At 47.2% G+C, this 60,948-nt stretch overlaps 2 protein-coding genes across 5 annotated transcripts; one reads left to right on the top strand and one right to left on the bottom strand.

Moving 5' to 3' along the window:
• Positions 1-216: 216 nt before the first annotated feature.
• Positions 217-21,679, bottom strand: THOP1 (thimet oligopeptidase 1). Of its 3 annotated transcripts, none has more exons than XM_054980921.1 (13): positions 21,629-21,679; positions 16,023-16,226; positions 13,872-14,020; positions 13,360-13,467; positions 12,765-12,867; positions 11,601-11,761; positions 11,113-11,248; positions 10,108-10,474; positions 9,041-9,242; positions 6,451-6,637; positions 5,838-5,966; positions 3,403-3,539; positions 217-3,295 (listed from the first exon to the last, which is right to left on the bottom strand). In XM_054980921.1, exons 2-13 carry the CDS (start codon positions 16,216-16,218, stop codon positions 3,137-3,139), a joined length of 2,034 nt encoding a protein of 677 aa, XP_054836896.1. In that variant the 5' UTR covers positions 16,219-16,226; positions 21,629-21,679; the 3' UTR covers positions 217-3,136. The 3 variants fall into 3 exon arrangements, with proteins under 3 accessions (XP_054836896.1, XP_054836895.1, XP_054836894.1); XM_054980920.1 differs by lacking the exon at positions 21,629-21,679 and adding an exon at positions 21,561-21,628; XM_054980919.1 differs by lacking the exon at positions 21,629-21,679 and adding an exon at positions 18,797-18,884.
• A 397-nt stretch (positions 21,680-22,076) lies between these two features.
• On the top strand, positions 22,077-39,127 carry SGTA (small glutamine rich tetratricopeptide repeat co-chaperone alpha). Of its 2 annotated transcripts, none has more exons than XM_054980535.1 (12): positions 22,077-22,153; positions 26,083-26,217; positions 27,059-27,162; positions 27,888-27,972; positions 28,314-28,413; positions 30,216-30,320; positions 31,584-31,722; positions 32,910-32,972; positions 35,173-35,210; positions 36,403-36,492; positions 36,659-36,785; positions 37,224-39,127. In XM_054980535.1, exons 2-11 carry the CDS (start codon positions 26,118-26,120, stop codon positions 36,771-36,773), a joined length of 939 nt encoding a protein of 312 aa, XP_054836510.1. In that variant the 5' UTR covers positions 22,077-22,153; positions 26,083-26,117; the 3' UTR covers positions 36,774-36,785; positions 37,224-39,127. The 2 variants fall into 2 exon arrangements, with proteins under 2 accessions (XP_054836510.1, XP_054836509.1); XM_054980534.1 differs by having other exon boundaries at positions 22,089-22,153; positions 26,087-26,217.
• The last annotated feature ends 21,821 nt before the right edge of the window (positions 39,128-60,948 follow it).

Raw genomic sequence — 60,948 nt, 5'->3', positions numbered from 1 at the left:
TGAACCCTCTTCCAGAAGGTAGGTCGATCTGATTATCCCAAAGCCCATCCCACCTGCTAAAGTGGGGTGGAATTCCTTCGCTTCCTCCTCCTCCTCCCTCCCCACATGCTCTGCTCAAAGGTTGCACATTTGGGGGTCTTTTTTTGGAGTTCATATAATCACTCCCCCCCACCACGCCCACTGGCCAGAGTCCAGGATGCACAACCCACTTCTGGATTCAACTTTAAAAACTTTATTGTTAGTATCCACCATCAAATCGAAAATCCAGTCAATGTAACAAGAAGAGGGAAGTGTGTATGGTTATGCTTTTACAAAACCGAAGGGCATGCTCGGAACGTCCAACCCACAATCTATTTCAGATTAAGAGGAAAGGAAGGATGAGAATTTTCTGTCAACTGAACGCTCAGAACCAGCACGTACTTGAGATCTGGGCTACAACCCAAAATGTAGATCAGTATCGTTTACACCCTCTATCTTGCTAGAAATTCATGAAGAAGGGGTTTGCCTCCCTCCAAAAGGCAGCCTAAAACTTAGCTTCACATATGTGACAACTCTGGCTTAAAGTGCAGAGGAGATCTCACCAATGGGGTGAGATTCCCTGCTTGATATGGCCCAGTGTGGATTTTCCCCTTCCAATTTTTTTTTTTTTGCACTGTACTGCTACAAATGTCCAAAAGGTAAGCCACAGCAAAAGGTTCAAACCAGAATACTAAAGAAAGTAACAATCAAATCGCACCAGTGATAAGCCAAGAGGAGAAACTGACAAGGGTCCACATGAAAGAGATGCTAAGCTGATGGACACATGCCCCAGGTCAATCAGTGTGCAAAGAGAAAAGGTTGTGCCCACAGGCACGCTTTATGCCACACATGACCATCTTGACACACCAGAACTTTACAGGTTGGTTTATGCCACCGGCACTCAGAAGTGGTTACTTTGGGGTCGTGATCCTGAGATAAATCCTAATTTAGCAAACAAAATTCCCCCAATTTACTGTCTTGAATTATTCATGGGTACTATGATGGCTAGTGCTAGAATGGCCCATTTTATCTTGATTTTTAGTCCTTCTGCTACAGTCAGCTGTCACTGTTCTTACCTGGCAGGCACCCCTCCCATTTTCCCGTAAACTAAGAAGCAGCACGATTCTCTACAGACCGATGTTCACCTCTAAGGTGTCACCATCTCAAGCCTTGGAGGGTTGCGATTGGTGGGCTTTCCCCAGCCAAGCTGCAGTGCTGCCACAGACTGTGCAGATCTGGCCCCAACCGTCTTGTCCAACGAGAATTTGCCTCCTCCCTGAGCTCAAGAAGTCAATCACCCACCAGGAAGAACAATCCTGGTAAGTGGATCACAAATCCTCTACGTGGTGAACCATCATCTTGCTAAGGGCTGATGGGCTCTTAATAGAAGTTTAAAAGTACTGTTTCCCTGTAGGTTGGGTTGCGGGATACCTAATAGTGTAAATACTGACTCCTTGAAGGCCAAGATAGCATTTTTGGAGTTGGCATGCTGGGCTGGGTCCCACAGATTCGTTCCACTTGTGATAGGACTTTGCTCCAATGCAAAGAACCTTCCCTTGATGCTCTTTTGCATCGAAGGAAGACTCCTTGTGCTGGAGAAAGACACCATCATGAGCAGAACAGATCTTGGCGTCCAACCGGATTCGTGTCCTCCACTGTCACTGTCCCCTCTTCCTGGCTTGCTGCTCTGCTAAGGCTGTTTTGTATTTGTTGCCCGCCCCTTTCTATTGCTAGCCTTTTACGGGGATGGGCAAACGAATGAGAGTACACATAAGGCCCCCCCCCCAATGCAGCTAAGAGCCAGAACTTAGGTGGAAATGACACCTGAATCCTGAGCATGTGGGAGAGGGAAGGAGAATCATCCCGGGACAGATGGAAGGACAGACGGACAGACAGAGTGCCAAGGGCACAGAAGCAGAATTAAGAACTCCTGCCGCTCACCCGAGTATTTAAATCTTTAACCAGATTTCTGGTGCCATTAAGAAAGTAGGCATTTGATATGTTTAAACCGCTAGAATGGGACTGGGATACCGCACAATTTTACTTTCTTCTTTTTTGGTATAATAAGGTTGATATGTCCAATCATTCTATGCTGTACTACAAGTTGGGAAATTTAGATGGCAAAGAAAAGCCACAGGCTGACCAAGCTCTGGGGGATACAGCGTGCAACGTATGACCTGCAAAAAAGACTGTTTGAACAAATAAATAAATAAAAGACATTTGAGGACATTTGGCCAGGCTGGGAGGTTGCCAGTGGTCATCTATCCTGGCCCTGAAGGCCATTCACCATTCAGGGCAAGGACAGCAGAGCTAAGATGGTGATGGCAGCGTTGAAAGTAGTGGGAGGGGGGTAGCATTGTTGCAAAGAACAAAGGATATCTCTTTCCCAACACTCCAGCAGGTCTGAAGCCAAGAAGAGGACACCAGGATGTTCTAAAACTTACAATGCCATCCAGAGCACAGTTAACATCCTTCTAAGCCCGTTGATTTCAATGGATTCAGAAAGGTGTAACACAGTTTTAACAATCCACTGTTTTGCAGTTCTGAGAACCGGGTTCATGATCAACCCAGGCTAGGATCCATTTGCAATAGAAGCCAAAAATCCCAGGGATGAAAATTAGGGCGTCTAGCTGTTTTACAAGGCAGATTAAAAGATTCTCCCTCCCCAAGTGTGCGGCCAGAGAAAGGAGAATTATTCAAGTCTGAGAAGATAGCTCATTTTGTAAGAAATGGGGGAGCTTCTATGAAAACAATCATTGGTAAGGTTTCATTATTGCTTTTTAAAAAAATCTCTTTTTCCTTTCCCATACCAAGAAAAACAACATACAGACATCATTTCTAGCTTTCCACCAGCTTGGGATTTGGAGGGATGAAGAAAGGCGGGGGGCGGAGGGGGAATCCAGAAGACCGTTTGTGCTACTTGACCGTAATCGCTCCCCTGAGACTAGGCATCTCCCGTGTCAAGGTATGTTTCCTGTTGTTTCTACAAACGACCACCCCTAAACCATCAGTCTCGGGCCAAACCAGGGACACGTGAGCAGCTACCTCTGAGCACACAAAAAGTGAGATGGGAGAGGTTTACTCGGGGGGGGGGGCCGGGAGAGGCGAAGTGGCCCATTCAGCACGCTGAAGGGAGCATGTTGGGTTCCACATTTAGCCCCTTGCTGGCCAAGAAGGCGTCTGGCTTTGGATCCCTGCCCAGGAACTTCCGCAGCATGTCCCAGGCGTCCACCGAGCCCCCTGGGCGAAGGATGCAGGTCCGGTAGTCCATGCCCACCTGCAGCGAACGAGAAGGAGGCTTGGTTCAGACACCGTATGCCCAAACCCCGGTTTGCCAGAGGGGCAGGGCAAGTGGTAGCTTAGAACCACTTTGGGTTCCCGTACCTTACAGTTCATGATCCCCTCTTGCTTGAAGCGTGTGTAGAACATGTCCATGGAGTATACCTCGCTCCAGAGGTAACCGTAATACTGGGCGTCATAGCCTCCTGCCAGGTGCCCAAAGGTGGCTGGCATGTTCGTACCTTGCAGAGGGCAATATGAACAGAGGTTAATTCAAGCGGGAAAGGGAACGTGAACAATGCGAAGCCATTTGGCCGAGGGCGATACGAGCAGAGGTTACTTGGGATAGAGCAGGCAACGCAAGCAGAGGTTACTTTGAGCAGAGCGGATGATATGAGCAGAGCTCACTTGGAGCACAGAAGGCAATACAAGCAGAGGTTATGTGAGCAGAGAGGGCAAGATGAGCAAAAGTTACTTAAGCAAAGTGGGCAGTATGACCAGAGGTTAATTAGAGCAGAGAGGGCAACAGAAGCAGAAGGGACTTCAAGCACAGACTTCAGAACCCTTATGGGCTCCAAGGTAGCTGGGTCCAACCATCTTTCCTTGGGACACCCCGAGAAGAGGATGCCCTTCAGGGCCAAGTCCTTCTGTCTGGATGTGAAGGGGACTAATGCAGAGAGGATGTAGTCCTCTCTGCATCCCACTAGCCGGGGATGGGGCAGAGCAGTGACTGGTGACAAGAAATTAGACCTGAGGTTGCCTTCTCCCAAGCCAGGCCTCTAGTTTTGCGTCATCTGCTCTGATGGGCGTAGACTCTCTGAGATCTCGGGCACAGAATGGTCTTTCGCAGCCGTTTCTCTGGAGATCAGGGATCGAGCCTAGGGCAATGTGCACACAAAGCCTCTACTTGGCCAGTGTGCTATGGCTGAAAGAAGCCCAAAATTACAAGAATAATTCGTAAAACCGAACTAACAAAACCTTCAATAATACACCAAGAAAGATCGTATTTGTAATTTAATCATATACTATTATTACCCAATTAACTCTTTTGAACAAACTATACACAACTGAGACACACAAAAGTCACCACAGCCACTTCAAAACTACATACAATATATACTCAGAGGCTACTATTATTGGGTAATAATAGTATATGATTAAATTACAAATGCGTTCTTTATTGGTGTATTATTGAAGGTTTTGTTAGTTAGGTTTCACGAATTATTCTTGTAATTTTGGGTTTCATTCCTTCGTGATACTCTCTTGTGTTGTTACAATGGCTGAAAGAAGGACACAACTGTGGAGTTTTTTTGCTTATGAACACACGAAACTGCACAGACCCTTGGTGCAGCTCACTCGGCACAGCCTCTGTAGTCTGACCAGCACGAGATCTCCCGAGTTGCAACCAGAAAAAGGCTTTTCCCCAACACCGGATCCCTTTAACATGGAACGATGTGCATTCACAACATATAACTCTGTCACTGAGCTACATCCCTCTGTTTCGCCATACGGGCTCCATCCACCCCAGTTCTGGTCATCAGGTCTTCATACTTCATCGACCAGGGAGCTTAGATGGCCATTGACAAGAAACAGGGCCTTTTCAGCATTGGTCCCCTAAGACACAGCACTCCCTGTCCCTCGAGATCCATTTGACACACATTGCTTGCCCCCTTTCAGAGGTGAAATCCTGCTTATTCCCTTGTGCCTTTCTGGTAGCTCTCACAACAGGCATATTTTTTAAAAATCGGGTTTTTTTACTTAGATTTTGCAACTGCCAATTGCACTTTTAAACAAATTGCCATTTAAACTGATGCTAGTGAGTCTAGTTGTTATCATTGAGTCTAGTTGTTATCATTGTGCTAGTGAGTCTAGTTGTTATCATTGTGAAGCAACTTCAAGAAAGCGATACACAAAAGCTGCGCTTGAGTTCAGATGAACTGAGTAAGGACCAGAAATACTTCATAATACATGCAGTAACAGCGCCTAGAATTCTATTAGCATATTACTGGAAACGTCGAATAATACCTTTGCAAGAAGAATTAGTAGTGAAGATAATGGAAAGTGCAGAAATGGACAAATTTAACTTCATTATTGAAAGGACAAACAGAAGAGGACTTTGCTGGACCATGGACTCTATTTTATAATTGGGTTAAAAATAAATATAAGGACTTGAATGTATTAAGGATACGAAGGCTTTAATGTAACTTGCTTTCAACTATCAGAGTCGACTGAATTGTAGTATGAAATGACATGTAGATGTGTAGAGTGCTGCTACAAGCAGACTATATAGTGTGATTTTCATTCTTTCCCCTCCTGTCTCCCCCCTTCTTCAAATCTATTTCCCTTCCCTGCTTTCATTTTTGTGAAAAACTAATAAAAATTAATTTTTTAATAAAGCTGTGCTTGAAAAACAACTTACAAAACCACTGCAAATTAATATGCATGTGTGCATGGGAGAGGTGGGACAAGGAGGACTAGAACACTGGTCAGTCACAAACCACCTGTCCTTCCCCCCCTCCAGCAAGTGCTTTGCTAATCACCTGGCGTAGCAGGGACACCTAATATCTCATCGCACAGCTGGGAGTACTCCTTTACAGGGTCAGCGTTCGTTTGTGTATGCAAGGCCTGGTCCACTTTAGCCAGAACGATTTGCCGCAAGTTGAACAGCCCTAGGGAGGGAAGAGGAAAAAGAAACAGGAATTTATTTGTTTTACTATATTTATACCCCCAATTTTTCCCCCAATGGGGACCCAAAGCAGCTGACATTGTTCTCCTCTGTTTTATCACTACACCGGGAGATAGGTTGAGCGCATGGATGGCCCATGGTCACCCACCACACTGATTCTATAAGCGCTCTTTTCTACAAATGCATATGAACAAATGACTCTGGGCCATGCAGGGTCCGTTTCAGGAGGACTCGAATTATGTAGGATTAGACCGTCAGTCGGTCTTGCCCAATACCATCTAACTCAGCTGGCAGCGGTTCTCTAAGGTCTCAGGAGGGGAAGGGCCCTTTTTCTGATATCCAAAACCGTGTAAGTGGGAACCGAGGCTGAGATCTTCTGCTTGCAAAGGCTCTGCTCTGCCGCTGAACGGCGACTTTTCCTCCCCAGCCCTTACTCAAGGGCTCCCCATCTGAGCATCCCCGTGCACCTGTATTGGCTTGGCGAGACTTGATGAGCTTGTGCAGGAGCTCATCGGGAATGGGGCTGCCTGTCTTGTAGTGCTTGGACATGCGCATCAGCGGCTCCTTCTCCCACACCCAGTTCTCCAGCATCTGAGACGGAGCCTCCACGAAGTCCCGCTCCACGTGGGTTCCACTGAACATAGCAAAGTCAGCCTGCGGAAGGAAAGAGAGGCAGGCGAGTTTGCAAGACCCCTCTTGTGGAAGGGCGGGGAGGCAAAGAGAGAAAGCCTGGTCACTTCTTGCAAGGAATCTAGGATCCAGAAGACACTTGTAGTTCTGATGCTCATCAAACTCCCAGGGCAATCCTAAGCCTACGCCCTTCTGGGTCCACTGAAGCCAATGAGTTTAGAAGGGTTAACTCCACTTTATGACTGCACTGTCAATGATCTTTTCTTTCAGAATTTGTCAAACTAACAAGACTGGGGAGGAAGGGGCAGAAAATATTTTGCTGGCCATGACTAATAGTTAGCCAAACACTAAAGATGGAGTCAGGGAGGATCTCTCTCTTCTTAAGACTATTGTGAAAACCGCAGAGTGAAACTTTCCGATCATGCCCTGCAACTTCCGTTCCTCCATCTCCTTCTTCTCCGCTTAATATCCAGCCTTGAGAAGAGTTCTGCCGAGCTCTCAGCCCTGCTGAGCCTGTGATCAAGTTTGCATCAGAGTCTCCAAGGTTTGCTTGGTTGCTAAATGTTCTGCAACATCCAGCTAGAGCTGGAGATGGTAACGCACCTCCCTTCCCCGGGGACCTGCATCAGGCCCTGTCCCTTCTGGATTTGAAAAGGCAGCACGGCAAGACTGTCCTCTTTCGGCAGGCTGGATTCATGATCATGGGACCTGACATGGCCTGTTGAATTGGGTTCTCTTGGAAGCTGGAGTTCAGCTTCTTGCAGCTTCCAGCTCTATCTGCTGTGGCTTTTTGAAATTTGCTTTACATTGTTGGTGAGCTCTCTGCTTGTTTTAAAGTTCTCTTTGTAAGAGGGTGTGTTTAATTTCTTGCCTTAAGAATGGATTGCCAAAATGCGGGACGATTTATATATGTTTTGCACAATAAACAATGAACGAGGAATAATTATATTGTTTGCTTGCCTTCCAGGCAGGCTGCAAAACCACAGTTCTAATGACAAAACGCCTAAATACTCATACTCATTACTGCAGTTTCGTGTTAATTAATTGCCTAGGGAGAGACACTGTTGCCATCATGTGCACAGCTGGGCTACCCCCTGTTTAGACCTCCTCCCCACACTGTGCTTTAGTTTGTTGTAGAGCCAGAGGAGTTAGCCGTGTTAGTCTGTCGTAGCAAAATCAAAAAGAGTCCAGTAGCACCTTTAAGACTAACCAACTTTACGGTAGCATAAGCTTTCGAGAATCACAGTTCTCTTCGTCAGATACTGTAGCTTATGCTACAGTAAAGTTGGTTAGTCTTAAAGGTGCTACTGGACTCTTTAGTTTGTTGAGGGCTGGAAGCGTGGTTATCAGGTAACTTGCGTTTTGGGGAATATACTGGGAAGCGTGGGGGTTGTTATTGCATGAATTTTTTTTTTAACGTTATAAACCGCTCCGCGTTCACATTTAGCAGAGAAAAGCTGGCTCAAAATGCCAAAATAAACATAAATACATTTACACCGTAACACTTTCCATCCTTTTATTTAGCCATTCAGAACATTTTTTTAAGCAAATGAGAGCGGCGAGATCAAAATTTTCGGGCACTGTATTTATTTTCTGAACAGAATTGTGCCGAGAAGCGTTGAGCGCCACTAACACCCCCCCTATGCCGTACAGCAGCTAGGATTCGGCTGAATGCAGCTCCGCACCAAGGGAGCGCCCTCCCTATTTCCCCCACCCCCAGCTGTGCAGCCGATAAGCAGCTGGCTTGGATGAACTCCCTTCATCAATTAATGTCTCAAGGTGCTTTTCTTTTCGAACATTTTAATATCATCCTCTTCTGTTTACACAAATGACATAATCAAGTGGAAGATGACAGCGAGAAAGTAAATAAATAATAATTATAAGTGGAGGATGACAGCGAGAAAGTAAATAAATAATAATTATTGAAAAACTCCAGAATGCCAACCAAATAACAGCAATCCTAACAGCAGCAGTAAAACTTTCACAAACAGCAGTCGCAAGACAAAAAGTGTGCTGTTGAGTCAAAGCACCAGTATCTAGTAACGGAAGTTTCAAAAATAAAGCCACACATTTCTGACAGCCAACCAAGGGGTGAAGGGCTTCAGACCTGGGCTTCAGACCTGGAGCAGGAAAGGCTGCACTTGGAGGGGCCAAGGCTGAAAAAGCCCTGGCCTGTGTGCTACCTAACATCATCTCAGTTAATGTGGGTGGCACAGAACAGGGCATCAATAGCCAACCTTGCCTTTTCAAGGGTCCATGGGGTAGATGGACACTGACAAGGAAAATCAGTAAATAAAAACACTGTAAAAGGCAACATCACAGAAGTAGCAGCAATTCAGAAGGAAATTAAAGGAAAAATACCAGCCAGCCGGACGTCATTCTGCAAATCCCAGCTGGCTGTATGGGATTCTCTCTCTTGGCTCTTACCTGCGAACACAGCTGGTGCATGACATGTCCGAACTCATGGAAATACGTCTCCACCTCGTCGTGCTGCAGCAGCGAAGGGGCATCTGGCGTTGGTTTGGTGAAGTTGGCCACCATGGCTGCCACAGATATCTGCCGGCTTGAATCAGCCAGCAGGCAACCGGGCTGCAGCCCAAAGCAGGCTGCGTGGCCGTACTTCCCCTCACTGGCCCGGAAAGGGGAGGAAGAGGGAGACAGAAAAACATTAATGACTGAGAATCATCAGCTTCCATGCCCCAGGTCTGCCCATGCCCACTCTGAAAACCACCCAGCTCAGAAGGGTGGGAGGTTTTCGAATATGGTATTTAAACAATATCTGGTTATTGCATTCTAGACAATCTTTGTCACGGGTACCTTAACCTTCCTTTAGTATAATTTGTATTCTTATCCCATCTCCTATCCAGAACTTTTGAGACAGCTCCTGTCAGTTATAAGAGTCCTCTAAACTCAGCAAAAACCCATGTGAGAATTAAAATAGAAACGAACTGTGTGAAAAATTCAGCAATGAGAACCAATTCTATAAAAAAAGATCCCCAGAGCAGCAAAGAGGAGAAGATGGCAACGGCCAAAGCAACACAAATGATAATCATCAATTTCCCAAAACCTGGACTTATTTTTGTCCCACTCTTCCCCCAAACTGCACAATGATCTTCCGCCCTGCCACAGTAACGCAGGGAGGGGTGGGGGGCTCAAAGAGTGATTGGCCAAAGTCATCCAGGATTTAAACCAGAGTCTCTCCAGCTGGAATCAGAGGCTCTAACTGCTACACCCTGCTGTCTACAGGGTAAGGGAGTTCCAGAAGTGAGGAGCGACAATCAGAAAGGTGCTGGCCTCTTCCATTAGAGGCATCCCACCTGCTCTCACACGGTAAGGAATGCCTCTTCTAAGAAACCAGCCGTAGAAGATGCATTCCTCCGTCTGTTGTACATAAGAGGAAATGCGCCTACTAGATATGAGCTGCTTTTTAGAGACTCACAATCCCTACCTCCTCTGCATAGGCATTCCTAGCCCTGGTTTGCCGCCAGTCTCACCGTGGGTAAAGATCCAGGTAGAACTTGCCGATGGTCTCTCCAGAAGCGACGTCATTGACAGTGTAGAGTCGGACGTCTTCGTGCCACACGGGGGCGTTCTCCTCCAGGTGAAAGGTGAGACCCAACAGTTCCTGGTAGATCTCCAGCAGACCGGCCGTCACCACCTGCATGGGGAAGTACTCCTTCAGCAGGTTCTGGTCCACGCTGTACTGGGTCTCCTCCACTTGGTTCATGTAGTACCGCATATCCCAGGCATTGATGCGGCCATCAAACGGGAGGCTCCGTTTCTCACACTCCTTCTGCTTCAGGTCCAGGATGGTGGCGCGCTCCTTCTCCCCCAGAGGCTTCAGCTTGACGGACAGCTCATCTGTGGAAGACACAGACCCGTGAAGAACGAGCGGCATCGATAACAAAGAGCAACCGAATCAGAATTTCCCTCCCTCCCCACCCGGCTCACTCCTGGCCCTGTTTAGAGCTGGACTAATAGCATGCCCCCAATTAACTGGGCAGAATATCTTCTGAATTATTTTTAACACAGGAATGTATACAAATGCACGATGGCAAACATCATCTTGGCAGTCCTTCTTATGTGTGAGACAGAAGGGGAATGCATCTTTCATGGCTTCCTTGTTAGAAGAAGTACTCTGTATTATGCAGGAGAACAGGGATGCCTCTTCCCTCAGTGCTGAGCACTTTCTTAAAAGAGGCACTGCCCAGAGAATACATAGCCTCCCCTAAGCCTTTCAATTTGGTACAATCTGCCAGGTTGCTCTTTATTTTGCGGAGCTGAGCTATGGTGGCTAGGAGACTCACCACCTGCAGCTGCCATAGCTCAGCTCCTGTCCAAGCCCAAAAATGATGTGCAGAACAATTCCAGCTGCCTCTCCTGACTCTAAAGGTAGCTGAGACTGTGATGCTCTCTGCAGCTGGGAGATAAGTACTGTGGAGCTGACAGCAGGCAGACAGTGAAAGATAAGGATGGCAGAAGCGGCTGAGCTGCTATACCTAGAAAATTCATGACTGTCTTGTAGTTCTTAGCCATATTCATCTCCAGCACAAAGTCAGCGTGCGTCTTGAACCCCAGGAGAGCAGATTTCTGAGCCCGCAAATCCACCAGTTCCTTCAGGATCAGGCAATTCTCCTGTGATGTCAAGAACATGTAAAGAGTTCAGCTAACAACGGCCCAAAACTCAGAAATTAGGCAGGTGGGGAAGAGAATGCACGGAGACAGGTGGCAGGGCCCCATCTGTGGAACTTTCTGCCCAGAAATATCCAATTCACTCCAACTTTGTTATCTTTCAGGTACTGAGACAAAACTTGAAGAATATTTTCTCAAGCTTCTTAAAAACAAAACCTTCCGTTTCCGTGTTTTTGCAGCAGGCTGTTTCTAAATCAGTTCCTTAGGATAGTTAGTTTGACACTGATTTGACCACCACAAACCCCCTTGAAAGCTCACAAGGAGAAAAGTGAGATGGGACCAAGCCCCCACTTACCTCTTTGCATCTGGAATTGAACATCTCCTCCATCTTTCTCCTGGTCTCTGGCACGTGGCATTTCTTCATCAGGGGGAAATAATGAGGGTACTTCAAGGTCACCTTCAGTCTCCCATCTTCAGTCTTCTCCAGGGAGTTTAAGAAGTCTTCAGGGAGCCCTCCTGGAGGGGAAAACAGAGGCAGAGAATTACCCATTAGCAGGAGTGCTTATACAGTGCATGTATTTTAAAAAAACATATCGTACTGCTCAGTTTCAGGCTTAGGCCTGCTTTAAATGCGACACTGGTAAAGCAAAAGCACTCACCTGTGGAGGACGTCACACTCACACAACATCTCAGTTATACGGACCACAACTTGGCAAAGCAGCTACCCACGCAGCTGCTTTACACAGGTGTCAGCCAAGGTTAAATAAGATGCTGGTTGAGTGCAAAGAAAGCACTCGCCTAGGGTGCACTTAACAATAAATCAGCCTGAGTGTAGTGGTTACAAACACTCAGCTAAGAATCAGGTAGTCCTGGTCTGCATCTTGCCTCTGCCATAAACTCACTAGGCAGCCACACCCAAGCCACACTCTTGCACTCAGGCCCTCTATCTGCAATAGGGGGGTGATGTGAACCTTCCTGCCAGTTGAGATCTTCAACAGAGGCCCTACCCTGGCATCAAAATATGTGGCAGATTATCACAAGGGCTAGGGCTTTCCTGTGGTGCCACCTCACCCTGTGGAACTCCTGTCCACTGCAGCGGCTCTCTTGCCTCCACTCTGGGGGCAAATAAATACTCTCCTTTGATCACAGGCTTTCACTGATTCTGTTTAACTTGAGAAAGTGCTTTAAATACCCTCCCCCTTCCATTAATGGAAACTGTTTTCCCTGGGAGCAGCGGTAGCTTGGATCTAGTGCAACGCAAGCAGAGCATGCTTGAAGCATATTATGGTGACTGGGAGTACCAGTAGTACCTATATCGTAAAGCTTCGGACTGTGGTGCCTTTCACCAGGCCCTGCTCAAACATTTTGGTGTCCTCTCCACCCCCACCCCCCAGCTACGAGCAAAAACATTTCTGTGCAAAGTTACACTCCAGTAACTAAGGGCGCAAGAGAGGACACCTTGAGTAGGCTGTTTGGAAGATGTGATATCTTCCATCTCATCCCTCCTTCCTGGCTTTACCTAGTTCTTCCTTTGTGAACGCCAAGAAAGTAGTGTCTTCATTGAGGTTTTTGTTGAAGTCGATGCAAAGCACACTCAGCTTCTTCTTAATGGCCTTGATTTTCTTTTTTTAAAAGAGAGAGAGAGGGGAAAATAAATTGAGCTGAAGGAAGCAAAATCATTCCAGGCCCTCAGCTGAGTCAGCTCTCTCCTCTCACCCAGGCCTCAGTCCGATCACAAAGCCACCACACACATACCCCCCACTGGCTTCATTGTGTAGTTCTTTGACCTGCTGACACTATATTGTGTTGCCCTATATTCTCTAATATGAACCTGGAACAGTCCTCTTAGGATATACAGAGAAGTCTAGAAGGACATTTAAACATCTTCTCTTGTCCTTCCGATTTAATTTCCTCTCACCTCAAGTTTGGCACAAATTGTTATTGTTACAGAAATTAAGAAACCGTTCTGTAAACTGTTCTTTCGACTTGAGACTGCTTACCTATCCTATTTTGTATTTAACTGTTTTATTGTTATTATATTCTGCTCGACTCACATGGGGCTCAGGTTCCCCAGCTAGAGCTCTTACACCAACTCGGCTGTAGGGTTTTCTCACCTCCTGAGTCTCCTCCGGAAGATGAAGCCCGCTTCTCCTGCCCAACTTGATCAGCCGCTCCAGGTACCTCTTTGCTTCCTGCCTCAGGGAGGTGCTTTCCACCTTTTCCTGTAAAGAAAAAAAAGCCCACATAGCTGTCCATTCAAAGCCAAAACAGAACCTAGCCTCTCTCTCATGCTCCTTTTAATAGGCAGATTCTAATCTGAACTGCCCTTCAGCTAACAGACCTATGAAGTAGGTTGAACTGAAAGAGGGTAAGTGGCCTAAGGTCTATCAATGAACTTCATGAGGATTTGAGTCTGACTTTCCATAGCAACCAGCCTCCTGAGTGTGGGCTTTCCCTAGCAACCAGTGTCCTGAACATGGGCCTTCCATAGCAACCAGCCTCCCGAGAGTGGGCCTTCCATAGCAACCGGCCACACTTCCCTATCTGCCACTTTGGAACTCACAGACTCACTTATCCCCACTGGGCACTCAAGCTCCCTAGATCATCCTCTCCCCTCCTGACTGACCTGGAGCCAGAGGATCCTCTGATAGACATCTTGTCTCATGCTCATCTCCACGTCAAATTCTGACAGCTTCTTATCAGCCTCAGTGCTTGCAGTGCGGATGTCTTTGCATGGAGAGACATGCTGAGGGAAGTCCAATATGTTCCTCTGAACTGGAAGAAGAAAAGATGGATGGTTCTAATAATGTACCCTAATCATGCACCAATCCTTCGCCCTGAGAATTACATCACAATGATATTTAGTGATTTGTGGTGGTGGACATCATTGCCACATTGATAATCTGTCCAATGCTTATATTCTGTCTAGGCTGTTGTTTTACACTCCCCGCATTATGCAGATTTTTATGATATGGTTAAGAGGAGGATTGGGGGAGGCATGCTCACCGGCTTTTTTACTGCAATTTTATGATTTATAACTTATTCTGACCCCATAGACACACCTTGAAGGTGAATGAAGCAAGAAAAAAATGATCATAATAAAGTAAAATAAAGCCTCCCTGATCTTAATGTTCAACATTCCTCCACTAAGACATGTGGGATACATTTTGTATTTCTCAATATAATTTAAGGCTGCAACCCAAGTGTGCTTATCTGAGGAAAGTCAGGATTTTAAAGTTTGCTCTTACTCAGTTGGTCTTTATAATGGGGCTGTAAGACTTTGACACACAAAAGAACTCACATTTAGCACACACTATGATCTTTTGCCCTAGTTATTGGGGAACCCTCTGAGACAGAGCAAAGTACAGGAGATAATCGAGATGTTTATTAGGATAAGCGTTCAGTTCAGTATTCGCATAATCAACGTATCTATCCTGTTTATCCTAACACAGTCTCACTTTCTTAATGCTTTTCACAGATTAATCTTTTCTTTTTCAAGAATTGCTCTTACCAATGAATCCTAGAGAATTCTAAATTTGGCTGGCCAGATCAAAGGTAGAACTATATTAACTTTTTGCAGGAGAAACCAAATTTAGCCTATCAGTGACCTGACAAGAGCTTCACACTGGATTGAAAGGATTATTTCCCCCTAAAAGCAGACCCCTTTTATACCCCCCTTCTTGAAGCCCCCTCTAAGGACTTTCAACTGTAGATCAGTCAGCTGGCCAATGACCTAAGCTGATATCGTATTTACTTTTATAACGTACCGCTTACAACTGAAAAACACCTTTAAAATTTATTTCACACCCTGCACATAGCCTGAAACATTATGTGGGACATACAGAATTCGTTATTACTTGCATAAACATTTCATGGAGGAGGCGCCGCTTAGCACTAGAGCAAAGCAAAATTTACCCAATTCTATCAAAAATATAATTTAAAAAATAAAATTTTCCGATACACATTCTGCTTAGATTACTTAAGTTATGGTTTGGTTTATTCCCGTGAACTATTCTACCCTCAGGTTTATGCCTTTTTATTTCTATCCCCACAATTTGGATCTTGGGAACCCTACTTGACTGGAAAAGCAACAGATAAATGTTTTAAATAAACGAAATAAATAGTTACCCATGGTGCTAGAGCTCTTTAAAAAATGAAATCCAGCAGTGCCCTAAAGACTAGCAACATTTATTTCAGTATGAGCTTTCATGAGTTACAGCCCACTTTATCAGATAGATATGAGATGGGAAATCACACTGTGGGATCTTATGGGGTAGGTTGGGGGAATTGTACCCTCTTGAATGCCTTGTCAGGTCTCGACTCAAACAAGTCTTCACAGCAGATTTACACCTGAGGAAACTTGCACAGGGCTAGACTGAAAAGTTTTGGTTTGATTACCAACACTGAGTTCTGTGTAAATTTAAATTCCCTCATAAATTTCTATGGGGGAGAGTCACAGAAAAATAGCACTAGGTTTCCCCCCCTGTGGCTGCAACATTTCTGGAAATGTTTCTTTATGGGTCATGATCATGGGACACTGGAAAGGAGGCTGGCCCAGACAAGCCAGCTACTTATGACCAGCATTCAAAGAATCATTCTCAAAAAGCCGTAAGCCAGTGCACATTCTGCAGCAAGAGGCAAAGATAAGACACTGTGCATTCGGCACCAGCTGCAACCTCCCAACCTACTTCAAAGAAGTGCTCTTCTTTCATCTCTAATCTGGTACCTTAACCCAAGGCATGTCAAGGTTCGCTTAGTCCGGTTTTTCTCCCTGTACCTGTATATTCCACCTCCACATTAGCCAAGGCCTTCAGGGTGTTTTCATATGAGACTTCACTCTGCTGAAGGGCGCCCACAGCATCGTACACTTGCTTGGTCTTCTCGATGAGTTCTGTCGTCATGCTTTCGATTTGCTCTGCTGTCAGGTCCCATCGGAGGCGGTTGGCTACAGAACGGTGAGGCTGGCCGTCCATTACACTACCTGAACAACAGAAAAACAATAGGGCTATGCAGCAGAACTGCAGAAGCACCACAGACGGAGAGAGACACAAACATTTATTCCCCAGGCAAATGTAATCGTTTCGGGCAGGAGTATATAGAAATTCCCCACATGAGGAAGAGCCGAAGCTTGATGGCCAAGACAGGTTTATTTAAATATTTATACCCCGCTTTGCTCCCCAATGGGTACAAAAGGAGGCTTACAATGGTATTCTTCCCTGTTCCGTTTTATCTTCAGAGCAATAACCCTTTGAGGTAGATTATGTTGAAAGAGATAACTGGACAAAGTAAGCTGCCATGGCAAAGTGGGGGTTCAAACCTGCCTCTCCCCAATTCTAGTCTAAACCAGGTGTTCCTAACATGGCACCTATGAGCAGCATGGCACCCATAGGCACCTTTCCTGGTGCCCACCAAGTGTTTCTAGAAAGTGGGTGGGGCCAGAAAGGGCTGAGATCTGATTGGCTGTGTAAATTAAAATACCATTGTTTCAGCAGCGGCTGCCACCACACTCTTGGTTTTATTCTCTTTCTCCCTTCTCTTTCCCACTACGTATTTTAAAATTACCCTTGCACTTGGGCTTACTGTGTGTGTATGTGCGGCTCTGCCTCCAGTGGTGGCCATTTTGTAGTGGTGTCCACCACTCTGTGTCAGAATTTCACAGGTGCCCCCAAGCTCAAAACAGGAATGGGACAGGACTTTATTGGCCTGAGACCTTGGAGAACATATGCCAGAGGACAGCATACTGGACTAGGTGGACCAATGGTCGGATCCAGCAGCTTCCTATATTCAGGAGGGGAAAAAATCAACAGTTCAATTGGTACAGTACACAGCTCATTGGTACAGTACATGCTTTGCATATGGAAGGGCTAACGTTCAATCCTATTACAAGCAGGTGACAGGGAGGACCTCTGGCAGAAACCCTGGAGAACTACTGCTAGTCCGTGCTGGGATTGATAGACCAAGAGGTCTCACCTGGTATTTCAACTCTTTAAATGCAATTTTAAATTTAAACAAAAATTACTTATCATTTTAGACCACCAGTCTTTAAATCCGTGTAATGTAATCCGCCCTGAGCCTGCTAATGTGGGGAGGGCGGAATAGAAATCGAAACAAATAAATAAATAAACTAAACAAAACAAGTTCTGCCAGCAGCCCTTCTTTTGATGTTGCACAGGGGCAAAAATTCCATATAACATCTAATCAAATGCAACTCTCGCTTATTTCTAGAAAACTATCTTACACAAGCAACACTGCCTATACCTACTGCTTCATATTAAGACTGGCTGCCCCACGAATACCAAGGACACCCAGTATAGTCTAGCAGCTAGAACACTGGAATAGAATCTGGAAGCTCAGGTTCGAAACTCCACCCTGCCATGGAAGATTGTTGGGAGACTGTGGGCCAGTCATCCACTCTCAGCCTAACAGGGTTGTTGTGAGGATAAAATAGAGAAGAATGACTTTCTGACTTTGGGTCTTCCTTAGGGAGAAAATCAAGGTATAAATAAGTATCTTTATCAATATGGGTATCGAGATACCAGAGAGCGACATAAAGAGAGAAGCCTAGGAAGTTAAATGCCAGATTCGGGGTCCCCTTGTAAGAAAGACCCCAAGGAGATTTGGGGTACCTGAATCCACAACTTGTAAGTGAAATGAGGAATGATAGTTTCTCCACTGCTTGCTCCCCCAACCTGCTGCCACTTAATTTCTTTCTCACAGTGCCACCCTCCTTGCCTTCAGGGGAATCTGGAACGCTGGTACCCCAAAATTAGAAAAAAGGGGGAAGGCAGTACCCTTACTTGCATGGGGCAGCTGCTCTCGATGTGAAACTACAGAGGCTAGCCAGTTCTGATTTTGGCTAGAAACAAGTGGGAATCGAGACTGATTAATTCAAATAACAGCCTGAGAATAGGGTGGCGTTGTGGCACAAACTGCTGCCAGGAGCCGCTGAAGCTTCCCAAGGGGTTGCTGGCGTCACAGGGGGAAACCAGCCCAGTTCAATCCCACTCCACCTCCCTCCCCAGCCCCATTCCTCTTCTCGCCCTCCAACATCCCTGAGGTCCTCACTCTGATCTTCTCCTTCCACACCTGCCTCTTTCATGCTCCTCTTCTTGGGCTACCAACTGGCTCAACCCCTCCACCCCCAACCCACATTTAGCTGAGATCTGGTCTGCAGAAATGCTATTAAAGAGGCAACAACTGGTGGGGGAGGGGGAACAGGAATTTGCGGTGCAAAAGCTGGCTGCTCACTCTATCCCACTAGTCATGTGGCTTCCCCTTTACTTTCTGGAAACGGCCTTTAAAAGCAGCCCTACAGGCAGAAATTCAACAGGTGACTTCCCCCCAAACATGAAAGAGAGGAAACCTAAGCCTACTGAATTTTTGCCTGTTCTAGGTAGGCAGGAACAAGGTCAGGAGAGGGGGGAAAAATAATTTGGCAGATGCATCCATGACTCTAACCTTTCAACAGAGACCCCCCCCTCCTTTCCCCCTCCCCCAATCAGCCTCCCCTTCCAGGGGTGTCCCGCTCCCTTTCCCACCCCTAAAGATCACCTGTGGGGGGAGCCATTCTCTTCTCTCCTTTTGCTGCTGTTGCTGCTATCGCTGCTGCTGGCTACTCACATGGAGCTTGAAGGAGGAGGAGCAGCGGAGGATTGTGGGATAAAGGGGAGGACCCAAAAGGAAGCAGCCCTGCCCTTCAGTGGGCGTGCTGGGAAGAGGCTTGCCCTGTCCGGGGAAGGGCTAGGACGAAAGCTTGGCATGCAGAAGATGCCAGATTCAGAGTCTGAGACGTGTCACAAATGCAGATCTAAGGTAGCATGATGCCCCTGGCACATGAGCAAGAGCTGCCTCACCCTGGCACAGGTTCTGCCTCGTTCAAATTCAGATTTTTTTTTAAAAGGCTGGCAGGAAAGACCTTACAGCTGCTGCCAGTCTGAAGGCGCAATGCCTTGCCAGATGCAACACTGGTGTGACTGCAGAACTTCAGGTGCTCATGAGCACTGCATGGTACACAGTTCAACTTCTGGCGGTCTCTCTAGTTAAAGGTATCCAGTACTGGGGGAAATCGTTCCTCTGTCTGAGACCCTGGACAGCTGCCATGAATGAGAAAAGGCAATGCTAGGCTGGAGGGACTGATGGCCTGCCTCTGTATAAGGCTGCTTCATGTGACCCTGAGCAAAAACTAGCAGCAATGCACTTCTTCTTTTAGCCACAGCTCACTAGCTGAGCACATGCTTTGCCAGCAGAAAGTGCCAGATTCACCCTGACCCAGGTACGACAACAGGAAAACATCTTTCTTGGCCATTTATGTTTTGCCCATCCACCCCACTAGACGGAGGGAAATATAAAAACATCATCATATAGAATAAAGCACTCTAAAGAGAGCAAACCAAAAATGGAAACCATCCTGCCGTTTCAAAGGCTCTTTGAAACAAAACTGGAAGGCCATCAAGTAAGGCATAGCTTCCTGAGGCAGGGAATTCCAGTTGTATTGTCGAAGGCTTTCACGGCCGGAGAACGATGGTTGTTGTGGTTGTCTCTCAGACTGAGACTGAGAGCGCTCTGTCTTTTGGTGCTACACCTCTGAAGATGCCAGCCACAGCTGTTGGCGAAACGTCAGGAACTACAATGCCAAGACCACAGCAATACAGCCCGGAAAACCCACAACAACCATAATTCCATAGTTGTCTTTTAGAGAGAAGGTCCAATCCAGCACACCCTTACTTTAGATGTTATGTGTTAGCAAAGGGGACAGTCAAGTATCTTGTGTGAAGCCAAAACAAGCAGCCCCCTAGACTTCTGTCATTTCACAGAATGCGCAACAGAGAAATATTCAAAAGGGCATTTTGATAAAGGGATTAGAACTGTAGCATGACAAAAGAGCTCAGAGGCTGCAATTTTAAGGGTAAGGATCATAGTCTATTGAAATTTTTATTGTATACATCACCTTGCTTTTATTGCATTATAATATATCATGCCTTAGACAGGTTTTGTTTGTTTGCATCGTTTTCCATTTCTGTAACCCTATTGCATTGTTTATTGGATGTTTTATGTTGTTTGATTTAAATGTTTTTTTTTTTGAAAATTTTTTTATTGGGTTAGGATCAAATGTTTACACATTACAGTCAATATTCCCATTTCCCAATTTCTAACCCCCTCCCTTTCCTCCCCCTTTTTGTTGACTTCCAACAGTTTTCCAACCCTTTGTCCCTTTTCCCTTACTCCTTTTAATCTCCTCTATCTAACAAATATATATTCTCCCTTTATTCTAAGCATGATTTAAATGTTTTTATGTTTCGTAATCCACCTTGAGTCTTGGCAAGAAAGGGAGCTATACATGACATAATTTTTTTTAAAAAAACAGCACACAGGAAAGAGTTGAACCCCATACAAACACACTCCACACTCTGATCTCAATGGTTCTTTAGTTTAAAAAAAGACACTTTCTACCACTTGTAGCTTTCAAGTACCTGAGCAGAAAGGTTCACTGCCTTTGTACATAGTGATTTCTTTCAGTGGTTAAGTGGTTCAGCTGTGAATTAGCACTCTGCTGGTTCGAATCCTACTACTGACATGAGCTCAGTAGGTGGCCTTGGGTGAGCCACTCCTCTCAGCCCCAGCTCCCCAGCTGTATTGTGGGGATAACAACAACACTAACTTGTTCACCACTCTGGGTGAGGCACTAATCTGTTTAGAAGAGTGGTATACAAGTGCAGTTGTTAATTTAAAGCCATCTAAGACAGTAGTTATCGCCAAGTCTTGTGGCAATGAGTTCCATAAATTACATGTTGTGTACAGAAGGGCTTTCTTTGGTCTTGTCCTACATATATTGCCAATCAACTGCAATGGCTAAACCTCAAATTCTAGTATTCCTGGAGAGGGAGAAAAAGTTTTCCACCTCACAGATAGTTTTATAAACCTATATCACCCCACCCCGAGTTATCTTTTTTTTAGTTGAAAAGCATAGCAGTTAGACTTGGATTGGGAAGACTCCAGTTAAAGTCCCCACAAAGCTCCAGGTTGGGAAATTCCTGGAGATTTCGGGGTGGTGCAGGTGGAGGGAGGGATTTCATTTCGAATGTATGGTATACCATAGGATTTGCTCTCTGAAGCCGCCATTTTCTCCAGGTGAACTGATCTCTGTAGTCTGGAGATCAGTTGTGATTCCGGGAGATCTCCAGGCCCCATCTGGAGGTGGCAAACCTATCGCTCCATCTACAGCTAGATTTCCCTGCAGGGATGCTGTGAGGTTACAAATCGAGGAGGGGAGGTCCATGGGTGTCGCCCTGGGAAGGGCCTTGGGATAAATACGCACTCTGCTCATGCTCAGGGGTTCCCTACTGTCGCTTCAGGCGCTCGTGTCAGAGATAGTCAAGCTCCCACCTCTTGCTCTCGCCCCGCAAATGGAGGGATAACCCCCTCTACATTAGAGAACCGGAAGTCTTTCTCCAGCCCTCTGAAGCTTCTGTTCCCTCTGGAACCATCACCGAGTGGCTTGGTGCTAGAGGCGTCTTCGCCGGCTTCCTTCGTCCCCACAATGCGTCGTTCCCTTTGCCCGTTTTCCGCCCTCACTTGAGCAGGAGCACGAAGGAAGGTGGAAAGCTGGGAGAAGGGCGCCTCAGGAACTCCCTCTTCTCTCGGCCCTGAAGCTCACGCAGGCGCAGTTTGAGACGGTCAGCAGCTACGCGCATGCGTCTACTGGGGGCTTCTGGCACGATCCAGAAGAGGGTGGAGGAGGAAGGATGACAGGATTGGTCCGCTACCGGGCCTGGCACGCAGGCGTATTAGCGTCCTAGCAGCGCCTGCGCAGTTGGGCGGACAGAGGAAGAACGAGACAAGGGCCCTTGAAAGGCGCATGCGTAGTCGGGATTGTTGGTTGCTTCGCTGCTGGGGGGCGATTGAAGGCTGGTGAGTAGGGGAGGGGGAGGAGCCCTCTCTGAAGGGGGCAAAGGGGTGCTGGGTGCTCCCCCAAGGCATCATGGGCTGCAGGTTGGAGGGCCTGTTTTTGGCTGGGGGGCCCTGGGAGGTTCCCCACTTTTTTTAAAGGAAGGGAGCTTCTAAATATAAGGGAGAAAAGGCAGCCTCTCATGGGGGGCTTTGGAAGTGGGGTTTCTGCTGACCTCTTTCCGCCCTCTGTCTTCAGGCACCCTGAAAGAGAGGGAGGGGGCGCTTCCCCCCCTGCAAGCCACGGGTAGGTTGCTTGGTAGGGGGAAGGTCCTTGCTTTAGGGATCCCTTCCAGAGAGGCCCCCTCCCCCCTTTTCCTAATGGGTGAGTGGGGAGAGATTGCTCTATAACAGAAATCCAACAGATGCAGCCTTTCACTGTAGCAAGGCGTTCAGAAGGGGTGAAAGGAACTGTGCCTGTTGGATGTCTGCTCCTCTCTCTGGTAGAAAGGATTTGTATATTAGAGGGAGCCACCTCCTTTTTCCCTAAAGAATGCTGTTCCTGAATCAGTCAGAACTCTAACAGATGCAGCTTTTCTATGTGACTGTACTTCTATGTGGTGCGTGTTGGACACCCTTTTTGTCAAGGGTGGAGTGCTTCTGTCAAGACTTTGGGGTCCCTGTTCCCTCCCTTCTTCCCATGATGGCATAGACTCTGTGCTGCGAAGCATCTGGGTGCCCCACCTGCAGCCAGCCCAGAGCTATCTTCTGACACTATCAGTCACATGCATGGTGGGTGTGCAGTGTAACAATCTGGGATGTGTATTATTTCTGCCTGGGCAAAAGTTGGATCTAGTAGTAAACTAGCTTCTCCTGCATCTCAAAGTACCCCGCCAACCTACCATCACATCGCACCCCAAGAATCCGTTTAAATCCCTCTTTTATTTCCTTTCTCGGTCTCTATAGATATAGTGGGATAGTGACGAAGTTAAATGCTGTAGCATAGTGGTTAAGAGGTTGGGCTCCAAATCAGCGCTCTACTACTTCGAATCCCACTACTGCCATGAGCTCGGTAGGTGGCCTTGGGTCAGCCACTCCTCTCAGCCCCAGCTCCCCAACTGTATTGTGGGGATAAGAATTACACTGATTTTGTTCACTGCTCTGAGTTGGGCACTAATCTGTCTAGAACAGTGGTATATAAGCACAGATTATTATTACATTTCATCCAACTACTCTGTCCCCCCCTCCACTATGTCTTGAATTTGGGGCATTTTGTTTTTTTTGCTGAGCAACAGCATTACGACGCACTCATACACTCCTACCTCTCTTTGTCCTAGAAAGTTGGCAAACTTTGCCATAAGCCATGGGGACAGTTTGCATTTGAGATAGGTGTTGGGAGAGGGCAAGAACATACTGACACTAGGAAAAAGGATCTCTGTCCCCAGGAGTTTAAAATCTAAAGAAAACTAAGTACGGTAATGTGGATGCATGTAATGACGCTTGCTTAATTTCGGTCAGGGGTTTGATGGGTTGAGTCATCCCTTATTCCCATCCCAAACATGATGTTAGAAGAATGTCTGCTATTTCAGATGCCGTAACTCTGTAACTCCTCGTTTGCTTTCAGAGTTCATGCATTACTGAAGCCCAGACTTTCTTTCATCATTCTCCCTGTTTTAAGTCTGTCATGTTCTAAATATGCTTCTTGGAAGGGAAATCAGGGTTAGGGTGTTCAGGGTTGGAACGTTCAAGAACTGTCTTTAAGGCCTTGCCCTCGCTAAGTGTTTAAATCTGTGATTAAGCTGGGCTGTTTGAGACTATAAGAAGGGTCTCTTGCGACGGAGCGCTCTGCCATTAACCACAAAAATATCCCCGAGCGTTGAACACTAGCAAATCAGAGGAGGGCTAGGTTAGAACATTTATGGTGACCGGCTAATCTTGTTCTGCAGAATGCTGCTCCATTCCACCCTCCAAAGCAAAATATCTCTGCATATAGAAAGCTAGCATGTCAGGATGGGAGTTCAGCTAATGTTCTTATTCCTGACAAGATAGTTTTCTGTTAGAATGCTGCTGCTATATCACTCCAGCTTTGCTTCATTTCTACTGGCTCCCGGTTGGCTTCCGGGCCCAGTTCAAGGTGCTATATACAGCTTGGAGCCAGTCTCCCATATGAGCCTACCCATCTCCCATATGAGCCTACCCATCTTCAGATGGCCTGCTTCAGGTGCCCGTGCCATCTAAGGATAGATATGTCACCAGTGGCAACCTGAGAAAGGGTGATCTTTGTAGTGACGCTAAAACTTTGGAACATATTTCCCAGAAAAAGATATCCATTTCCCTCTATAGTTGTGTCCTGCCAGCAAGTGAAGACTTTTTTGTTTGGCATTCCCTCACTAACTCTTGTTCGCCTTTCTCCCTGTTTGTGGACCTCTGTGTTCGTACTTTCAATTTAATTATTTCAAGTATTTCTCTCTGAAATGCTGTTTTAATGTTTGAAATGTTTGCTGCCTCACTGGCTCTAAGCTGGGTGGAAAGGTAGCATGGAAATCTTTTAAACAAGTAAATGAAGAAAATATTACCAAGAAAAAAAACCCAACCCTGCTCCCAGAAGATTAGGGCTTTTTTAGATGCAGGGCTTTTTCCAGCTGGAACGCAGTGGAATGGAGTTCCGGCACCTCTTGAAAATGGTCACATGGCTGGTGGCCCCGCCCCCTGATCGCCAGACATAGGGGAGTTTAGATTGCCCTCCGGTGCGGAGGGCAATCTAAACTCCCCTCTGTCTGGAGATCAGGGGGCGGGGTCACCATATTTTCACTGAGGGCAACCCACTGAGTTCCACCACCTCTTTTCCCAGAAAAAAAGCCCTGGGGAGATGTCTAGGTAGAATGGTGCTAATTTGCTGGGTACCGCAGTCTGATGCGGTATAGCCCAGATATCTGTGAGGACTAAATCTTTGAACTGCAATAGAGAGATTCTGTCAGATACTCTGACAGAAGTAGTTATTTAAATTTAAATGATAGAGCATAGAAAAGCCTGACTTTCACGGCAACACCTCAGTCAGGCCTGCGTTTCTGTGTTCTTTTGCTCGGCGGCCCCTAGTTTCATGCCTGTTCTAACTAAGGTGAATTTGAAATTAGAGGTTTTGCTCTGTACTTAACCATGTTGGCTATCTCTGTAACCTCACAGAAAGGAAAAAAAATCCTGCATGTTTTACAATTGTTATTATGGGAGTGGTTGGATTGGGGGGCGTATTTCTGCAGCGGGGTGTGCCACACAGTGGCCTTGATAATATGGCAGAGAAAGGCAGGGATTCTACATAGAGGATCATTTATTGTAGTAGGTTGGATTTGATGGTTGCCCTTACACAAAACAGTGCCCAAGCAAGCCTAAGCATATGTCTCCAGTCTGTCTCGTCTACTGACCAGCAGCCTCAGAATTCATCCCTGCATTTTTGTGCAGAGTAATAGTGCCCCTGAGCACATGCAGAGTGTTTCTTATCCTGATGAGAAACCATGCCCCTGGCATTTGGATTGAAAGGAGGAGGATTTCTCACAGAAAAAATGTGTAAATGTTTGTCTTTCGTAGTACAGCTCGACCAGGTGTGATGTGGCACCCATTTTTAATGAAAAGCATTCCTGGGCGTGGTCAATGCTTGGATTGGGCACTGGGGGGAAGGAATGACCTGAGAACCCCCTGAGGAAAAGTGGGGTGTCTGCACAACAAGAATTTCCAGCATGTGTCTGTTTAGAAATTACCCTGCTGGTGGCAAACGGAAAGCAAAAAACCTGAATATCTGGGCAGGGTACCAGTTGCTTAAGACTGAAATCTTGCTTTCCACTTATCTCTTCCGCTTCGATGTGTCTGTCTAGCTCCATCTTGCAGACTGCCTTTCTAAAACCCTGTTCACACTACTGTCGTATTTTTGCTGCCCTCTTTGCTTTTATTCTGAATCAAAGGAAGTTTGCGGCGAGAGGCCACCCAGAGCGGCAGAATGGCAGACAAGAAGCGCCTCGCCTTCTCGATCATCCAGTTCCTACAGGATCAGTTGCAGAACGGGGGCCTCTCGCCCGATGCTCAAGAGAGCTTGGAAGGTAGGTGATTCGCAGCAGGGTGTGTGTGCGTGTGCTGCGCCCAGGTTGCATCATGCCCAAGACACCCAGCAAGCTTCGTGGCAGAGTGGAGATTTGAACTTATGTCTCCCAGATCTTAGTCTGACACTGGAATGGGTGGATGCCTCTTGGGGCTTCTCTGGAGAGTGGGGATGCCTGGTAGAAGGGAGTACAATCCCAGCCCTGTTGGAGGAGCAGCCACGCTAGATCAGATCAAAGATCTGGTACACTTTCCTGTTTCTAACAATGGCCAACCAGTTGTTCCACTGGCAAGCCAGGCAGAAAATCGACAGCCATGCTGTGCCCCCAGCAAATAGAATTTAGAGGTAGACTGCCTCTGAATCTGCAGGTTCCATTACCTTATTTCATTGGTAGACCCTGCATCCTGCATGAATTTATCTAACTCCCTTTTGAAGCCATGCAAGGGAGCAACCAGCTCTGACTCCGGAGTCGATGAGTCACGCAAGTTAATTCTGCCCTGTGTGTAGTGAGTTTGTTTCCTCGCCTATCCTAAATTTACCTTCAGTCAGTTTCTTCCTGACAACAAATTTTTTGGTGAGAAGAGCCTCCGCTTTCTCACATACACCCCTGTCATCTTTTGTTTCACCCTACTCCTAAACGAATATGCTCCAATATCTCTAGCCTTTCTCACAGGTGAGAGGTGATGCTTTATCTTCTCTGCACTCCTTTGTGATGGTCTCACCTGGAAGAGGCCGTGCAGGGGAAAGAGCGTGGTTTTTCCGGGAAGGCGGATGCTTCAGTTTGCTTGGCGTCTTCCAAAGCAAGAAAGCTAACCATTCTTCCTCGATTTCTTTTTCTCTAGTTGCCATTCAGTGCCTAGAGACAGCCTTTGGGGTGTCCATGGATGACAAAGCCTTGGCCATTTCTCAGACCCTTCCCGAAATCTTTGACGCTGCAGCAGCGAAGGTGGGCTTTTTTTCAGGTTCAGCAGGGGTGGGGTGGGCGTCTGGGACCAGCAGGAGGAAAAGAGAAACCTCCAGGATAGAGTAACTGTGTGGATTTAAGGTACATATTGGGTGGAGGGGAGGGAGGGGAACATGGGCAAAGGCAATGGACGTGAGCTGTTTTCCTACTGAGCCTGCCCTATCCCCCACACTGACAAGTTGATTGGAGTAGGAACCAGAGGTTGCACAGGTCTGTAAAATAAAATGGGAGGAGAATGACGTTAGCCCTTTTGGGTAACCTCTGGGGAGAAAGGTGGGGTATAAATAAAGTAAAAATTTAAAAAATTAATAAAGGCTGCTAGGTATAGGCCATGGAAGCAGAGGTGATAGGAGCGTGGATTCTAGGTGGGGCCTCTGGCAAGTGTGGTGCTCGATACATCCACCTTGGGGCTGGCTGTCCAGCTTTGCTTTTGCCTATCAGAGGGTATTGCAGCCATGTGCTCTCAGCTAAGTGTTCAGGGCTTTGCAGTGGCTGCAGTACCCTCCAGCTGGTGCCCACTCTTCACAGCCCCATAGCTGTTCAGATGTGAGGCCTTCAGCTGCTGGGCTGGTTCAGCAGGTGGCCGGGGAGGAGAGGTAGTTGTGCCTGCTGAAAAGGAGTCCCTGAGACTTGCTAGGCGACAGAACCTTCATGACTCTTGACAGTTTGTACCAAGCTGGCCTCTCTGCCTCCCTCTGTTGCTTCAGGAGCCCCAGCCGAGCAGAACAAATTCGGAGCCGGTCACTCCCTCAGAAGAAGACATGGCTGAAGCAGAAAGGCTGAAAACAGAAGGTAGGGATCGCTCTTCTTTTCCCAAGCCTCTCTCTCTCCTTCCCTGGGGGCTCCAGCAGGCGTAGAGAGCCAATGGGATCATTGAGGGGGGGTTAGATCCTTGGTAGGCGGAGGTGCTGCCTCACAACTCAAGTGTCAACTTGGTTGGTTCACCTCCTGAAGGGACCAAGAGCCAAGACATTTGAGCAGCAGAATCTTTTGTCCTTGCTGGCTATCCTGTACAAGGAAGCTACACCAGCCAGAGAGGAGGGACCTCTTCTTTCCCAAGTGTCTAGGAGCACCCCCCCCCGGTGGGTCTGAGGCCCGCATAAGTTCTATAGACCATTTTTCCTTCTTGCTAGGAAATGAGCAGATGAAGTCGGAGAACTTCGAAAGCGCCATCTCCTACTACGGGAAAGCCATCGAGTTGAACCCATCCAACGCGGTGTACTATTGCAACAGGTGAACGGGGCAGAGGAGGATCAAAGCACTTACTAACCTGCTCTTTGATAGGTGCCCTTTATGCCCCTTAGGCAGAGACCTTTAGCAGATGAAGTTCTTTTTTTAAAAAGATACAGTCTTGTAATATCCTTAAAGCAGGACCGATTTATTAAGCTATAAGGTTTTTTTTAGGCTTGAGCTTGCTTTGGCAGATATTTCAACGGGGCGGGGGGAGACATATTGTAAACAGTGGGGTTGAAAACCTATCGCCTGCAGGAGGTGTCATTTGTAAAGTCAGAAGTCTATATGCTTGGCAAGGGGGCCATCTGCAACAGCTGTGTTGTACTGTTTGGACTCTTTTGCGTCGGGGTGGTGATGGATCAGGGAACCTGTTGCTTCAGCTGATGCGTAGCCGTTGGGTTGTTGCCCTCTGCCACAACTGTGGTGTAGCCTTATTTAGAATACTGTGTACAATTCTGATTGTCATAGCTAAAAAAAAGATACCACAGAGCAGTGCAGAAGATGGCAACCAAGATAACTAAAGGAGCTGAAGCTCCTTTCCTATGAGAGCTTGGGGTTTAGAAAAAGAACTGGGGGGGGGCGGGGTGGCCAGGATAAGACTATGCATGGAGTGGAGAAGGTGGGTAGAGAGAACTTTTTCTCCCTTGCCTGTGATAGTGGAACTTGAAGGTGCTTGAGTTGGTAGGCAATAGATTCAAAAGGAAATTCTTCAGTCATTAAATTGTGGAATTCACTATTGGTAGATGTGGTGGTGGCTTTGAGCACAGATAACTTGAAAAGAGGGCGAGACAGATTTATGGGGGTGATGATGTCCACCAGGGGCTGCAAGCCATGTTGAGTCAAGAGAACCCCTGAGACTTGGAGGCAGCATAAGAAGAAGGCCTGGGCCAGCGTATCCTGTTTGTTGCCCCTCCGGGTTGGCCGCTGTGTACAACAGGATGCTGGACTAGGTGAACGACTAGTCTGGTCCTGGGGGGTATTTGTAGAATCTTATCCTTACCACTCCACTGAACTGATGGCAGTGCCTGTGTCTCACGTGGCAGAAGGTGCCACCGGTGTCTGGAACTTGCTGTCACACGGTGTGGGGAAGTCCACGGGCTTTAAAAGGAAGTTAGACTAATTCATAGTCAAGACGATGGTTTAATCTTGCCCAAATTTCAAGATGTTCAGAAAGATCCTCTGCATCTCATACAAAAAGTCTCCCAGAATCACTCCATGCAGAAAAATCTGCTCCTGACCCCTGTTTATGATGCCCTTCCTGCTTTTTTCACTGGTCTTCTTTTGAAATAATTAAGGTAGCACAAACGAATCTGAGAGCACCTCTCAGGTTTCCAGTTGGTATGTAATACTTTGAAGTTATTTACTGTTTTGTACATGCTTGGTTGAAATGTTCTTTAAGTTAAGAGTACTGATATTTGTCCTTAAGACTTTTTACGGGGAGGTTTGCCATTGCCTTCCTCAGTCATCTACACTTTATCCCCAGGAAAATGGGTACTCATTTTACCAACCTTGGAAGGATGGAAGGCTGAGTCAATCTTGAGCCAGTTACCTGAACCCGGCTTCCGCCAGGATCGAACTCAGGTCGTGAGCAGAGCTTGGGCTGCAGTACTGCAGCTTACTACTACCTCTGGTCTTTCAGATTAACTCGTAGACACATTTTGGCATATAAGGCGTAATCTGAACTATAACTTTTCCTAGGAGTGGAATGTCAAGGAGAGGTCTTGTGTCTATCTTCTAGTTACTTTATGTTATGATGATCCAGGACTCTGCTGGGAAACTCTCTCTTCCTCTCTTCCCTCTAGGGCTGCCGCTTACAGCAAACTCGGGAATTACGCTGGAGCAGTTCGAGACTGTGAAAGGGCGATAAACATCGATCCTAAATACAGTAAAGCTTACGGCAGAATGGGGTAGGCCTTTCCCTTGATTGATTTCCCAACCCATTGGCTGCCAGGTGACCCTTGTGTAGATTCATCCTCTCCCATATTATTAATAGAGAGCAGCAAGTGCAGTAGAGAGGGGTCGATTAGTTCTTCACCCCTGTCGTTGTGTATTTCCTATAGACAGTGTGGGCAGGAATCATTACTGGCTGTACTGCAGAAGCCAAAGGGTTTATTTTTGTACTGCAGCAGAGGGGGAAGGACAATTTTTTTTGCAGAGAGAATCTGAAACTCTGGGTACAGGTCTTGTTAATGTCTCCAGCTTGATACCCCAAAATCTGACTTAACAGAAGCACATCTATAGTGGTAAATGATCACATTTTGCACTCTACTGACCTTGCGTGGCCTCTGGCTGGGCGTTTTTATTTGTGGATTTATAATCTACTTTTCAGCTCGGCATAAAGCACAGCATAGTAAACCTGCTTTCACGATAGTTGTCAAAACGAAGTATGAACCAGCTCGGCAAGGAAAAGAAATGCACGCTCAGCTTTCCACTTGGAAAGGAAAATCGTACTAGCCCATCTAAAGAGATCGGGTTGTAACAGTGTGGAGTTTCATAAATGCGGGGCAGCGACATAACATACTCTTGTCTTCCACAATCGTCCATCTCTCAACTGTAGCTGAAGTTCGTTACTGAACTTGATTGATCTGGGGTATCGGGACAGACCCTCAGGCGTTCTCCATATGAAACCTTAAAAGGGCTTGAGGACCGAAACACCTGATGGATTTGCCCCTACCCGTATGAGCCTGCCTGGAGTCTGAGTTCAGCTGGGTGCCCCCTCCCAGAGTGAGGATGCCAGGTGCTTGGGGTGGGCATTCCCCGCACATAAACCTATGAAGTTGATACATCAGTCTGTTTGGTGGAGGAGTGCTTGCGTTGAGTGCACAAAGTCCCTGGTTCGACCCCCAGCTAATGATGGATCCCAGGAACTGGGGAAGATCTTTCAACATTTGACACATTGGAAGACTGCTGCCGCTCAGGGCAGGAATTTACTTAGCTGGGTGGCCTGGTGGTTGGACTCGGTGTAAGGCAACTCCAGATGTCCGTGCATGTCTTTTGTCCTCTGTTTCCTTTCCGAGCGTCGTCCAAAGCAAAAAACCTTCAATTTCGTGTGCGTGTGTTTTAGCTGTTGCCTAACTAGAGGAAAGGATTGACTTTTGTAAATGACAGTTTGCACAAGCCAGATGACAACTGACTGGGCTCTCTTGTTCTCTTCCTGGGTCGTTCTGCAGGTTAGCACTGTCTAGTCTAAACAAACTCTCAGATGCTACCATCTACTACAGAAAAGCCTTGGAGCTGGACCCTGACAATGAAACGTACAAGTCGAACCTGAAAGTAACCGAGCAGAAAATGAAAGAAGCACCGAGTCCGGTGGGTTTGCGGATGCTTTCGTTGGCCTCCGTTCCTGGGGAAGCTTCTGTGTTTTTTTCAGTTTCACTTATACCCTGCTTTTCTCCTCGATGAGGATCCAAAATGGCCCACATCATTTTCACAACAACCCTGTGAGATCTGGATAGGCTGAAAGTGTGTGACTGGTCCAAGGTTTCCATGGCAGAGTAGGGATTCGAACCTGGGTCTCCCAGATCATAGTCCAAAATCCTAGCCATTGTACCAAACTGGCTTAGACAAGTTCACAGAGTGGGCAAGTTCTGCCAGCAGCTTTGGGGCATAATTGCTAATTGAATCCTCTGCCTGTGAGACGTCACTATCGAGGTGCTGGTTGGGGTGGGCCTAATAAGGGTCTTACGTTCTTCTTTAAAGGGCTGAATACACTAATGGAGGAGAAAAGGTCTATTGAGAGTCCTTCGCCATGAAAGCTAAATGGAACCTCTGTGTTCAGTGGCAGCATACTTACGAATGCCAGTTCCTAGAAGTCAGATAGGGAAGGCCTGTTACTTTCACAGCCTGTGTATGGGCTTCCTGGGAGCATTTTGTTAGCCGCTGATAGGTGTTAGACTAAGATAACAGTTGAGGGAGGGAGTCAGAGTCTGGTTAGCTGATAAATCTAGTCCAAGATAACAGCTGAGGGTAGGAGAGAGAGAGAGTTTGGTACTTCCCCAGTCTACCGGGATGCGCATCTGGGTTGACTTCTGCAGTCAAGACTGCAGCGTGCCAGAGATGAATAGAAGTCTTTCGGAGCGTAGCACACTTACAGGGGAAGTGAAATAAGTACGCCCTTTCCAGGGGATCTGCCCTCCAATTGGGCAGCCTCTCATAGACTCTGAATGCTAACAAGACTGATTTGCAGGGTCCGTTTGAGTGAAATTGATTTGTATGGTTCTCCTAATGCTCCAGAGTAATACGTGGGTTTATGGGGTTGGGAGTGAAACAAGTTATTTGACAGAGTGCTGGGGAATCTTTATTCCAGATTAGAAAAAAAAGTCAGCAAAATCCCAAACCAGAGTCCTTGTAATACCTTTTTTTAAAGACTGTGCAAGCTTTGGAGTTCTCCAGAACTCTTCATCAGGTTAAAAACTTTTAAAGGAGGAAGCGGAAAGGGGAATCTTTCAGGCCACGGTGTAAAGGCCTGTGTTTTTTCTGTTTTGTTTTCTTTGCAGACGGGCAGCGCCGGAGGCTTCGATCTAGCTGGCTTGCTCAACAATCCGGGCTTCATGAGCATGGTAAGTAGCAAACTCCTTTTTGTGTGTGGGGCATGGATTGTACGGATCTGTTACACAAGTGGTAGTGCTTTCCCCCTTCATTCAAGAAGCTTTCAGTCAGACCCTCTTGCTTTGTGGAGGGGGAAGGCCGTTTGCCCTGAAGGAAAGCCCTCCCACTAGCGGAGTGGTCCCGCAGAGGTCCAATCCAACAGGCTCCGTCTCTACCATCATGAGAAATGGTGATGATTTGCAGTTGGATTGTCTTGCCTCCGCATGAAAATCCAGTGGTGAACCACGACTGCAGCACAACATCCAATGATGTGTGGAAGTAGTCGCCGTTGAAAGAGGATCCTGTAGGATCACTTTTTATAAAGCAGAAAGGTGCAAATCCCCACTGCTCCTGGCTTCCTTTGTGTAAGCTGGGAGTCCTTGATGGCAAAAATCATAAGAGCAATTTATTAAATCCCTTGAGGCCCTTTTGGAAGGTGCAGCTGGGACTCACTAGAGATGCTGGCCCCTCGTGGGCCACCTTCTTCATTTTTATTTTCCTTTTGCAGCGTTTGTATTTGAGGGATGGGTGCTTATGCTGAGGACATTTTTAAGACAACTCTGACAGTAGTTTCGATCCTGCTTTTTTCAGCCAAGCCCAGTTTCTGGAGTGGCTTGCAGCAATCATAAGCCAGTAGAAATGACAATTAAATCTGAATACAAATGATCTTGGGGAAGTGCTCAGCTGCAGCCAGATCCAAGCACCCTGAAGAGGTGTCTGATCACTTCCCTTGATGGCTGCAGAGCAGGAAACTCTTGGCTGGATCTTCCCTGCTTCTTGTTTTCCTCAATAGAAGCTGGAGGCATTACCCCCAAGCAGACACAATCTTAGCCACAAGGCATGCAGGGCAGCTGCCTGGGTCTGGCCAGGGGAAGGGGGGGCTAACTGCCATTGTCTACCCCCACCAGCGCAGTGGCCAGCACGTGCACCTGCCCCCTCCACTGCCTGGGCAGCATCTGGCTGGCTTGACGGCTGTTGCACCCATCCGTCATACATAGGGTGAGGGCTGCTCCTTGTTTGAGCCTGGGGTAGCTTTGGTAGGGACAGGGTGACGGTGATTCCTGGGCCCCATCTTGGACTTCTCCCCAGTGTTCCAGGCTCACTAAGGCCACCCCTCGCTCCCATGGCGCCATCACTTTTCTAGCTACATGTTTGTAGCTGGCAACGTAGCGATTGCTGCGGTCCAGGAGGAGCCGACCCACATGTTTCGTGAATGTGCCTCGGTTTCATTGGGTTGAGCCAGTGCCCTTCTTCTGCAGTAGCAAGAAGCCTTTGGTCCTATTTGGCACACACCAGATTTCTGCTTGGCATTCCAGCCACATCACCCTACCCTGTTGTGCTTGTCTGTGCCCACATCTAGTATTTGTTCTGCTTGGCTGTATTCCAAGACAGCTGTAGTCATGGTACAATGCCAGAGTGTCTGTTCAGCATAGTGCAAGTAAAGGGCTCTGGCAGCTGGATTCTCTCCACTTTATGTATATAAGAGAATTCATATCCTACCTTCTCCAGAATGGCCAGGCAACTCCTAGGTTGTCACATGCGACCCCAGGAAACAATCCTCATGGTGAGGGTGTATTCCACAATCAAACCAAGTGTTGCCACCAGCACAGCACGGCCCAGTTTAAAACTACTACTAGTATGTCCTTTGAGCAGTTCCCCCCCCCCAACCCAAAATGATCTGCAACCTTTCTGGCAAATTACACAGCGTGCTTTTTGCCTTTCTTGGTCGATTGAGGGTAGGGCTATTAAAACTCGGCTCTCTTTAGGGGGTAGATGTCTGCCAGACTGTGCCCACCGTGGGATGGGCTGTCAGTTCTTAAGGGGGAGGAGATATGCAGCGCCCCCTTTGCTAATCCTAGGGCTTCCTGCTGCCACTCTCAGTACTCAGACTCAGGACTCTGCTTTCTGCTCTGGCCGGCACGACCTTCAGCCACCCCTGTTCTTTAAAAGGGAGGACGGGGGAGGAATTGCTAGGGGCTCGGCTAGACACAGTAAGGCAGTTCCATACGTTTAAGCCTGTCCCAACTTGGGTTGGCCTGAACTTCTTCCAAAACTGAATTCTTCATGTCTGAGTAAAGGAGGAGCTTCTTTTGGGGGCGGGGGGCTTAATTTTTGCAGTCAGCAGCCCCAGTTTTTGAAAAAAGGCTTCCCGCTCCTCTCTCCTTTAAACAGGCGTCTAACCTGATGAACAACCCACAAGTACAGCAGCTGTAAGTATGGAGAACTGCCCTGCCCGTCCCCGTCCCCCGCCCGTGTGCGCGCATGCTTTTTGAGGTGCGTGTTCTTAGTTTAGTGCTGGTGCCTTGTTTTTCTTGTTTATCCTGTCTTAAGATAACTTGCAGACCGCTTCCAGTTAAAACTGATGAGACCAGTAACACAGAACCAGGAGTTAAGATGCACGACTGCCATTGGAAGCATTGCTGAAGTTAGGTGTGAAAGGCCCATGGGATGATAATGAGTTTGAATGGACAGGGAGGTCCAGAGCCTGGTTGCCCTCACTAAAAAGGCTCTTCCTCTGGTAACCTCCAGCTTGACCTCTGTGGGGCACATGGACTGACACTTGGATTGTAAATGGCCAGTAGTAGTAAAGAATGACACCGCCTTGTACTGAATCAGACCCTTGCTCCATCTAGGTCAGTACAGTCTAGGCAGATTGGCAGTCTTTTACATTACCTCCTGTGCTCAGTCTTTTTCAGTGGAGATGGCTGCAATTGAACCTGGGATTCTGTGCACGCCAAGCATAAGCTCTACTGCTGAGCCACAGGTTGCTGTAAAACTATATTAAAACATGAAGAGGCAGGCTCGGGAACGGGGGAGAAGAATTGAGAGGGAAAAGCATGCCTCTGCTTTGCACCAAAAGTGTCATGGGCTTAATGCCTGACCAAAGGCTGTGAGGAGGGCATTCCGGAGATAAGGCACCACCACAGAAAAGTCCCTGTCTCTGGTGCTCACCCACATAGCTAGATGATCTCAGATGATGGGCCGGCTTATGTGGGAGCAAGCTGTCCTTTAAGTATCTTGGTGCAAATCGTCGAGGGTTTGCACGGTGATGCTTTGTATCATGTCCAGGTGCGAATCAGCAGGAAGTACAGCTCTTTCAAGATTGGTAAGAGGTGTTTCCTACAAATGACTGTTGTCATCTATCTGGCTGCTGTATTTTGTATCAAGATGAAGTTCCCCAATTGCCTTCAATAGCAGCCCCCTGTCGGTTCCACAGCAGGGTTTCGCTGCAGCCATTCTATCTTGGCAGCCTTGTCCACAAAACGGCTCCTTCTTGAAAATGGTCCAGGCTTGCTGAGAGTGGGTAGGGTGGATTACTTGGAAATTCAGGTCACTTTGGGAATGCTTTGAATTTTTTTAAAAAATCCTGCATAACAATTGCTCCCTGTTTTTTTTTGGTAGCATGTCAGGGATGATTTCTGGCAGTAACAATCCCATGGCGACGCCCGGAGCTGCCGCTTCCCCCAATGACCTCGCCAGCCTTATTCAAGCGTGAGTTGAACAAACGGGCCAGGGGCTCCCTGTGCCTCCCCGTGTGCTCCGAGCCTTGGGAGTTGCCCTTCTCATCATTACCCTCTGAGAAGGGGTTGGCTGTCCACCGGCTGCATTCTTGTTCCTGCCTGACGTCCTTCTGCCTGTGTTTCTTTCTCTGCCCCAGAGGCCAACAGTTTGCCCAGCAGATGCAACAGCAGAACCCTGAACTCATAGAGCAGCTGCGCAGTCAGATTCGAAGTCGGACCCCCAGTGCCAGCAATGAGGAGCAGCAGGAATGAAGAAGGTGGCAGGTAAGCAGGCGAGGCGGTCAGCGCCCCCCCCCCCCACTGTCGTTTTCTACATGGTGCGCAGTGAGTAAGCTTGTTTCTGTCTCTTCGTACTCTCCTCTCCTCTCTGAACAGTAAAGAGGAGGCAGCTGCCAAGCTGAAGCTCTTGTTATCAGAGGCTTGGGAAGGAGCAGAGAGAAATCTGCATTTGTTCCAGCTACAGGTCCTTAGGCAGTTTTGCTGGGGGATCCGGGTTTGATTCCCCACTCCTCCACTTGAAGCCAGCTGAGTGACCTTGGGTCAGCCACAGCTCGCTCAGAGCTTTTCAGCCCTACCCACCTTACAAGGTGATTGTTGTGGGGATAATAATAACATACTTTGTAACCTGCTCTGAGTGACCGTTAAGTTGTCCTGAAGGAGGGTATATAAATCGAATATTATTATTTATTATCTTTGTTTCAGGGACGGTCTTTGTTGGAAATGGGTCCTCTGCTGCAGGAGAAAATGAAAAAAAAGCAACTGGAAAGCCATTTCTCCAGCTGGAAAAAACCCAAGAGGGAAAAGGGGGCGGGTGGGGAACCAAACTTGATACGACCTGCATGTTAGAGACAGTTTCTCGTAGCTGACCCTTCCTCTCTCCCTCCCTCCACGCTGTGCTCCCATGTGGGTTTCTTCAGAAGAGCCAGCAAGCTTCAGATCACAAACCTGCATCGATCCTTCTCTGGGACTTCTGAACATTGACCGCCCCTTTGGCGCTGTTAATTCCCTCTTTTCACCCAAGGAAGCACTGTTGATCGGAAGAGCGCTCTGCTTGGATAGAGCGCCATTATCCAGTCACAATGGTGTGATCAACTGATTTTAGGTTTATACTCATTGTAAGCCTTTCTGTAACAAATAAGAGGGAATGGGGCGTGTGCAGTATGCGTGTGTGTGTTTTTTTTAAAGAAACACCTTGTCACCTTTTTGCTGACTCTGGCTCCTGCAAGCTTGGGACTTTCATGCCGTTCATTCATTCTCCTGTTTGGGTAATGTTCACTGGCGTGCAACACAGAACAGTCAATCGGAGAACCTTATTGGAAGGGGTTTGTGATCATGTGTGTTGGGGAGGGGGGGCAGCCCATAATAGTAAAGACCGTTTTTCTGTGACTTTGCAAATCAGAGCATTCTTTTTTTTCTTAAAAAAAAAAGGACTCTTGGTTTGTGGTACTAGTGATTGTGTGGATAGGGTTTGTGAGCTAGTCGGAGCGGGAAGGTAGCTAGAGTGAGTTTGACAGCTCACATTTTGGATTTTTAAAAGTGATTTAATTCAGGGTGGTTCTTTAATTATCATTAATTTTGCATGCTTGTGACAGGAGTAAAGCAAAAGAGGGTCGTCAGATAGGAACTTCTGTGACGGGGCCTTGGTTAGAAGGAGACGGAGATCCACTTGAATCTGGTAAACCAATTGTGTCAGAGACAAAGAACAGTGAAATTATTGGGGATCCGTTAGAATCCTTCAAGCCATTCTTGTGGCAAAAACAATGGCTCCTGTGGGGGGCGGGGGTGGTAAAGAAGGGCGTACAGTCTGCCCCCTTTCAGCTCTCCCTGACCCCAATGGCTGAAGAGTTCATTTTCCAACTTCTCATAGAACCAGATGAACGCAGGCCTGACATGCTCAGGCTTCATCCATGCTGTTCAGTGGAAGGGCTACTCTTTCCAAAGGTCACTGGATTGGCTCAAAGAAAGTCTCTTTTTGGACTCTGGGCCCCTCTTTTTCTTCCCCCAGCTCCTAGGAGCCACCCAGTCTGCCTCTCCTTTCCGGGGCGCGACCCACTTTTGCCAGCTCCAGGCAGATCCATATTCATGACAGCACGATGCTTTCATTTTGCACAGAAGGTGGATTAGTGCAAAACCATCGGCAAGCTCTGTAACCACCTCCGGGTGACAGGAAAGCCTATGGCAACTACACACCTCTGAAAAGGGACAGTGATGCTGTCCCCCTGGGCGGCTGGTTGCTTAGCACAACCACCGTTCCAAAGGAGTACTCTGGCCATGCTTGGAGCACATAACTGTGTGTTGGCTTTTGAGTGACATCTGTAGACTGAGGGGTAGAGTAAGGCCCTCTTTCTACAGGAGGGGCATCCAGTAACATGGAAAGCAAGGCACGGATAGAGTGTGGTTCATGCTTCAGATATGATGGAGCTGCTTTGTTGAGAATTGCCAGGGAAAATACCCAAAGGGGGAGCAGGGAGAATGGTGCCTTGGGCTCACCTAGGGCAAGGAAAACGAGCAGTTGAAGGCATCCTTGTCCTTTTAAAAAAATCTGTTAAATATTTTTTTCCTTTCATATTTCTAAAAATGTGGATAATAAAATTCTTTTGACTGTTTTCTGATGTTTCCCTCTTGATCAGAAAGAAGGGAGTCCCTTGTTTCCCTGCTGTGTTAGGTCAATCGGACTTTAGGGGATATGTGAGCTCTGATAAATGGAAGCTTGGTTGGAGGAAGGGCGCATGCTGTCTTCCCCCTTCCCTTCCCAGGTTTAGGGAAGCTGGTTTTGAGTGAAGGAATGATGCCGAGAAAGTGAGTAGATCCTTCTCAGGAGCATTTGGCGAGGAAACTGTTAATGGGACAAAGTCAGTCCACTAAAGAAACCAGCACACTGGTGCTCTTCTACAGATATGCTGTCTGTGGGATAGATTTTGATTATTTACCTACACTAGAGGAGGCTGCAGCTAAAGAAAGATCTACAGAAATGGGCAGACGACATCCACTCTTATCTGTGGCTTTAGATATGGGATGTGCACGCTGCTTGGAAATTATTCGAAGGCTACACTTTGTGTAGGCCACGTTCTCGCTGAGGGAGCAACCAGGCCTCTGGGTTGTTCCACTTCAAATTGGAACCAAGTGATGAGCTTTTCCTCCATACCAAAAAAAAAAAAGTTCCCTGTACATAGAAGTCTAACAACACAGGGCAAAGAATTAGATTTTCCTTGCCATGTTCATTTTTGATGTCTGTGGAATGTAGACTTGGGAGTGGGGAGTGGTACATGAATGAGGCCTCCTCCATTCTAAAATTGCCCCCATGTATAAAATGCCTTGGCAGGTAGAAGATTCTAGCTTAGCCATCTTCCAGACGAGAGTTATCTAGGAACAATTTTCTTTTGCATATGAGGGATTGGCTGTATCTCATCCGAAGTGGCAAGGAATTAGGCCTAGATTTGCCACCAAGGTGAGACCAAGCCTAGTTTTGAGCTGGCAGGGGCTGCTTCATGAAAGACAAAGGTCGCCTGCCCTGCCCAACACACTGCAATGGCTGTTGAAAAGACTGGGTTACACAGAAGCCTGTGCCTTACCAAAGGCAATTGGCACCATCAATATTACTGGCACGGAAGACACCAAGCCCCTCTGAGGAACTTCTGCAACAGAGGCCAAAGCCCTGCTAGGCCACTTTGAGACTGGCTTATGCAATTCAGCAAAAGGGCAGATGGGGCCATGGCTTGGGGAAGCCTTCATTCGGGATGCTGCAGCAATTTTGTAAACCTCCTTCCCTGTCTCCGTTGAAGAGCTGTACTATCCTAGATAATGCAAGTCTAAAGAACGCTTGCTGGCTGGAATCTTGAAAACACTTCCTGGGAGATAGATCAAGATGGGTAGCCATGTTTGTCTGTAGCAGTAGAAAAGAGCAAGAGTCCAGTAGCTCCAATAAGACTGACAAAAATCTGTGGTGGGGTATGACCTTTTCTGAGTGACTCATGAAAGTGCATACTCTAACACAGATTTTGTTAGTCTATAGGTGCTACTGGACTCTTGCTCTTTTCTACTTTCCTGGGAGTAAGCCTCATTCAATAATGGATTACTTGGGGGAGCCGTCCTCAGTCAACTTAATGTACAGTTGGATGGACAAAAAATAACATGATGTCTGTTTTCCACAGTCCAGTTTGGCTAGGGATCTTGAAGGTGTTTCGCTATCTTCTGGGCATGGACCAGGGGTCACTGGGGCAGTAGGGGGGAAGGTAGTTGTGAAGTTCCTGCACTGTGCAGGAGGCTGGACTAGATGACCCTAGAGATCCTTTCCAACCCTATGATTCTAGCTGAGGACTGATATTTTCTGTTCTTACAATGGCTGTTTTGCCCAGATGGAAACTGAACTTGCTCATTTGTATAGGTGCCCTCCTTTTATACAAATTATCGTGAATTTAAGAACATAAAGAGCCTTAGCAGGACCAGACCAAAAGCTTCTTTAATCCAGATTCCTGTTTTCAAGAGAGATTTGCTGGTTGCTTCTAAAAGAGCCTAAAGAAAACTCTTTTTCCTTGATCTGCTGACATAGGGCTGCTTTTGATGCTGGGGTCTCCATTCTGAGAAATCATCGCTGCTGGGCTATGACTGTTATCTAAGCAATAAAGAAGAGCCTGCCTAAACAAGACCAAGAAAGTCAACCTAGTCCTGCATCCAGTTATCCCAATACAAAGCCCACTAACAGGATATGAAGGGAACAACCCTCTCTTATTGTTCCAACCAAAAGAGGTTTTCAGAGGTAGCCTTTGGAAGTGGAGGCGCCATTTAGTTACCCTTTTTTTTTTAAGTTTAAGTTTTTAAGTTTACAGATGGAAAGATACATCAAGCATCTCTTGCTGAACACGGTTGGTTGGTTCTATGAGCTTGATTCCAATAAACAAATGGATTCCACTGTTCTCATAACATTTTTTTCCTATTTTTTCTTCTCCAATACTCAACAGCTGTTATTTTATGCGTTAGCATCATCCTACTATATAAAAGGCTAAGCGTATTCAAGACAACTCACTTCCTACGCTGGTGCACCTCCAGACAATGCTGCTGTGGAGGGAAGCCCAGATTGGGCAGCCAGACCTCCAGAGAGCACGCCACAGCAGGAAGCTCAGGCCGGGATCAGGCGTGGTGCAGATGGCAATGCCTGCCCCTCTCTTCACGCAGCTGGGATCAAGAACAGAGTAGGTGGCAATGCCCGCCCCCTGCCTTCTCCTAGCTGAGATCAGGAGCAGAGAGTGGGCAATGCCTGCCCCCCGCCTTCACCTAGCTGGGATCAGGAGTGGAGCAGGCGGCAAGTGGCCCCCCCACGTCACCTGGCTGAGATCAGGCACGGAGCAGATGGTAATGCTTGCTCCTCTCTCCACACAGCTGGGATCAGGAGCGGAGCAGGTGACAATGCCTACCAGCTGGGATCATACATGGAGCAGGCAGCAATGCCTACCCCTTCACCTGGCCGGGATCAGGAGTGGAGCAGGTGACAATGCCTGCCCCCCCTTCACCCAGCCAGGATCAGGTGCGGAGCAGGTGGCCATCCCCCCCCCCCGCCTTTATCCGGCCAGGATCAGTGATGGAGGAGGAAGGAATGCCTGTCTGCCCGCCCTCCCCTTTCTAGAGCCCATTGTATTTTTTCCCACAACGGGCTTTGTTACTAGTATACTATATTTTCCTGAGCCTTTTGCATAGTTGAGAGAGTTTTCTTTTTCCGGGATTAGTTTATCACCACTGCTAACACATTTTAGCATCCACTCTATAAATTTACGTGATACCACTGCAGATAAGTTCCATTAAAAAGCCAAATTTAAGATTTTTATTAATCTGTTTACCCGGAATCTTGCTTAAACACTCTAATATCTTATTGTGGTACACTTGGATCGCTGAACAATTCCACCAGATGTGGAAGAAGGTGCCAGCCATTCTCCAGCAGAATTTAACAGAAATTGAGTTAATCATTCTTGCCAGTCTGACTGAGGTAAAAAACCACCTGCACAATAATGTAATCATATTCTGTTTAATCCCCACATTCATCAAGTATACATTACTCCATGTAACTTGTACTGTACCTGTACTGACATAGTGACAAAGACATTTGTATCCCATTTTCCTTAAATGTAACGCTGACATTGTCTGCCTCATAACAGCCTCATAGAATTTATTTAGTAACCTCTTTTCAGTTAGTGATTTATGGGAAATTGTTCAAACAACCTTTTAAAGATTTTTATTTATGACTGCTTTTAATTTATTTTGTTTTTATGTTTATTGGCAGTCCTAAACTGTGTTTTAAAGTGTGTTTTATTCATTTTATGATTATTTTATTTATACTGTAAGCTGCCTTGAGTTCCTGCAAGGTAGAAGGGCAGCTAATAAATGTTTTAAATAAATAAATAAAAAGATCTTTGTATATATATTAAATTTCCAACCCAGAACCTGAATAAATCCCTTAATTGCATATTTATTGCTACCTAGAGACCTCTCCTGGGTTATATAGCACCTTCAAGACCAACTAGATTTCCAAGCCACTTCTCATATCTGACAAAGGGAGCATTGACTCTCAAAAGCTTATACCTTGGAAATCCAGGTGTCTGTAAAAGTGAGCTGTGGCTCACGAAAGCTCATACCCTACCACAAATTTTGTTAAGTCTTATAGGTACTACTGGACTCTTGCTCTTTTCTACTGCTACAGACAGACTAACATGGCAACCCATCTTGATCTATCTCCTTAGAAATCTAGTTGGTCTTTAAGGTGCTATTGAACTCGGATCTTGCTCTTCGGCTAAAGACCAATACTCCTGAAACTATCTTCTGAGTTGTATCTATTTACTTCATTTATTCACCACCTTTCTTCCCAATGGGGACACAAAGTGGCTTACATCATTCCTCCATTTTATCACAACAGTCCTGTGAGGTTGGATAGGCTGAGAGTCTGTGACTTGCCCAGCCAGCAAGCCTTGAGCATGGGGTCTACCAGATCCTAGTCAAAAACTAGGCCAGTGATACTCCCTCTGAGGGTCACAGGCATCCTTTCCATCAACCAAAAGAGCCACATTTACTTCTATTCCTAGCACAAGGCCTGAACCTTAAGGAGGAGAGCAGCTGTTCTGTTGCTTTTACAGCAGCTGTTTAAACTTTTAAGGTGGGAAACAACTGCCAAGCACAGTCGCCACCAGGTATAGGCCTTGCCTACTCCCTAGAAACAGAGAATGGTGGATGCCACATTGGGGAATGGTGCCCAGAAGAGCTATCGGTGGCATGTCAAAGTAACCAATACGGAGCGGCCTCACAAAGCTGAAGTTGGTTCCCAGTTCCCAGTTCCTTATTCGCAGTTCCTTATTCCTTATTCGTTATTCGCAAAGCGGCAAAGCCAAAGAAAAATATTGTGGGAAACGGAAAAGCTACAACTCCAAAATGAAGTTTGCAGGGGCACATATTATACACCTCCATATTAATAAGACTCAGCACTCTAAGGGGACCTATACTGGGTCGTCCTACAAAACCCAGATCTTGAGTAAACAGCTTCAAAAAAGGATGTCCCCAGAACAATTCAATAAGAAGAAAGGGGCGGCAGCTGCAGCAGAAAAAAACTTTTGATCACCCCAAATCACACAGATCTGAACTCCAGAGACTGTCCCCTACAAGAGGACATGTGCTGGTGCTGATCCAGTCTCTGGTTCTGGACCTAAGCCCTACTATGTGGCCTGTCTCCAAGCACTCTATATTAGACATGGCTTTGAATAAGCAAGTGGTGAAAATATAAGCCCTCTGAAACCCAAAACAATCTTTGGATCACCCCAAATCACACACCCCTGAACTCCAGAGACTGTCCCCTACAAAAGAACATGTGCTGCTACTGATCCAGTCTCTGGTTCTGGACCTAAGGCCTCGAATGTGGTCTCCCTCCAAGCACCCTGTATTAGACATGGCTTTGAATAAGCAAGTGGTGAAAATATAAGCCCTCTGAAACCCAAAACAATCTTTGGATCACCCCAAATCACACACCCCTGAACTCCAGAGACTGTCCCCTACAAGAGGACATGTGCTGGTGCTGATCCAGTCTCTGGTTCTGGACCTAAGTCCTCAAATGTGGCCTCCCTCCAAGCACCCTGTATTAGACATGGCTTTGAATACGGAAGTGGTGAAAATATAAGCCCTCTGAAACCCAAAAAAAACTTTGGATCACCCCATATGACACACCCCTGAATTCCAGAGACTGTCCCCTACAAGAGGACATGTGCTGGTGCTGATCCAGTCTCTAGTTCTGGACCTAAGGCCACGAATGTGGCCTCTCTCCAAGCACCCAGTATTAGACATGGCTTTAAATAAGGAAGTGGTGAAAATATAAGCCCTCTGAAACCCAAAAAAATCTTTGGATCACTCCAAATCACCCACCCCTGAACTGCAGAGACTGTCCCCTACAAGAGGACTTGTGCTGGTGTTGATCCAGTCTCTGGTTCTGGACCTAAGTCCTCGAATGAGGCCTCTCTCCAAGCACCCAGTATTAGACATGGCTTTGAATAAGGAAGTGGTGAAAATATAAGCCCTCTGAAACCCAAAACAATCTTTGGATCACCCCAAATCACACACCCCTGAACTCCAGAGACTGTCTCCTACAAGAGAACATATGCTGGTGCTGATCCAGTCTCTGGTTCTGGACCTAAGTCCTCGAATGTGGCCTCTCTCCAACCACCCTGTATTAGACATGGCTTTGAATAAGGAAGTGGTGAAAATATGAGCCCTCTGAAACCCAAAACAATCTTTGGATCACCCCAAATCACACACTACCGAACTCCAGAGACTGTCCCCTACAAGAGGACATGTGCTGGTGCTGATACAGTCTCTGGTTCTGGACCTAAGTTCTCAAATGTGGCCTCCCTCCAAGCACCCTGTATTAGACATGGCTTTGAATAAGGAAGTGGTGAAAATATAAGCTCTCTGAAACCCAAAAGAATCTTTGGATCACCCCAAATCACACACCCCTGAACTCCAGAGACTGTCCCCTACAAGAGGACATGTGCTGGTGTTGATCCAGTCTCTGGTTCTGGACCTAAGTCCTCGAATGTGGCCTCTCTCCAACCACCCTGTATTAGACATGGCTTTGAATAAGGAAGTGGTGAAAATATAAGCCCTCTGAAACCCAAAACAATCTTTGGATCACCCCAAATCACACACCCCTGAACTCCAGAGACTGTCCCCTACAAGAGGACATGTGCTGGTGCTGATCCAGTCTCTGGATCTGGACCTAAGTCCTCGAATGTGGCCTCCCTCCAAGCACCCTGTATTGGACATGGCTTTGAATAAGGAAGTGGTGAAAATATAAGCCCTCTGAAACCCAAAACAATCTTTGGATCACTCCAAATCACACACCGCTGAACTCCAGAGATTGTCCCCTACAAGAGGACATGTGCTGGTGCTGATCCAGTCTCTGGTTCTGGACCTAAGTCCTCGAATGTGGCCTCCCTCCAAGCACCCTGTATTAGACATGGCTTTGAATAAGGAAGTGGTGAAAATATAAGCCCTCTGAAACGCAAAAAAAACTTTGGATCACCCCAAATCACACACCCCTGAATTCCAGAGACTGTCCCCTACAAGAGGACATGTGCTGGTGCTGATCCAGTCTCTGGTTCTGGACCTAAGTCCTCGAATGTGGCCTCGCTCCAAGCACCCTGTATTAGACATGGCTTTGAATAAGGAAGTGGTGAAAATATAAGCCCTCTAAAACCCAAAACAATCTTTGGATCACCCCAAATCACACACCCCTGAACTCCAGAGACTGTCCCCTACAAGAGGACATGTGCTGGTGCTGATCCAGTCTCTGGTTCTGGACCGAAGTCCTCAAATGTGGCCTCCCTCCAAGCACCCTGTATTAGACATGGCTTTAAATATGGAAGTGGTGAAAATATAAGCCCTCTGAAACCCAAAACAATCTTTGGATCACTCCAAATCACACACCCCTGAACTCCAGAGACTGTCCCCTACAAGAGGACATGTGCTGGTGCTGATCCAGTCTCTGGTTCTGGACCTAAGTCCTCGAATGTGGCCTCCCTCCAAGCACCCTGTATTAGACATGGCTTTGAATAAGGAAGTGGTGAAAATATAAGCCCTCTGAAACCCAAAAAAAACTTTGGATCACCCCAACTCACACACCCCTGAATTCCAGAGACTGTCCCCTACAAGAGGACATGTGCTGGTGCTGATCCAGTCTCTGGTTCTGGACCTAAGGCCACGAATGTGGCCTCTCTCCAAGCACCCTGTATTAGACATGGCTTTGAATACGGAAGTGGTGAAAATATAAGCCCTCTGAAACCCAAAAAAATCTTTGGCTCACTCCAAATCACGCACCCCTGAACTGCAGAGACTGTCCTCTACAAGAGGGCATGTGCTGATGCTGATCCAGTCTCTGGTTCTGGACCTGAGGCCTCAAATGTGGCTTCTTTCCAAGCACCCTATATTAGACATGGCTTTGAATATGGAAGTGGTGAAAATATAAGCCCTCTGAAACCCAAAACAATCTTTGGATCACCCTAAATCACACACCCCTGAACTCCAGAGACTGTCCCCTACAAGAAGACATGTGCTGGTGCTGATCCAGTCTCTGGTTCTGGACCTAAGTCCTCAAATGTGGCCTCCCTCCAAGCACCCTGTATTAGACATGGCTTTGAATAAGGAAGTGGTAAAATATAAGCCCTCTGAAACCCAAAACAATCTTTGGATCACTCCAAATCACACACCCCTGAACTCCAGAGACTGTCCCCTACAAGAGGACATGTGCTGGTGCTGATCCAGTCTCTGGTTCTGGACCTAAGTCCTCGAATGTGGCCCCCCTCTAAGCACCCTGTATTAGACATGGCTTTGAATAAGGAAGTAGTGAAAATATAAGCCCTCTGAAACCCAAAACAATCTTTGGATCACCCCAAATCACACACCCCCGAACTCCAGAGACTCTCCCGTACAAGAGGACATGTGCTGGTGCTGATCCAGTCTTTGGTTCTGGACCTAAGTCTTCGAATGTGGCCTCCCTCCAAGCACCCTGCATTAGAAATGGCTTTGAATAAGCAAGTGGTGGTAATATAAGCTCTCTGAAACCCGAAACAATCTTTGGATCACCCCAAATCATACACCCCTGAACTCCAGAGACTGTCCCCTACAAGAGGGCATGTGCTGATGCTGATCCAGTCTCTGGTTCTGGACCTAAGTCCTCGAATGTGGCTTCTTTCCAAGCACCCTATATTAGACATGGCTTTGAATATGGAAGTGGTGAAAATATAAGCCCTCTGAAACCCAAAACAATCTTTGGATCACCCCAAATCACACACCCCTGAACTCCAGAGACTGTCCCCTACAAGAGGACATGTGCTGGTGCTGATCCAGTCTCTGGTTCGGGACCTAAGGCCACAAATGTGGCCTCTCTCCAAGCACCCTGTATTAGACATGGCTTTGAATAAGGAAGCGGTGAAAATATAAGCCGTCTGAAACCCAAAAAAATCTTTGGCTCACTCCAAATCACGCACCCCTGAACTGCAGAGACTGTCCCCTACAAGAGGACATGTGCTGGTGCTGATCCAGTCTCTGGTTCTGGACCTAAGTCCTCGAATGTGGCCTCTCTCCAACCACCCTGTATTAGACATGGCTTTGAATAAGGAAGTGGTGAAAATATAAGCCCTCTGAAACCCAAAACAATCTTTGGATCACCCCAAATCACACACCCCTGAACTCCAGAGACTGTCCCCTACAAGAGGACATGTGCTGGTGCTGATCCAGTCTCTGGATCTGGACCTAAGTCCTCGAATGTGGCCTCCCTCCAAGCACCCTGTATTAGACATGTCTTTGAATAAGGAAGTGGTGAAAATATAAGCTCTCTGAAACCCAAAACAATCTTTGGATCACCCGAAATCACACACCCCTGAACTCCAGAGACTGTCCCCTACAAGAGGACATGTGCTGGTGCTGATCCAGTCTCTGGTTCTGGACCTAAGTCCTCGAATGTGGCCTCCCTCCAAGCACCCTGTATTAGACATGGCTTTGAATAAGGAAGTGGTGAAAATATAAGCTCTCTGAAACCCTAAAAGAATCTTTGGATCACCCCAAATCACACACCCCTGAACTCCAGAGACTGTCCCCTACAAGAGGACATGTGCTGGTGTTGATCCAGTCTCTGGTTCTGGACCTAAGTCCTCGAATGTGGCCTCTCTCCAACCACCCTGTATTAGACATGGCTTTGAATAAGGAAGTGGTGAAAATATAAGCCCTCTGAAACCCAAAACAATCTTTGGATCACCCCAAATCACACACCCCTGAACTCCAGAGACTGTCCCCTACAAGAGGACATGTGCTGGTGCTGATCCAGTCTCTGGTTCTGGACCTAAGTCCTCGAATGTGGCCTCCCTCCAAGCACCCTGTATTGGACATGGCTTTGAATAAGGAAGTGGTGAAAATATAAGCCCTCTGAAACCCAAAACAATCTTTGGATCACTCCAAATCACACACCGCTGAACTCCAGAGACTGTCCCCTACAAGAGGACATGTGCTGGTGCTGATCCAGTCTCTGGTTCTGGACCTAAGTCCTCGAATGTGGCCTCCCTCCAAGCACCCTGTATTAGACATGGCTTTGAATAAGGAAGTGGTGAAAATATAAGCCCTCTGAAACGCAAAAAAAACTTTGGATCACCCCAAATCACACACCCCTGAATTCCAGAGACTGTCCCCTACAAGAGGACATGTGCTGGTGCTGATCCAGTCTCTGGTTCTGGACCTAAGTCCTCGAATGTGGCCTCGCTCCAAGCACCCTGTATTAGACATGGCTTTGAATAAGGAAGTGGTGAAAATATAAGCCCTCTGAAACCCAAAACAATCTTTGGATCACCCCAAATCACACACCCCTGAACTCCAGAGACTGTCCCCTACAAGAGGACATGTGCTGGTGCTGATCCAGTCTCTGGTTCTGGACCGAAGTCCTCAAATGTGGCCTCCCTCCAAGCACCCTGTATTAGACATGGCTTTGAATAAGCAAGTGGTGAAAATATAAGCCCTCTGAAACCCAAAACAATCTTTGGATCACCCCAAATCACACACCCCTGAACTCCAGAGACTGTCCCCTACAAGAGGACATGTGCTGGTGCTGATCCAGTCTCTGGTTCTGGACCTAAGTCCTCGAATGTGGCCTCCCTCCAAGCACCCTGTATTAGACATGGCTTTGAATACGGAAGTGGTGAAAATATAAGCCCTCTGAAACCCAAAAAAAACTTTGGATCACCCCATATGACACACCCCTGAATTCCAGAGACTGTCCCCTACAAGAGGACATGTGCTGGTGCTGATCCAGTCTCTAGTTCTGGACCTAAGGCCACGAATGTGGCCTCTCTCCAAGCACCCAGTATTAGACATGGCTTTAAATAAGGAAGTGGTGAAAATATAAGCCCTCTGAAACCCAAAAAAATCTTTGGATCACTCCAAATCACCCACCCCTGAACTGCAGAGACTGTCCCCTACAAGAGGACTTGTGCTGGTGTTGATCCAGTCTCTGGTTCTGGACCTAAGTCCTCGAATGAGGCCTCTCTCCAAGCACCCAGTATTAGACATGGCTTTGAATAAGGAAGTGGTGAAAATATAAGCCCTCTGAAACCCAAAACAATCTTTGGATCACCCCAAATCACACACCCCTGAACTCCAGAGACTGTCTCCTACAAGAGAACATATGCTGGTGCTGATCCAGTCTCTGGTTCTGGACCTAAGTCCTCGAATGTGGCCTCTCTCCAACCACCCTGTATTAGACATGGCTTTGAATAAGGAAGTGGTGAAAATATGAGCCCTCTGAAACCCAAAACAATCTTTGGATCACCCCAAATCACACACTACCGAACTCCAGAGACTGTCCCCTACAAGAGGACATGTGCTGGTGCTGATACAGTCTCTGGTTCTGGACCTAAGTTCTCAAATGTGGCCTCCCTCCAAGCACCCTGTATTAGACATGGCTTTGAATAAGGAAGTGGTGAAAATATAAGCTCTCTGAAACCCAAAAGAATCTTTGGATCACCCCAAATCACACACCCCTGAACTCCAGAGACTGTCCCCTACAAGAGGACATGTGCTGGTGTTGATCCAGTCTCTGGTTCTGGACCTAAGTCCTCGAATGTGGCCTCTCTCCAACCACCCTGTATTAGACATGGCTTTGAATAAGGAAGTGGTGAAAATATAAGCCCTCTGAAACCCAAAACAATCTTTGGATCACCCCAAATCACACACCCCTGAACTCCAGAGACTGTCCCCTACAAGAGGACATGTGCTGGTGCTGATCCAGTCTCTGGATCTGGACCTAAGTCCTCGAATGTGGCCTCCCTCCAAGCACCCTGTATTGGACATGGCTTTGAATAAGGAAGTGGTGAAAATATAAGCCCTCTGAAACCCAAAACAATCTTTGGATCACTCCAAATCACACACCGCTGAACTCCAGAGATTGTCCCCTACAAGAGGACATGTGCTGGTGCTGATCCAGTCTCTGGTTCTGGACCTAAGTCCTCGAATGTGGCCTCCCTCCAAGCACCCTGTATTAGACATGGCTTTGAATAAGGAAGTGGTGAAAATATAAGCCCTCTAAAACCCAAAACAATCTTTGGATCACCCCAAATCACACACCCCTGAACTCCAGAGACTGTCCCCTACAAGAGGACATGTGCTGGTGCTGATCCAGTCTCTGGTTCTGGACCGAAGTCCTCAAATGTGGCCTCCCTCCAAGCACCCTGTATTAGACATGGCTTTAAATATGGAAGTGGTGAAAATATAAGCCCTCTGAAACCCAAAACAATCTTTGGATCACTCCAAATCACACACCCCTGAACTCCAGAGACTGTCCCCTACAAGAGGACATGTGCTGGTGCTGATCCAGTCTCTGGTTCTGGACCTAAGTCCTCGAATGTGGCCTCCCTCCAAGCACCCTGTATTAGACATGGCTTTGAATAAGGAAGTGGTGAAAATATAAGCCCTCTGAAACCCAAAAAAAACTTTGGATCACCCCAACTCACACACCCCTGAATTCCAGAGACTGTCCCCTACAAGAGGACATGTGCTGGTGCTGATCCAGTCTCTGGTTCTGGACCTAAGGCCACGAATGTGGCCTCTCTCCAAGCACCCTGTATTAGACATGGCTTTGAATACGGAAGTGGTGAAAATATAAGCCCTCTGAAACCCAAAAAAATCTTTGGCTCACTCCAAATCACGCACCCCTGAACTGCAGAGACTGTCCTCTACAAGAGGGCATGTGCTGATGCTGATCCAGTCTCTGGTTCTGGACCTGAGGCCTCAAATGTGGCTTCTTTCCAAGCACCCTATATTAGACATGGCTTTGAATATGGAAGTGGTGAAAATATAAGCCCTCTGAAACCCAAAACAATCTTTGGATCACCCTAAATCACACACCCCTGAACTCCAGAGACTGTCCCCTACAAGAAGACATGTGCTGGTGCTGATCCAGTCTCTGGTTCTGGACCTAAGTCCTCAAATGTGGCCTCCCTCCAAGCACCCTGTATTAGACATGGCTTTGAATAAGGAAGTGGTAAAATATAAGCCCTCTGAAACCCAAAACAATCTTTGGATCACTCCAAATCACACACCCCTGAACTCCAGAGACTGTCCCCTACAAGAGGACATGTGCTGGTGCTGATCCAGTCTCTGGTTCTGGACCTAAGTCCTCGAATGTGGCCCCCCTCTAAGCACCCTGTATTAGACATGGCTTTGAATAAGGAAGTAGTGAAAATATAAGCCCTCTGAAACCCAAAACAATCTTTGGATCACCCCAAATCACACACCCCCGAACTCCAGAGACTCTCCCGTACAAGAGGACATGTGCTGGTGCTGATCCAGTCTTTGGTTCTGGACCTAAGTCTTCGAATGTGGCCTCCCTCCAAGCACCCTGCATTAGAAATGGCTTTGAATAAGCAAGTGGTGGTAATATAAGCTCTCTGAAACCCGAAACAATCTTTGGATCACCCCAAATCATACACCCCTGAACTCCAGAGACTGTCCCCTACAAGAGGGCATGTGCTGATGCTGATCCAGTCTCTGGTTCTGGACCTAAGTCCTCGAATGTGGCTTCTTTCCAAGCACCCTATATTAGACATGGCTTTGAATATGGAAGTGGTGAAAATATAAGCCCTCTGAAACCCAAAACAATCTTTGGATCACCCCAAATCACACACCCCTGAACTCCAGAGACTGTCCCCTACAAGAGGACATGTGCTGGTGCTGATCCAGTCTCTGGTTCGGGACCTAAGGCCACAAATGTGGCCTCTCTCCAAGCACCCTGTATTAGACATGGCTTTGAATAAGGAAGCGGTGAAAATATAAGCCGTCTGAAACCCAAAAAAATCTTTGGCTCACTCCAAATCACGCACCCCTGAACTGCAGAGACTGTCCCCTACAAGAGGACATGTGCTGGTGCTGATCCAGTCTCTGGTTCTGGACCTAAGTCCTCGAATGTGGCCTCTCTCCAACCACCCTGTATTAGACATGGCTTTGAATAAGGAAGTGGTGAAAATATAAGCCCTCTGAAACCCAAAACAATCTTTGGATCACCCCAAATCACACACCCCTGAACTCCAGAGACTGTCCCCTACAAGAGGACATGTGCTGGTGCTGATCCAGTCTCTGGATCTGGACCTAAGTCCTCGAATGTGGCCTCCCTCCAAGCACCCTGTATTAGACATGTCTTTGAATAAGGAAGTGGTGAAAATATAAGCTCTCTGAAACCCAAAACAATCTTTGGATCACCCGAAATCACACACCCCTGAACTCCAGAGACTGTCCCCTACAAGAGGACATGTGCTGGTGCTGATCCAGTCTCTGGTTCTGGACCTAAGTCCTCGAATGTGGCCTCCCTCCAAGCACCCTGTATTAGACATGGCTTTGAATAAGGAAGTGGTGAAAATATAAGCTCTCTGAAACCCTAAAAGAATCTTTGGATCACCCCAAATCACACACCCCTGAACTCCAGAGACTGTCCCCTACAAGAGGACATGTGCTGGTGTTGATCCAGTCTCTGGTTCTGGACCTAAGTCCTCGAATGTGGCCTCTCTCCAACCACCCTGTATTAGACATGGCTTTGAATAAGGAAGTGGTGAAAATATAAGCCCTCTGAAACCCAAAACAATCTTTGGATCACCCCAAATCACACACCCCTGAACTCCAGAGACTGTCCCCTACAAGAGGACATGTGCTGGTGCTGATCCAGTCTCTGGTTCTGGACCTAAGTCCTCGAATGTGGCCTCCCTCCAAGCACCCTGTATTGGACATGGCTTTGAATAAGGAAGTGGTGAAAATATAAGCCCTCTGAAACCCAAAACAATCTTTGGATCACTCCAAATCACACACCGCTGAACTCCAGAGACTGTCCCCTACAAGAGGACATGTGCTGGTGCTGATCCAGTCTCTGGTTCTGGACCTAAGTCCTCGAATGTGGCCTCCCTCCAAGCACCCTGTATTAGACATGGCTTTGAATAAGGAAGTGGTGAAAATATAAGCCCTCTGAAACGCAAAAAAAACTTTGGATCACCCCAAATCACACACCCCTGAATTCCAGAGACTGTCCCCTACAAGAGGACATGTGCTGGTGCTGATCCAGTCTCTGGTTCTGGACCTAAGTCCTCGAATGTGGCCTCGCTCCAAGCACCCTGTATTAGACATGGCTTTGAATAAGGAAGTGGTGAAAATATAAGCCCTCTGAAACCCAAAACAATCTTTGGATCACCCCAAATCACACACCCCTGAACTCCAGAGACTGTCCCCTACAAGAGGACATGTGCTGGTGCTGATCCAGTCTCTGGTTCTGGACCGAAGTCCTCAAATGTGGCCTCCCTCCAAGCACCCTGTATTAGACATGGCTTTAAATATGGAAGTGGTGAAAATATAAGCCCTCTGTAACCCAAAACAATCTTTGGATCACTCCAAATCACACACCCCTGAACTCCAGAGACTGTCCCCTACAAGAGGACATGTGCTGGTGCTGATCCAGTCTCTGGTTCTGGACCTAAGTCCTCGAATGTGGCCTCCCTCCAAGCACCCTGTATTAGACATGGCTTTGAATAAGGAAGTGGTGAAAATATAAGCCCTCTGAAACCCCAAAAAAACTTTGGATCACCCCAACTCACACACCCCTGAATTCCAGAGACTGTCCCCTACAAGAGGACATGTGCTGGTGCTGATCCAGTCTCTGGTTCTGGACCTAAGGCCACGAATGTGGCCTCTCTCCAAGCACCCTGTATTAGACATGGCTTTGAATACGGAAGTGGTGAAAATATAAGCCCTCTGAAACCCAAAAAAATCTTTGGCTCACTCCAAATCACGCACCCCTGAACTGCAGAGACTGTCCTCTACAAGAGGGCATGTGCTGATGCTGATCCAGTCTCTGGTTCTGGACCTGAGGCCTCAAATGTGGCTTCTTTCCAAGCACCCTATATTAGACATGGCTTTGAATATGGAAGTGGTGAAAATATAAGCCCTCTGAAACCCAAAACAATCTTTGGATCACCCTAAATCACACACCCCTGAACTCCAGAGACTGTCCCCTACAAGAAGACACGTGCTGGTGCTGATCCAGTCTCTGGTTCTGGACCTAAGTCCTCAAATGTGGCCTCCCTCCAAGCACCCTGTATTAGACATGGCTTTGAATAAGGAAGTGGTAAAATATAAGCCCTCTGAAACCCAAAACAATCTTTGGATCACTCCAAATCACACACCCCTGAACTCCAGAGACTGTCCCCTACAAGAGGACATGTGCTGGTGCTGATCCAGTCTCTGGTTCTGGACCTAAGTCCTCGAATGTGGCCCCCCTCTAAGCACCCTGTATTAGACATGGCTTTGAATAAGGAAGTAGTGAAAATATAAGCCCTCTGAAACCCAAAACAATCTTTGGATCACCCCAAATCACACACCCCCGAACTCCAGAGACTCTCCCGTACAAGAGGACATGTGCTGGTGCTGATCCAGTCTTTGGTTCTGGACCTAAGTCTTCGAATGTGGCCTCCCTCCAAGCACCCTGCATTAGAAATGGCTTTGAATAAGCAAGTGGTGGTAATATAAGCTCTCTGAAACCCGAAACAATCTTTGGATCACCCCAAATCATACACCCCTGAACTCCAGAGACTGTCCCCTACAAGAGGACATGTGCTGGTGCTGATCCAGTCTCTGGTTCTGGACCTAAGTCCTCGAATGTGGCTTCTTTCCAAGCACCCTATATTAGACATGGCTTTGAATATGGAAGTGGTGAAAATATAAGCCCTCTGAAACCCAAAACAATCTTTGGATCACCCCAAATCACACACCCCTGAACTCCAGAGACTGTCCCCTACAAGAGGACATGTGCTGGTGCTGATCCAGTCTCTGGTTCGGGACCTAAGGCCACAAATGTGGCCTCTCTCCAAGCACCCTGTATTAGACATGGCTTTGAATAAGGAAGCGGTGAAAATATAAGCCGTCTGAAACCCAAAAAAATCTTTGGCTCACTCCAAATCACGCACCCCTGAACTGCAGAGACTGTCCCCTACAAGAGGACATGTGCTGGTGTTGATCCAGTCTCTGGTTCTGGACCTAAGTCCTCGAATGTGGCCTCTCTCCAACCACCCTGTATTAGACATGGCTTTGAATAAGGAAGTGGTGAAAATATGAGCCCTCTGAAACCCAAAACAATCTTTGGATCACCCCAAATCACACACTACCGAACTCCAGAGACTGTCCCCTACAAGAGGACATGTGCTGGTGCTGATCCAGTCTCTGGTTCTGGACCTAAGTTCTCGAATGTGGCCTCCCTCCAAGCACCCTGTATTAGACATGGCTTTGAATAAGGAAGTGGTGAAAATATAAGCTCTCTGAAACCCAAAACAATCTTTGGATCACCCGAAATCACACACCCCTGAACTCCAGAGACTGTCCCCTACAAGAGGACATGTGCTGGTGCTGATCCAGTCTCTGGTTCTGGACCTAAGGCCACGAATGTGGCCTCTCTCCAAGCACCCTGTATTAGACATGGCTTTGAATAAGGAAGTGGTGAAAATATAAGCCCTCTGAAACCCAAAAAAATCTTTGGCTCACTCCAAATCACGCACCCCTGAACTGCAGAGACTGTCCTCTACAAGAGGGCATGTGCTGATGCTGATCCAGTCTCTGGTTCTGGACCTGAGGCCTCAAATGTGGCTTCTTTCCAAGCACCCTATATTAGACATGGCTTTGAATATGGAAGTGGTGAAAATATAAGCCCTCTGAAACCCAAAACAATCTTTGGATCACCCTAAATCACACACCCCTGAACTCCAGAGACTGTCCCCTACAAGAAGACATGTGCTGGTGCTGATCCAGTCTCTGGTTCTGGACCTAAGTCCTCAAATGTGGCCTCCCTCCAAGCACCCTGTATTAGACATGGCTTTGAATAAGAAAGTGGTAAAATATAAGCCCTCTGAAACCCAAAACAATCTTTGGATCACTCCAAATCACACACCCCTGAACTCCAGAGACTGTCCCCTACAAGAGGACATGTGCTGGTGCTGATCCAGTCTCTGGTTCTGGACCTAAGTCCTCGAATGTGGCCCCCCTCGAAGCACCCTGTATTAGACATGGCTTTGAATAAGGAAGTAGTGAAAATATAAGCCCTCTGAAACCCAAAACAATCTTTGGATCACCCCAAATCACACACCCCCGAACTCCAGAGACTCTCCCGTACAAGAGGACATGTGCTGGTGCTGATCCAGTCTTTGGTTCTGGACCTAAGTCTTCGAATGTGGCCTCCCTCCAAGCACCCTGCATTAGAAATGGCTTTGAATAAGCAAGTGGTGGTAATATAAGCTCTCTGAAACCCGAAACAATCTTTGGATCACCCCAAATCATACACCCCTGAACTCCAGAGACTGTCCCCTACAAGAGGGCATGTGCTGATGCTGATCCAGTCTCTGGTTCTGGACCTAAGTCCTCGAATGTGGCTTCTTTCCAAGCACCCTATATTAGACATGGCTTTGAATATGGAAGTGGTGAAAATATAAGCCCTCTGAAACCCAAAACAATCTTTGGATCACCCCAAATCACACACCCCTGAACTCCAGAGACTGTCCCCTACAAGAGGACATGTGCTGGTGCTGATCCAGTCTCTGGTTCGGGACCTAAGGCCACAAATGTGGCCTCTCTCCAAGCACCCTGTATTAGACATGGCTTTGAATAAGGAAGCGGTGAAAATATAAGCCGTCTGAAACCCAAAAAAATCTTTGGCTCACTCCAAATCACGCACCCCTGAACTGCAGAGACTGTCCCCTACAAGAGGACATGTGCTGGCGTTGATCCAGTCTCTGGTTCTGGACCTAAGTCCTCGAATGTGGCCTCTCTCCAACCACCCTGTATTAGACATGGCTTTGAATAAGGAAGTGGTGAAAATATGAGCCCTCTGAAACCCAAAACAATCTTTGGATCACCCCAAATCACACACTACCGAACTCCAGAGACTGTCCCCTACAAGAGGACATGTGCTGGTGCTGATCCAGTCTCTGGTTCTGGACCTAAGTTCTCGAATGTGGCCTCCCTCCAAGCACCCTGTATTAGACATGGCTTTGAATAAGGAAGTGGTGAAAATATAAGCTCTCTGAAACCCAAAACAATCTTTGGATCACCCGAAATCACACACCCCTGAACTCCAGAGACTGTCCCCTACAAGAGGACATGTGCTGGTGCTGATCCAGTCTCTGGTTCTGGACCTTAATCCTCGAATGTGGCCTCCCTCCAAGCACCCTGTATTAGACATGGCTTTGAATAAGGAAGTGGTGAAAATATAAGCCCTCTGAAACCCAAAAAACCTTTGGATCACCCCAACTCACACACCCCTGAATTCCAGAGACTGTCCCCTACAAGAGGACATGTGCTCGTGCTGATCCAGTCTCTGGTTCTGGACCTAAGGCCACGAATGTGGCCTCTCTCCAAGCACCCTGTATTAGACATGGCTTTGAATAAGGAAGTGGTGAAAATATGAGCCTTCTGAAACCCAAAACAATCTTTGGATCACCCCAAATCACACACCCCTGAACTCCAGAGACTGTCCCCTACAAGAGGACATGTGCTGGTGCTGATCCAGTCTCTGGATCTGGACCTAAGTCCTCGAATGTGGCCTCCCTCCAAGCACCCTGTATTAGACATGTCTTTGAATAAGGAAGTGGTGAAAATATAAGCCCTCTGAAACCCAAAACAATCTTTGGATCACTCCAAATCACACACCGCTGAACTCCAGAGACTGTCCCCTACAAGAGGACATGTGCTGGTGCTGATCCAGTCTCTGGTTCTGGACCTAAGTCCTCGAATGTGGCCTCCCTCCAAGCACCCTGTATTAGACATGGCTTTGAATAAGGAAGTGGTGAAAATATAAGCCCTCTGAAACGCAAAAAAAACTTTGGATCACCCCAAATCACACACCCCTGAATTCCAGAGACTGTCCCCTACAAGAGGACATGTGCTGGTGCTGATCCAGTCTCTGGTTCTGGACCTAAGTCCTCGAATGTGGCCTCGCTCCAAGCACCCTGTATTAGACATGGCTTTGAATAAGGAAGTGGTGAAAATATAAGCCCTCTGAAACCCAAAAAAAACTTTGGATCACCCCAAATCACACACCCCTGAACTCCAGAGACTGTCCCCTACAAGAGGACATGTGCTGGTGCTGATCCAGTCTCTGGTTCTGGACCTAAGTCCTCGAATGTGGCCCCCCTCTAAGCACCCTGTATTAGACATGGCTTTGAATACGGAAGTGGTGAAAATATAAGCCCTCTGAAACCCAAAAAAATCTTTGGCTCACTCCAAATCACGCACCCCAGAACTGCAGAGACTGTCCTCTACAAGAGAGCATGTGCTGATGCTGATCCAGTCTCTGGTTCTGGACCTGAGGCCTCAAATGTGGCTTCTTTCCAAGCACCCTATATTAGACATGGCTTTGAATATGGAAGTGGTGAAAATATAAGCCCTCTGAAACCCAAAACAATCTTTGGATCACCCTAAATCACACACCCCTGAACTCCAGAGACTGTCCCCTACAAGAAGACATGTGCTGGTGCTGATCCAGTCTCTGGTTCTGGACCTAAGTCCTCAAATGTGGCCTCCCTCCAAGCACCCTGTATTAGACATGGCTTTGAATAAGGAAGTGGTAAAATATAAGCCCTCTGAAACCCAAAACAATCTTTGGATCACTCCAAATCACACACCCCTGAACTCCAGAGACTGTCCCCTACAAGAGGACATGTGCTGGTGCTGATCCAGTCTCTGGTTCTGGACCTAAGTCCTCGAATGTGGCCCCCCTCTAAGCACCCTGTATTAGACATGGCTTTGAATAAGGAAGTAGTGAAAATATAAGCCCTCTGAAACCCAAAACAATCTTTGGATCACCCCAAATCACACACCCCCGAACTCCAGAGACTCTCCCGTACAAGAGGACATGTGCTGGTGCTGATCCAGTCTTTGGTTCTGGACCTAAGTCTTCGAATGTGGCCTCCCTCCAAGCACCCTGCATTAGAAATGGCTTTGAATAAGCAAGTGGTGGTAATATAAGCTCTCTGAAACCCGAAACAATCTTTGGATCACCCCAAATCATACACCCCTGAACTCCAGAGACTGTCCCCTACAAGAGGGCATGTGCTGATGCTGATCCAGTCTCTGGTTCTGGACCTAAGTCCTCGAATGTGGCTTCTTTCCAAGCACCCTATATTAGACATGGCTTTGAATATGGAAGTGGTGAAAATATAAGCCCTCTGAAACCCAAAACAATCTTTGGATCACCCCAAATCACACACCCCTGAACTCCAGAGACTGTCCCCTACAAGAGGACATGTGCTGGTGCTGATCCAGTCTCTGGTTCGGGACCTAAGGCCACAAATGTGGCCTCTCTCCAAGCACCCTGTATTAGACATGGCTTTGAATAAGGAAGCGGTGAAAATATAAGCCGTCTGAAACCCAAAAAAATCTTTGGCTCACTCCAAATCACGCACCCCTGAACTGCAGAGACTGTCCCCTACAAGAGGACATGTGCTGGTGTTGATCCAGTCTCTGGTTCTGGACCTAAGTCCTCGAATGTGGCCTCTCTCCAACCACCCTGTATTAGACATGGCTTTGAATAAGGAAGTGGTGAAAATATGAGCCCTCTGAAACCCAAAACAATCTTTGGATCACCCCAAATCACACACTACCGAACTCCAGAGACTGTCCCCTACAAGAGGACATGTGCTGGTGCTGATCCAGTCTCTGGTTCTGGACCTAAGTTCTCGAATGTGGCCTCCCTCCAAGCACCCTGTATTAGACATGGCTTTGAATAAGGAAGTGGTGAAAATATAAGCTCTCTGAAACCCAAAACAATCTTTGGATCACCCAAAATCACACACCCCTGAACTCCAGAGACTGTCCCCTACAAGAGGACATGTGCTGGTGCTGA

The sequence above is a fragment of the Eublepharis macularius genome, chromosome 5, assembly GCF_028583425.1.
Source record: "Eublepharis macularius isolate TG4126 chromosome 5, MPM_Emac_v1.0, whole genome shotgun sequence".
NCBI lineage: Eukaryota > Metazoa > Chordata > Lepidosauria > Squamata > Eublepharidae > Eublepharis > Eublepharis macularius.
The sequence above is the reverse complement of the archived record's forward strand: the minus strand, read 5'-3'. Positions and strand labels throughout refer to the sequence as shown.

What these genes read in the sequence shown, in the direction of transcription:
- THOP1 (XM_054980919.1), bottom strand. An exon ending in TGTGGAGGTGGAATATACAG is followed by an intron (nt 14,021 to 16,022) that starts GTACAGGGAGAA and finishes TTCTTCTTCCAG; the next exon opens with TTCAGAGGAACATATTGGAC. An exon ending in TTCCGGAGGAGACTCAGGAG is followed by an intron (nt 12,868 to 13,359) that starts GTGAGAAAACCC and finishes TTTTAAAAAAAG; the next exon opens with AAAATCAAGGCCATTAAGAA.
- SGTA (XM_054980534.1), top strand. Translation starts at nt 22,101, where the DNA reads ATGCGTAGTCGGGATTGTTGGTTGCTTCGCTGCTGGGGGGCGATTGAA. An exon ending in AGAAAGGCTGAAAACAGAAG is followed by an intron (nt 27,973 to 28,313) that starts GTAGGGATCGCT and finishes CCTTCTTGCTAG; the next exon opens with GAAATGAGCAGATGAAGTCG. An exon ending in AACCCACAAGTACAGCAGCT is followed by an intron (nt 35,211 to 36,402) that starts GTAAGTATGGAG and finishes TTTTTTTGGTAG; the next exon opens with CATGTCAGGGATGATTTCTG.